At 46.5% G+C, this 72,089-nt stretch overlaps 1 pseudogene; it reads left to right on the plus strand.

The window, feature by feature from the left end:
- The first annotated feature begins 9,445 nt into the window (after nt 1-9,445).
- On the plus strand, nt 9,446-56,630 carry LOC136543360 (cysteine-rich receptor-like protein kinase 6; annotated as a pseudogene).
- The last annotated feature ends 15,459 nt before the right edge of the window (nt 56,631-72,089 follow it).

The following is a 72,089-nucleotide window of genomic DNA, read 5'->3' on the forward strand; positions in this document are numbered from 1 at the left end:
GTTCTCATTTTGTGCGGCAGGCAGGACATTGCGTGGGGGCGTGACGGTGCCTGCCCCTGGACGGAGTGGGGAGCGGCTACCTGCCCCCTCATCCTCTTCGCCTGCCCTCGGCATCCCGAGCCCGACGTGGAAACACTCATGAGAGGGGTCGTAAGTGCCTTCGTCGTCGGAGTCGGAGTAACCGAAGCAGTAGTCGCTTGCGGCCAAGAACTAGCGCAAAATCCCAGGGTCGTGGAGCCCGGAGAAATCCACTCCGGGCCATGCCTCGTCCTCATCCGAGGAGTCGTCATGGATGCTTAGGTCGAGACCAAAGCGCAGGCAGCGCTCTGAGGGATCCTCACGAGCGGCGGCATAGGTGTAGGCGTAAGAAACGGCGGCATTTCTCAACCCAAAGGGGTATGGGGATGGTGCCGTTGCCAGACTCTGCTCCGCCGAGGTCAGTTCTCCAGGTAGTGCTGGAGTGGAGCTTGACGACTGGGCACCATCACAAGCCACCGATGTTTTCCCTTTGTCCAAGCTCAGGCCAGACAGGTCCCCAGCTAGGGACCCCGTACCAACAGCTGGTCGTAGGGTATCGGCGGGGAGTGGCGTGCCGCCTCGGGTTCGCGTAGCGTCGGGGTGGCCTTGCTCGCGGCGTGCCTGGCGAGCGCGGCGAGAGCGACCGCCCAGGCGCCACCTATGCCTGGTCTGCCGGTGCGTAACTTCATCGTCGGACGGTGGGGCTCGAGGAGTGAGGAGTACCATGTCGTACTCATGCCCTAGAGACATGAACTCTAGGCTCCCGAACCAAACTACGGTGCCGAGACGCAATGGTCGTACGGGGTCTGCCATCCGGAACCTGCTGGGATGACGAAACCGACACGTAGATCCCCCTACCTGGCGCGCCAACTATCGGTGTTTCGGACCAGGGGTCCTCAACTGACTAGTGAATTTGTTCTGCGTGATCCCGAACCGGATGGTGATGCAAAGAGACACAAGGTTTATACTGGTTCAGGCGATCGGTGCCCTACGTCCAGTCTGAGAGATCGAACTTGTATTCCTTGCACCGAAGTGCTCATAGTAGGGGGCTACAAGCTAAGGGAGAGAGGGAAACTAGTCCCAGGTCTCGGCGGGGTGTCGTGTGGACCGTCTGAGACGTTGCTCTCAAGCGGCTGGAATGTCTGCGTGTGTGTTTTTGGCCTCCCCCCCTAAGTGACCTAGGTCCTCTCCTTTTATAGTTGAAGGGAGGACAAGGGCAGTACATGTATTACTATGCGGTGTCGTGCCGATAGGGACGGCATGTCTGAGCCCTGTGGCCTGTCCCTATGGCGGCGTGGTCGTCGGAGTGGTCCTTCCTTGGAGTACTGGGGCGGTGTGGTCGTCCCATCAGGTCCTGTGCGTCGTGGGAGCCCAGGGAGTGTCTCCGAGCAGACGTGGTGGCAAACGCGCAAGCCACGGTGGACAGATTGTGCATGAGGCTGAGGCCTGGTCGGTGCCGAGGCTTGTACTGCGGTGGGGGGGTCTCGGCAGGCATGAACCCCGAGACTGCCGAGGCCCTGGTGTACAGTGCCGAGGCCTCGAGCGGGCGGCGGGTCATGGGCACAGTGGTAGGACACAGTGACCGGTAACCCCCATCATACCCTATCCTAGGCGCTGATCGTGGGCATAGTGTTGGGACACAGTGACCGGTAATTCCCGCCGTGCCCTGTCCTGGTCGGTATGGCGCTGATGCGACTTCGGGTCGCGTCAGCCATTCTGTGACGTTGATCCGCTGTCTGGCTGAGATTGCGGGAGTGGTTGAAAGTATTAATGAGACGTGACGTGCTGTCGGGAGGGTCGGCCAAGGCAGGGGCGACGGACCGCTGACGAGTCGGCCTCGAGCGACACGGAGAATGAGGCCTCGCGCGAGACGGAGACCAGGCTCCTTTCCGAGGCCTCGCGCGAGAGGCCTCGCGCGATACGGAGAATGTGCCTCCTGCCGAGGCCTTCCGTGGAGAGCCTCGGGCGAGGCGGAGACGGTGTTCCCTGCCGAGGCCTTCCCCGGGGGGCCTCGCGCAAAGCGGAGTTGGTGTTAGGATGCTGAGACCCCCTGCTTGAGGCTCGAGGCAAGGAGGGGGAGGACCTAGTGGGCCTGGTCGCGACAGGGAGGGGCCCACGACTTACCTTTTTTCTTTTATCATTTTTTAGATGGGACTTGGGCAACCCATTTGATGTTTTGCTTGGGGTACCCCATTCCAAGGTACCCGACACAGTTTTTCTTTCCACATCGGCAGCATTCCTTGAACAGCTAAAGCAGCTAGTTGATCATCGGCCAAGTTTAAGGAGAAGCACAAGTTCCTAGTTTCTCAGAACCTCTGAAGAAATTCAGTGCCTGATTCATTAGTTTTCTATCTTATAGTTATCAGATTGGTAATCTTCTTTTCTCCGGTCCCAGTATAAAAATATATATGAAACTTCTTTTCTAGGTCAGCCCAATTGGCGATGGAATTGACTGGCAACGATGAAAACCAAGTGAAAGCTAGCCCTGATAAGGACAGAGAGAAGAAACGAACTCGATGGGCATCCTCAACTGACGCTTTGCCCAATTGTGTAAGATACCGACTGGCATGTTCTGTCATGCTTGTACTATCTTGGCCAGTAAACTTAGCGAATTCTAGGAGCCTATAATTTGTTGGAAGAGCGACCAAATCATACCATTCTAGATATGGGCGTTTGTACGAAAAGGTCAGCCCTTTTGACTTCAGACCGAACTGATTCTTCATCATCTCAGTCACCCTTAGCAATAATTCATCAGCTTGCGGATTTGGATTCCTCTACATCTGCTGACCCATCTGTGGATTGAAATCCTGCGTGCCTTGATATCCTAGATTTAGCATCATGTGGAGGGTGTTATAATCTGTGCCATAGTGATACACTTGTGGAATATCAATCTGCTGGGTCTTTTGCTGGCTTGCTACTTGAAGTCTTTGATTATAGATATAAGGATCTATATCTCTACGGATCCTTTGAACTGATGGTGCTATTTTTTGAGCCAATGATGGTATGTGGTCTGATGTGCCAAAATTGATCACCTGGTTCTGACTTTGCCTCGTCGGCTGTTGCACATGCTGTACTGATGGTCCAGGATGGTACTGTGTTTGATTTACAGTAGTTCCTTGAGTTTGTTCAGATGAATCCTGAACTATCTCGACATCACCACCACCAGCCAGTGCTGCTTCTTGATGACTGGTACCAACTTGATTGGTCCCTTGGGTCGAAGGATCTGGAATGTTGTAATAAGCCAGCACACCTTGACCAATCGAAAACCCATGAATGGCCTCTCTCATGGCATTGTGGAATGAGTCCATGAAAGCTTCGTGGTGACTTGACATGGGCATCACAAATAGATTTGTCTACAACCTCCTTAAAGAAATGCCTATCTTCAGCTTCAGTTGTATCTGTCTGCCCGTGTAATAGAACTCTTGGTAGTAGAAATTTCTAAACAATTGTGTTGCCACGTGTTTTGGTGTAGGACAACAAACATTTATTCTGAAACTCTTCTGTAGCTTTGCTGATGATACCCTTGTCCCCATCAGGTAGATCTTCATAATGTAGCATAAGGATGTCGTTGTTGTTGTGAACCGCCATGACAATTGTGGGGTCCCACTGGGCGTGCTAGAAACATGTGTCAACACAGAATTTTTGTCCCGTGCCGAGGACACACGCAGCAAGCCAGAAGGGTCTGCTCGATGGAGCAGATCCGCCTAGCTTCAGCGCAGGGATGGTCGATCCTACGCAATCCTCCCGAGACGTGCCAGTCAATTTGACCCTGCAATTGACAAGGAGAGAAAGTTTATCAGTAATTAAGGGCAGAACTTACCGGTGTTGCCAGACAGTTCTGAATGTGCAGCTATGAGAGCTGATATGAAAGAAGACAACTAAATAGTCAATTCCAGTATATTCATGAGAATAAATCAGTTAAAACTCATGGGGTTATGTAGAAAGAATCAGTTATCATTCAGGATAAATATCGTTATTTAAGCAAATATTAATCGATGGCAATAAGGTATCAACAATGATCGGTCTGTGCTGAGCCAATGATTACAAGTAACTGAACCCCTTTTATATAAAGAAATAATTCAACACCATTTAATCGTTTAATAAAGATAAATCTAATGAACACGTTAGATCTCATTTATCACTATGACCAGTGGGGCATGAGGTAGAATCATGCAGGCTGTAGAAATAACGATAAACTTGACGACTACTCATTACTAATATCAGTGGGGCATGAGGCAGAATCATGTAGGCCATAATACAATAATAAGATCATGGGGCTAACATGTATTTCAACCCATCTTTACTTCAATAGTCTCGTGACGCGAACTGTTCGTGAAAGCACTCAATATCGGCTAAAACAGCCGATTCAGGCATAGCGCGCAGTTAAAGCCATGCCTTACCAGGAATAGATCTACTAAATAACGATTCCCACTCCACGGTGCTAACAGTAGGGTGTGAGGCAGAATCACACAGGTCGTGATAACGGGCCGTGGAATGGTTTTCGCTAGCCAATAGATCTACTCGAGACGCAACATACCTTAACCGCATGTTATGCACGATTAAGATTGATATAAAACAGCCGATAAAACATAACTCATCGTTTAAGGTGTAGATTAGATCGGTTTTAAATTAGCAAACGATGGGTCAAATAAGATATAAGGCTGATCTAAATCAATCTCAATCGGATAGAGTGATATTGCTGTAATTAGATAAATAATGAAAGCAATAAGCAATATTGGTATCTTAATGAATCTACCAAAGGCTGACATTCTAAGGTAGAGCGATAACTTGACCTTGATCTAATTCAAGCAGTGGGGTGTGAGGCAGCATCACACAGGCCATACTTGAATTAAACAAGAGTCGATAACTAGCTTATACCAGAGCCGCAGTGGGGGTCAACCGGATCAATGCAGCCATATGAACAGAGGTATAAACCATAACGGTACTTACAGACAAGCAGTGGAGGTCGACCGGATCGATGCAGCCATACTCGCTGAAAAACTCACCGAGATCTACTCTACTCCTACTCCTAAAGGGTGGCCAAAGCCGAAAAAGTAATTGACTTGCATTTGGATTGATTGATGTCCTTTCTACAATAGCTGGGGTCTGATATTTATACCCAGAGTCTAAACATGAATCCTACTCGAGCATGATTCGTTACAATCCTTGTCATAAACGAAAATATTCCTAATTTAAGATAACTTGGACTCCAATCTTTCCCTTTTTGCAGAGTACGATATGTAGTTTCCTGGTGCCAACCGTAGTTTATCATTGCTGTCCGCTGATGTCATCCCAAGAGACCTGATTCTAGAGTCGTATCTGAATCGGCTAACATCAATCCTCCTTGATTGGCATAATCTTGGAAGCCTGCGAGTTCCCGCGTTCTTTCTCCCAAATTTTGGTGTAAATAGACACGAACGTCTTTATTTACATGAGCATATCTGATGTGCTCCACCACAATGCTTCACCCACAGACTACATGGGCTCCTTCACCGCAGCAATGTCAAAGTTGGAGGTTGCGCCCATCTCACCAATTGAAGACGTCTCCTTGTCCCCGCTTAGAGGTCGGAACTCGCCTCGAATCTCTCAATCCACGAAGGTCAACATGTTAGCCGAGAGCATGGGTACGGTGGCGACTCTGATGATGGATTGAGCAACAATGTTGAAGTGGAGCGCATCCATCACAACAGAGCCACCAGCAACAAAGATCGATTGTTCTACACCCTGTGTGGTAGAAGGTTGTATCGTAGACTTGGACCCAAAATGAGGCTAATGCTAGTGCCACAGACAGTATGCTATACTGCCTATTGTCCACAATTTGTTTGTGTAAATGCTTGGTAGTACAAATGTCTACATTTGATTCATGAATTCATGGCTTCAATTGGTTTTGTGGTACACAGCTTGAGAAGTGAGGGCCAATTGAAATTGGTGGTGAGAAATGATATTCACTAGTCCCATTTGTTTGATCCACTATCCATAAAACCATTCTATGTCTTTCTATATGTTAGTCAATTGTTTTGTGATACACAAATTGATTGGCAGTGAATATGAACCAGTATTATCGATGTATCTGAACTTAATAGAACTTTGATGTAAGAACTTCTAGGGGCGCGGTGCATTTACCATACCAAAAATTCAACAATACTCAACTTTTTTGTGTTGGTATCAACCATCACAAAGATATCTAAATTGGGAGTCACCATTAGCACATTCCTCACATCACATGTTCCAATATATAGTACATCTTTGTGATACTATCTACCAGAATTTTAAGCCCGTGAAAGCAGACCTATGAACACCATTAAACTTGCTTTTAATTAATGGGATTCTGTTTTTTTTTGTTTGACTTTGAAATATATAACAGGACACCTAAGACAAGGAAAGCTTTATGTACATGTGTGTACTGGTGTTGCTTGTTGGACTGGTTGCATATCTTAGCATAGTGCTTGATGGATGGTCTCCCTGCCTGATGGGCATATTCATTGAGATATTTGGAGCAGCTACAGGACTAACTTGCATTGGAGCGATGGCTCTTATTTAAGAGACCCTAGATCTCTCTGCATGACATTTCGCTCATATTGTCTTGAGGTTGACTTTCATAGTTGGTAGTCTAGCATTTCAAGCGGTTGTCTTCTATCTGCTTGAATTAGAGAGGTTGGAGTTGCTTGTTGTAGTTGTCACAATTCTAGGGATGATGTATATTTGGAGAGCAAGGAGCCCAGAGAGCTTTGCTACATTGGTATGATGGTTCTGTTCCATACTAGGGTCAGTCTACAACCATGTGATGGGTTTGTTTCATCGAGCATAGTATCTACCACCTACGTGTTAGGACTAGAGTGTTACTAACCATGGGGATATGAAAAGATGAGCACTCCACAAGTGGAGATGACTATATATAGAGAGAACCTCATGGGCCATATGGGCCTATAGTATAAGGGCATTCATACACTTAACACCTCCCGTCAAACTCAAGGTGGGAGCAGTTGGTTTAAAGCATTGAGTTTGATCAAGTGAAGTCGATGCTGCTCTCGTGTTTGTGCTTTAGTGAAAAAGTTAGGGAATTGCAACTCTAAAGGCACATACTTGAGAGAAATAGTTTTCTGATGACAATGAGACCGAGTAAAGAAGGCATCCACACCAATATGCTTTGTAGGTTCATGCTTCACAGTATCATTGGCAATTTGTATGGCTCCTATACTATCTCAGAGAAGAGGTGTGGCAACATCACAAAGATGCCAAAATGATCCAACAACCATCAAAGCCATACAATCTCTGTAGTAGTAGTAGCAAGGGCTCAAAGTTTGGCCTCCATACTAGAACGAGATACAGCTACTTGCTTCTTAGACTTCCATGCAATAGGAGAAGAGCCATGAAGAATGGAGTATCGAGTGATGGAACGTCGATCTATTGGGTCACTCGCCTAAGTGGAGTCCAAGTAAGCATGAAGCTAAAGCGGACTATCATGCGCATAGACCAAACTTTGAGATGATGTCCCTAGTAAGTATCGCAGCACATGAAGTAAATGGCCAAAATGAACAGAAGTTGGGGTACAAACAAACTAACTCAAAATATGGTCTGCATGAGAAATATCAGGCCTGGTGACAGTGAGATAAACAATGCTACCTACAATATGTTGATATCGAGAGGGATTCTCAAGAGGTAACCTATTGGTGGGACGAAGCTGCAAGTGAAGATCCATAGGTGTGGCAGCTATCCGATTATCAGTAATACCCGAATGAGCAATGAGGTCTTGTATGTACTTGGACTAAGAGAGATAAAGCCCTGTGCGGAATGCAAAACCTCAATCCCTAAGAAATAACTGAGAGGACCCAAATCAGACATCTAGAATTGGTTACTGAGTTCTCTTTTCACATGAGATATGTGTTCTACATCATCTCTCGTAATCAACATATCATCAACCTATAGAACCAACAAGGTATGTCCATGTGGAGAGAGATGAATAAACAAAGCAAGATCATGATCACTAGGTGAAAAACCAGCAGCCTTTATGACAGAGACAAACCTCCCAAACCAGGCATAAGGAGCCTGTTTAAGACCATATAAAGCATGGCCAAGATGACAAACATATCTTGGCGAAGCATCAAGACCTGGAGGTGGTTGCATATAAACTTCCTCATTTAATTCACCACGAAGAAAGACATTCTTGACATCCATCTGAGAGACAGTCCATGAAAAAGTAGAAGCCACGGTAATCAAAGTATGGACAGTAGTCATATAAGCAATGAGGGTAAATGTCTCATCATAATCTCGTCCTTGAGTATGCTGAAAACCTTTAGGAGCAAGACGAGCTTTATATCGCTCAACGGTACCATCCGACTTAGTTTTAATTTTGTATACCCACTTAGATGTGATAGGCACTACATGAGATGATAATGCTGGAACGAGATCCCATGTTCCTGTATGATCAAGGGCAGCAAGCTCCTCTGACATAGCTAGCTGGCATTCTGGAATACAAGAAGCTTCCTGATAAGAGGATGGCTCATCAATAATAGCATTCACATGAGGAAAACCATACTTGTCTTCAGGACGAATTGTGTTGTGGTCTCGAAGATTATATCGTGGACCAACCTATAACTCATCAGAAACGTATTTAGAGGTAAACTAAAGAAACTTCAGAGCCCATGCTTAGAGGTACTCGTTTTTGCCTTGCACCAAAAATGAAAAATCCGCAGTTGACATGCTAAAAATGTGTGCCCGAATAAACCTATAAGGATAATGGATAATTACAATGTTTGTGTGCATAACATAAATGTACCTACTCCCATGTATAAAGAGCAACATTCTGTGTATAAATAGACCAAAAGAGAGTGTCTTTGCTTTTTCTGTCTTCTATTCATATACTGACTTACTACACTGGTTAAGAGAAGGCTTAAATTGGATCACGATGGGAATCAACCATGCAAGACTCCTGATTTCAGACTGGGGATACCAGTACAACGACATGAGACAAAGAGCGAGAGAGTAGCTCACCGTGTAGCACTTGGCATTGGCGCGGCAATGCAGTTCTTCTAACCTATCCTTCACTGTTCTTGAAGGTACACTTCAGCTGCTCCCCATCTCAGAGGTCGGCTGAATTTCCCAAATTTCGTTCGATTATCTAAGCATAAAGAAAATGTGAGTGGAGAAATACCAGTCAAGTCAACACACAGTGCATAGTACTATCCCAGTCAAGACGCCAGGCCATCAATTCCTCCAAGCAAGATGATCTCCGTCCCTTCATCATTTAAAACGAGATATCTGCAAGGCAGGCCGTCCTTTTCTCGAAGCAACAAATATCTCCTACTAGTAGAAAGTGAGTCTTGGATACAAATTTTTTTCCAACGAGTAAAGCTAGAGCCAATAAGACGTTCCTTTCTTGTTTTCTTCTCCATTCTGTTGTTGCACTTGCACACCATGGTCATGACTCATGATCCCTGAGGAGCTCTGCTCCTCCTACCTCTCGCTCGCCATCCTCGTCGTGCCCGTCTTCCTCGTCGCGCCGCTCGCCACCAGCGACCTACTGTCGCAAAGCTGTGTCAATGGCTGGAACTACACAGCGAACAGCACCTACCAATCCAACCTCAAGCTCCTCTCCACGGAGCTCCCCAGGAAGGCCTCCTCATCTCCCACGCATCTCTTCGCCGCCGACAGCGCGCCGGCACCGTCCCGGACACCGTCTACGGCCTCACGCTCTGCCGCGGCGACACCACCACCAACGCCTCCGACTGCGCCGCCTGCGTCGCCAACGCCTACTTGATGGACGCCACCGTGTACTACGACCCCTGCTACCTCCGCTTCTCGTACCAGAACTTCCTCACCTCCATCGACAACAGCAAGCAGTACATCAGCGCCAACGGCGAGAACGTGACGACGTCGCCCGCGGCGGCGTTCGACGCCGCCGTGGCTGCCCTGCTCGGCGCCGTCGTCTACTACGCGGTGCGCAACTCTTCGTTGCGGTTCGGCACTGGGGTGGTGGACCACTTCGACGAGAGCAACCCCAACATCTACGCGCTGGCGCAGTGCATGCCGGACTTGTCGCCCGACGACTGCCGGGCATGCCTGGATCAGATACTGAAGGTGCAGATGAAGCTTTTCAGCGGCAGGCAGCGGGGGGCAGGATTCTGGGGTTACGGTGCAACTACCGGTTTGAACTCTATCCTCTCTTCTCCGGCAGTCCGCTTCTGCACCTCGCAGTCGCAGCCCCGGGCCCGGCCGTCACACCATCCGTCGTCGACAGAGGTGAGTTGCAGACTTGCAATACCGTGGCTGTCGACGTGGCACTATCTAATCTATGGTGCTTAATCACATAATGACAAATTTATTACCGTTACTGCCTAATCTTTACTTACACTGGTTGGTCATTATTCTAAGCTACAAGAGGAACGCGAATTAAATCAGTTACCATCTTATCCATTGCATTGGGAATAGTTTCTTCAGCACTTGTTGCCGGGCCTGTTTGGATCCAAGGAAATGCGAAGGAAAATCGTAGGAAGGAGAAAACGGAGGAAAGGAAGCTGGACTGAGTGTTTGGAACGGAGGAAATTCACTTTCCTTAGCTGGATGCCGATTTCAGGAAAGAAAACATCCACCGTGAGCCTTTGTTTTCTTTTCCTTTGTGATTACCGAGCGAACGAGCGCTTGCGGTCTCTGCAACCCGACGACGGACTGCATTAGCAGAGGAATCGAGGAAAAGGATAAATAACGTGAAAGTAGTACTACAGTAGATAGAAAAGACCGGGGTGCTTAATCAGAATAGGAGGAAGGATAATATTTGGCACGTGGACCATCCATGATGCTTCAACTTATTTGTAGCTTTTTTTTAATAAAACGAAAGGAATTTTGTTTACTGTTATGCTTAGCCTAAGCCATTGAGTTTCTAGGAAAACTCTTAAATTCCTATGCTAGCCATGTTCCTTTGTTCCAAACGCCAATTTCTATAAATTCCTATGTTTTTCTAATCCTGTGTTTTCAACCTCTATTCCTTTGCTATTCCTATGTTTTTTCTATTCCTCTGTTTTGCATTCCTCAGTTCCAAACATGTCCCTTCTTCATTTGTGTCTGGAGCATGAGAAAATCAGCTGATGAGTTATTACCATGTAAGTCCTCCTGATTCCCAGATAATGAGATGTAAGAAATCATTACAGTTGCTTAATGTGTGTTCCTTATATTTAGAAAATGCTACTATATATGTGCTTCCGAATGTTATGAATAAAGTTAAATCTCTGGTGAAAAATAAGTGGGTGCTTGTTGGATGCATACGTAGCAAAAGTTGTGTATTTAGAAAAGCTAAAACGACCGATAAATTAGGACGGAGGGAGTGCATACAAATGTAGCAGAAATAGATGAACGTCTCAACCTTAGTCTTTCCATGAAGTTAAAAAATTGTCTCAGGATAATTTTTTTCATCTCGTGCATATGCATCTTTTCTTCAAGTTTCTCATTGTTGTGCATGGTACTAATTCTTGTTTGAAAGATACGTCTAACACGGAGAGCATCCAAAGCGTTAATTTGTCCTTTCTTGATCTCTCGACACTGAAAGTTGCAACGGACAACTTCGCTGAAAGAAATAGGCTTGGGCAAGGAGGGTTTGGTGCAGTCTACAAGGTGCGCATCATCTTATACTTTTAAGTTCCACATTCCAAAGTCCTAACTTGGAGGATTATACTCGTATATATATTTCAACTATTGTCTGTACCATGAGGAAAAGAAAAATTGCACTTACTCGCAAGTAAATATAGAAATGTAAGCGAGTTAGCAAACTCCCGCAATGACTATTTTTTTAGGTATTGGAAAGCTCGCACTTTCCACTAGTCATCGTCCAAGCCCCTCGCAAATGGCCAATCTTCTAGTCGGATAACTCTCTAGATGGCCACCCATGGTCCTTCCCCGGCATAAGTGGGTCTCCATGTGGCCTCACCCAAACCACTCCCTGACGGCATCACTATGTAGAGCTTCGGCCAAAACACCGAGGGCCTCTCGTTTCTCGTACACCATGGGCAGCTACACCACAAGCTTGGTTGGTGTGATCACACTAGTTTATATCAATTTCACTAAAATTTTAAGGTGTGAATGCAGAGTTTTCATTGTAGGGGTCCGGCTTTGATGTGGAGCCCACATGTATATATAGCATTTATAAGTGTAAAACAGTAGCAGAAACTAGTAGTTCAACTTAAAACCTTGGGTATGGATAAGACTGATTGTTATCCAATGGGTATGGGTAGGAATGAAAACGGTACGGATATTTTCCGATCGTATTCGAAACCGAATCCGTTTAGAGGGGTTGAGATCTGTCCATATCCGAGTCCGGATATCCAACATCCGATACCGTATCCGTATCCGAATACTCAAATCGCATATTTATGATGTTGATATCCAATCGTATCCTATCCGACATAGTTGACACTATCCGTATTCGAATCCGAATCCGGACAGAAATATGAAAACAAATGTAATATCGGTGATATCCGTCCGTATCCAATCCGCTTTCATCCCTAGATATGGGTAAGATTGGGGAGGGTGAGAAGTGGATAATGACGGTATGGATTTCGACGTGGACAAACACGAATTTGTTTATACCCTCCCGGTGACAGGTATAGTAGTAAGTGAGACACACTTTGTTATTCATATTTAAGGATCCGACAGCATAAGAATTTGTAATATTAGGGACCTAAATGAAACTAACATACAAATGTAAGAATTGATGTGCAACTTTCTCATAAAAAGTAGGGATTTGTACCTTTAAATCAATATTTGTTTCAGCTGTAGCTACCACTTCCGCAGGGAGCACTTCCTGATGGTGAACAGATAGCAGTAAAGAGGCTCTCACAAGGTTCAACACAAGGAATAGGGGAGCTAAAGAGTGAGCTTGTTTTGGTTGCTAAGCTTCATCACAAAAATCTTGTAAGGCTTGTCGGAGTTTGCTTGGAGGAACATGAGAAGCTTGTTGTCTATGAATACATGCCTAATAGAAGCCTTGACACAGTCCTCTTTGGTAAAGTTTCATATCAGTATTACAGTATCTTGTAGCTAGTTAAATTACACTCAGATTCTCAGACTAATCAGCCAAGGTTATTTATTTCAATGGCAGATCCTGAGAAGAGCAAGGATCTTGACTGGGGGGAAAGGTTCAGAATAATAAGTGGAATTGCTCGCGGATTACAATATGTTCACGAAGATTCACAGTTGAAGATAATCCACCGAGACCTCAAGGCAAGCAATGTTCTGCTAGACCTAGATTTGAATCCAAAAATTTCAGACTTCGGTTTGGCAAGATTGTTTGAACAAGATGTAACACCTCTGGTGTTTTAAATACTAAAATATGCCATGTCATCGTATGCATTGCACATCATTCTTGTGTTAGTGAAAACTTTGATATTCATTCACTAAAACAAGTTTACTTTTATGATTATATGTGTTGACTTGTATGGGATGAATCAAGTTCAAAACCTTCGTGTTAAATTTGAATTCCAAAACCCTAATTTTCAGCAATTAATTCTACCCTGGAAAAACCTAATTCAAAATCTAAGCACAATTTGGGGTTGAGCCTAAAAGAAGAAGTGTAGAGCTTGTCAATGTGTAAAAAGTTGGTTTTTAGAGTTTTCAAAGTTGTTATATAAAATTTGAAGTAATTTGAAAAGGGGATAAATTCTTAAACTGTCCCCTTTTGATTTTAAACTTATATTGTTAAATGTAGACATAATTTGAGTATGGTTATTAAAGCAAAGTTGTAGAACTTTGAATTTGGAGCAACTTTTATTTTTGGAGATTTTTGAGTTACTATACAAATTTGAAAGTAATTTGAAAAATGAAGCAAGTGGCAATTTGGTAAATAGCTCGAACAGTGCAAGCAGGCAGCTCTCGTCGGCGGCGAGCTTCCACCGGCTTCCACGCGCGCCCGCGAGCGACACCTCCTGCTTCGACGTGTCCGCGTTGCCGTTACGTGTCAAGTTTGGGAGCGTCCTCCGTCGCTCTCTCACTTCCTCTGTTTCCCGTCAGTGCCGCCCTGCTCCGTCGAGCTCATGCCGGAGCCGTAGAGCCCTCCCAGCCTCAGCCGAGCACGTCACCATGATCGCCATCACCTAGCGCCTCCATATCACCCACTTGCGTAGCTTCTACCCCTCTGGATTGCCCGGTGTAACCTCGTCTTCTCCAACTCCGGCGAGGATCCACCGAGATCCATTCCACCTTGGACAGGTAGTTTAGGTGGGCTTCTTGCTTCATCTTTTGTTGTTTCTTGATCTTCATTCTCTCGTGATGTTCATGAGCTTGATCATTGATCATTTGGTAAGTTGTTTTCCTCAGAACAGAGCTTCACCATGAGTTCACGCCGCCGCTATCGTCTCCAACGTCGACGACCTAGCTCCGCCTCGCCTTAGCCGTCGTTCTCGCGCGCATCAGCTTCGGGGTGAGCCACTGATCGTGCCTGTGTGATCTATTTTACCTCTAACATGCCGTAGCCATGGGACCGCGGGACACCGGCGAGTTTTGCTCCGCCGTGCCGCTACACGCGTCGCTGCTAGTGTGGTGGAGTGCTGTCGATTCAATTAGGTGCTCGATTACGTCCACTAGGAGGTGCTGAGTGCGCCGGAGACCTTAGTTTTGCTGATGAAGTCGTAGATCACCGTCGCTGTCTCGGTAGGACACCACCGTGCCGCCATCATCGTCGGCGAGATCTCTGCAGTAGTCTAGATGTTCAACCAGTACCATTAGTCGAAGCGCAGCGCTGAGAAGGTCATGTTGGTTCAATCCTTACCGCCGGAGACCTCATCGACGGTGAGTAATCGCCGGTCAGAGGGCCTCACCGCTGTGGTCAGCGTGGGCTGACCGATGGGGTCACCCTGTCAGTGACTGTTGAAGGGAAAATGAATTTTTCTATTTTGCATAAATGGGTAAATAGTGCTATGATTTGTATATTTTGTGTAGAAATAAATAGAGCTGTAAAAATTATGAAAATTTTTGTGTGACCTCTCTGAGATGTGAACTCATTAGGAAAAATATTAAATGTTACTTTTCAGTACATTTTGAATGTGACAAAAATTGCTCAAATTAATTAATAAATGGGATTCCATGATTTTTCTAGGCTTGAATAATTATCCAAAAAATATGAAAATTGTTTTTACACTTAGTTATCATGTGATGACCCTTCACAAAAATTTGGGGCTCATTTGGAAAAAGTTGATTTATTTCATAATTTTGAATTAATTAATTAATTAAAACAAATAGTAAACCTTAATGACTTAGGTTTTGTTTGAATTTGGGATTGAGTGATGACCTTGGGTCATTAGCATATAATGATCCTTGGCACTTTAAGTAAGTGTTTGAGTTTATAATCAACTTGTGTTTGAGAACTTGGTATCGTTACTACGTGTAGTGAACGAAAGTGAGAACTTGGTAGTCAACCAAGTTGTTGAGGAAGTCAACCCACATGTTGAGGTCGGGTTTGATATCTGCGGAACATCTCCGGAACCTGACTATTCCATCAATCAAGACAAGCCCCGGGTGCATTTAAACCTACCTTGTGTTTTACAAATTATATCGCTTTTGTTTTTAAATGTTGCATTAAGTGATTATGAGTTGAGTGGAAACCTAATTGGTGCATTACCATCCTTGTTTTTCCATATCAATCTTATTACCAGCTCTAATTCGAGAATGCCTAATTATGCTTAGCCATGCTTAGACCAATAAAAGTCGGGAGATTACTTGTCACCTGCGAGATATGAATGGTTTATTGGATACGATTGGTTATTTATGAATCATGAGATATAATCATGTGGAGTAATAAATCTAGACCGAGCGGACTCAGTGTATGAGAGCCACAAGACATGGATGTCTTTTGAGCGGGTTCTTTCCACCTGTGTCGATTAAGAACCATCTGTTGTTGAATTGCATGAGGTGAGACTTTGTAGTACTAGCCACATACTCTGGTAAGCCTTCACTTGGCTATTCTATTACGAGAATGGCTACTCGCACACTGGGAGTGGAGAGATGGCGAGAGTAGCATGTACCCACATGGCGATGAGCTAGATTGGTGGAGTACTGTGCTCTTGGGTGGCGCGGACCCGTTCTTGTTTTAGAGATTCTGATGATAGGTTGGTATATGTAGGTCAGAGACCTGCATATGTCATGTGGTTGGGAATCCCCAACTGGGTTTTAATCGGTTCGAATCGTCGCTGCTCCTCGGTTATGGAGACTCAACTCACTATTCATCATCGTAGTTAACAAATAGAACTTGAGTAAGATTTGAGAAAGAGTTTGATATAAAGTTCATAATCTCAATATGGATCATGTCAGCTTTATATATAAACTTTATGATCATTTAAATGTTGAAAGAAAGAATCTTGTTGGAGAGCTTTTACACAAAAGAACTTTGATTCTTGCTAAAGCCTTACCTTGAATCCCCGAGCCTGCATTCCTGAGTCTTCTCTGTTTTTACGCCGGTTAAGTCTTGTTGAGTACTTTCGTACTCAGGGTTCTTTACCCCTTGTTGCAGGTGAGCCTCATGAGCAGGTCTACTTTGGACCGTGCTGCATGACGGTTGTCCAAAACGAGGATGACAAGTAAATGTGTGGCCCTTGGGCAGGGCACTTTTATTATGTGTTTTGTTTTATGTTACTAATGCTACTCCACTACTATGGTTGTAATAATAATCGTACCTGGTTTGTAAGCTTTGAAACAACTATTTTGTAGCTAAGTTATTGTAAGACTTCCGCTATTTTACTCTGATGTAAATTAATGAATAAACTATTGTAATACTGCAATGACTATGTAATGGATCCTGCTCGGAAGAAATTGTGGATGATTCGGGTTTCCCGAGGACACCCGATAGGCTTCTTAAGTTACTGGGAACATATGCATAGTCGTCATGGGTCGTTGAACTATGACAGGTGCATGTGAGCCCTATAATTTAGGAGGTTCTGCCACAGACTGGTATCAGAGCGACCATTACAAAGATTTTTGTAGTATTGTTTTATAAAAACTTCAAAACAATTTGGGGCAAATAAATTTAACCTGTTAATTTGGTCCAAATTGCTTTCTATTTATCTTAATTCCATCTCGCAATTCCTTATTTGATTAATAAAGCTTTATATGGTGTAGTAATCTTATTATGCCCTATATAATAAGAACTATTATTTATGTACCTTAGGAGCTTTGATGTTTAAGTTCTGTAAGGACGATTCATGCATCATGATTAATCCACTTGTTAATTACTTTCCCTCTTAGTTTGGGTTGAGTAGTATAAATCCCATTCTTACTACTCTTTAGACTTTTCTCACATTGTCTTACTGTTATTAAATCTTGCTTTCTATAGTATGGCTCGTACCAAGGTAACACCCCATAAGTCCATTGGACCCAAAGGAGTTCCTCGTCACCAGCTTGCCCCTAGGAGTGATGGTGCTAGCAGTAGCAGCTTTAGGCCTGATGCCCAGGCTGAGATACAGAGGCTTTCAGCAGAATTAGCATAGGCTACTAGAGATAGGGCCTTAGATGCCATCCAGGTGGGCAAGTTATAGGATCAATTGAGGCGTCTCACCACCGCTCATAAGAACTATGAGCGTATGTTAGTTTGTATGGTGGAAGGAAGAAATGAGGCTTGGCATAGAGAGGATATAGCTAGAGCCCGAGTTCATGAGTTAGAGTTCTATGTAGAAGACTTAGAAGAATATTATACCAATCTACATGAAGAAGTCCATAGGCTGAACAATCTCCTAAATCCAAATCATGAGCCTCAAGCTGAAGCAATGGACGCAGGTGTCATCATTGCAGATGATAATGAACCTAAAGAGGAAGAAGAAGAGGATCCAGAAGAAGTAGTGGTGGTCAATGAAAGTGATGAGGAAGGCAGAAGTGTTTCTAGAATGGATACCGATCACGGGATTTGATGTGATCAAGGAGAAGAGTAGAGTTGTAATATAGTGAGTTCTAGTCAAGCTAGGTAGTCTTGTTTAAGTGCAGACTTGTGTATAAATAAGTGAACCCAATGTAATGTGTTTGTAGTAAGCTCTTTTAAAAGTTCAATAAATGTTTTTGAGTAAAGTTTGGTTTGTCATGAACAAATGCCTCATACTCGGGCTTTGGATATTCCTGGTTCTTTGCAAGATGAGGGTGGTGTTCCTGATCCACCACCAGTTCCACCAACTTTGGCTGATGCTATCGCGGCACTGGTCCATGTGACCGTAGATAATGCTCGGTTGCTTCGGGAGTTAGCTCAAAGCAATCAAAATATGATGCAAGAGAATCATGGTCGTAATCATCAAAGGCAAGAAGCTACATATGTTGACTTCACGGATACATGACCCCTAGTATTTTCGAAGGCTGACGAACCACTCAAAGCTGATGATTGGCTTCGTACCATAGAGCAGAAGTTTGACCTCATTCCATGCATTGAGTTCCAGAAGCCTGTTTTTGCTGCCCAACAACTTAGAGGTGCAGCAGGTGCTTGGTGGGCGAACCTTGTGGCCATACAACCAGCCGGTACTTGGTTAAGTTGGGCCAATTTTCTCACTGCTTTCTATGCCCATTATATTCCAGGTGGAGTTATGTCCATGAAGCTTGATGAGTTTCTTGCTTTGAAGCAAGGTGATCAAACAGTCATGCAGTATGTGGGCAAGTTCAATCACCTTTCACAGTACGCACATGAGCATGTTAACACAGATGCCAAGAAGAAGAAGTGATTCATGCGTGGTCTTAATACCAAACTTCAGACCATGATGACTACCTGCACAAATGTCACATATCATGAGGCAGTTAACATTGCTATTGCTTCAGAGGAGAAATATTGGCATCATAAGGAAATTAAGAAGAAAAAGAGCGTGCCATCTGGGTCTTTCGATGGCAATCAAAAGAGACAGAAGATAATTTATCATCCAGTGAATCACTACCTTCCTCCTTATCGCCCGCCGTAGTTCCAAACCAGGCAATGACCAAATGTCTGTCCTGCCATAACTTACCCGAACTCACAACAGACAAATGTTCCTGGTGTTCGTGCTCCAACACCCAAGGCCACAATTACCCATGGTTCATTTGTGGGAAGTCAGATCATTTCTCTAGGGAATGTTCATATCATAAGCAGTATAATCCAAATTTTCAGAAGGCTCCCGGAAATCAACAATAGGGTCAAGCTCAGGACAAGAACAATAACCAAAATGCTCAGAAGGGCAGAAATGAAAAGAAGACAGGGTGGGTTTTCTATACTCAAGCTGGGGAGATTCTAGAAGGGGAACCCGTGATGCTGGGTATGTTTCCTATCACCGATCATCCTACAGTTATGCTTTTCGATTCTGGTGCATCTCATACATTCATCAATAGAACATTTGTCATAAAGCATGAAATTCTAGTTGGGGAAACAAATGAAAAATTTTATATACAGTCGCCCGGGGGACGTCTGTGCACTAAGGAAATGGTGTACCAGGTACCCATAAAACTAGGTGGGCACATTTTTCCCACCACCATGATTATTTTAAAAGATCAGGATATAGATGTGATCCTGGGGATGAACTAGATGCATCAGCATAAAGCTATGGTAGATACTTTGAATAGGACAATAAGGTTGAGCTTGCTAGACAGTAATTCTCAACTTCTTATCCAACTTCCAATCTTAAAGAGATCAGTGGAAAAAGTTTGTGCAACTTCCATCAAGGAGATTAGAGATATCCCTGTAGTTTGTGAATTTCTAGATATTTTTCCTGAAGATTTACCCGGTCTACCACCTGATAGAGATGTTCAGTTTGGAATAGATTTAAAGCCTGGAACAACTCCAATCTCTAGGAGAGTTTATAGGATGCCTCCCAAGGAATTAGCTCAGTTGAAGACTCAATTACAAGAGTTGATTGATAAAGGTTTTATTCAACCTAGTTCATCACCTTGGGGATGTCCTGCAATTTTTGTGAAAAAGAAGGATAAGACCCTGAGATTGTGTGTTGACTATCGTCCATTGAATGAAGTGACAATTAAAAATAAATATCCCTTACCTCGGATAGATTTACTTTTTGATCAACTAGCTAGAGCCAAGGTTTTCTCCAAGATTGATTTGAGGTCAGGTTATCATCAAATCTAAATTAAGCCTGAAGATATTCCCAAAATGGCATTTACCACCAGATATGGATTATATGAATACTTGGTAATGTCTTTTGGTTTGACGAATGCCCTAGCTTACTTCATGTACCTGATGAATTCAGTGTTAATGCCTGAGCTAGACAAGTTTGTAGTGGTCTTCATTGATGACATCTTAATATATTCCAAGAATAGGAAAGAACATGCTGAACAACTTAGAGTTGTTCTGACACGCCTAAGAGAACATCAGTTATATGCCAAGTTCAGTAAGTGTGACTTCTGGCTAAAGGAGGTACAGTTTTTAGGACATGTCTTGTCAGCTGAAGGAGTTGCGGTAGATCCAAGCAAAGTTAAGGATATACTAGATTAGAAACCACCAACCACTGTTCATGAGGTTCAAAGTTTTCTAGGAATGGCGGGTTATTACCGTTGTTTTATTCCAGATTTCTCTAGAATATCCAAGTCCATCACTAGATTGTTGAAAAACCAAGCTAGGTTTGTCTGGTCACCTGACTGTGAAGAAGCTTTCTAGACTTTGAAGAGATTATTAAGCACTGCACCAGTGTTAGCACAACCAGATATTGAGAAGGCATTTGACGTTTATTATGATGCTTCTGGTATTGGTATTGGGTGTGTATTGATGCAAGAAGGCCGAGTCATCGCCTATGCTTCCAGACAACTTAAGCGACATGAAGAACATTATCCAACTCATGATTTGGAGTTAGCAGTGGTCCATGCTTTGAAGATTTGGCGGCATTATCTGCTTGGTAATACTTGTCATATTTATATAGATCACAAGAGTTTAAAGTATATCTTTACTCAATCAGAATTGAATATGCGGCAAAGAAGATGGTTGGAATTGATTAAAGATTATGACTTGGAGGTGCATTACCACCCTGGTAAGGCAAATGTGGTTGCAGATGCACTCAGTCGTAAGAGTCATTGCAATTGCATGACCATAAAGACAATGGATCTAACTTTATGTCATGAGATGGCGAAGTTGGATATAGAGATCATTCAACAAGGTAGTTTGACCAATATCACTGTTGAATCAACTATTCAAGACCAAATTATTGCCGCTCAGAAAGAAAACAAGGGTATAGCCCATATCAAAGAAAGAGTCAGGAATGGAAAAGCGGCATGCTTCAGAATAGATGATGCAGGTGTGCTATGGTTCAAGAATCACCTTGTGGTACCAAAGGTTCCTGAGTTGCGACAGTCAATTCTTGAAGAGGCACATACCACCAGGTTCTCTATTCATCCGGGAAGTAATAAAATATACCATGATTTGAAACAGAGATTCTGGTGGACCAAAATGAAGATAGAGATTGCTCAATATATAGCCAAGTGTGATACTTGTCAAAAAGTGAAAGCTATACATTTGAAGTCCGCTAGAGAGTTACAACCATTGCCTATTCCAGCTTGGAAGTGAGAGGATATTAGTATGGACTTTATCATCGGTCTACCCAAGACATCAAAAGGTTTTGACTCAATATGGGTTATTGTAGATTGACTAACTAAGTCAGCACATTTTCTTCCAGTCAAGAGTATATATCCCACTATCCAATATGCCAAGTTGTATTTAGCACGAATCGTGAGCTTACATGGTGTACCAAAGACCATTGTGTCGGATAGAGGTACGCAGTTTGTCTCCAACTTTTGGAAACATTTGCATGCTTTGTTGGGTACCAAACTTCTACATAGTACCACTTATCATCCACAGACTGATGGTCAAACTGAAAGGGTAAATCAAGTACTTGAAGATATGTTAAGGTGTTGTGTCCTTAACTATTCCCATAAGTGGGATGAGTGTTTGCCTTTGGCTGAGTTCTCCTACAACAATAGTTATCAGGAGAGCATTAAGATGGTTCCGTTTGAAGCACTCTATGGTCATCGGTGCAGAACTTCATTAAATTGGTCTGAACCCAAGAAAAGATGGTTCTTTGGAGTTGACCTTGTGAAAGAAACAAAAGAGAAGGTTAGGCAGATACAAAATAATTTGAAGGTAGCTCAGTCCCAACAAAAGAGTTATGCAGATAAATGACGTCGACCCTTGGTGTTTAACAAGGGAGATTATGTATATCTAAAGGTATCGCCAATGAAGGGAGTCTACCGTTTCGGTGTTAAAGGCAAATTAGCACCTTGTTATATTGGACCATTTCAAATTTTGGAGAGGTGTGGAAAGGTGGCATATCGCTTGAAGTTACCGGAACATCTCTCAGCTGTACACGATGTGTTCCATGTTTCCTAATTAAAGAAATGCCTTCAAGTGCCTGATCAAAATGTTGATGTTGAAGGAGTTGAACTTGAACCTGATTTGACCTATTCTAAATATCCTATCTGAGTTCTGGATCAGAAAGACCGTGTCACTCGAAGGAGGACACTCAAGTTCTACAAGATACAATGGAATCAATATTCTGGAGAAGAAGCTACTTGGGAATCTGAAGATTACTTGCTAGAATAGTTTCCAGAGTTCCTTGCTTCTATATAAAATACTATTAGTTGTACTATGTCTTTGTGAAGCATGTATTAGAAAAGGACCATAGCTATTTTATGGTTAAGTTCAGAATATATTTGCTTGACACATTTCCTTTTCCATTACTTTATCCTAGGACTTTAAATCTCAGGACGAGATTTCTTTTAGGGGGAAAGGTTGTAACACCTCTGGTGTTTTAAATACTAAAATATGCCATGTCATCATATGCATTGCACATCATTCTTGTGTTAGTGAAAACTTTGATATGCATTCACTAAAACAAGTTTACTTTTATGATTATATGTGTTGACTTGTATGGGATGAATCAAGTTCAAAACCTTAGTGTTAAATATGAATTCCAAAACCCTAATTTCCAGCAATTAATTCTACTCTGGAAAAACCTAATTCAAAATCTAAGCACAATTTAGGGTTGAGCCTAAAAGAAGAAGTGTAGAGCTTGTCAATGTGTACAAAGTTGGTTTTTGGAGTTTTCAATGTTGTTATATAAAATTTGAAGTAATTTGAAAAGGGGATAAATTCTTATAGTGTCCCCTTTTGATTTTAAACTTATATTGTCAAATGTAGACAAAATTTGAGTATGGTTATTAAAGAAAAGTTGTAGAACTTTGAATTTGGAGTAACTTTTATTTTTGAAGATTTTTGAGTTACTATACAAATTTGAAAGTAATTTGAAAAAATGAAGCGAGTGGCAATTCGGTAAATAGCTTGAACAGTGCAAGCAGGCAGCTCTCGCCGTCGGCGAGCTTCCACCGGCTTCCACGCACGCCCGCGAGTGACACCTCCTGCTTTGATGTGTCCATGTTGCTGTTACATGTCAAGTGCACCTTTCCCACCGCCCTCTGCTCAACTGATAAGTCTAAGAGCGTCCTCCGTCGCTCTCTCACTTCCTCTATTTCCCATTAGCACCGCCCTGCTCCATCATGCTCACGCTGGAGTCGTAGAGCCCTCCCAGCCTCAGCCGAGCACGTCGCCATGATCGCCATCACCTAGCGCCTCCATATCACCCACTTGCGCAGCTTCTACCCCTCTAGATTGCACGGCGTAACCTCGTCTTCTCCGACTCCGGCGAGGATCCACCGAGATCCATTCCACCTTGGATAGGTAGTTCGGGTGGGCTTCTTGCTTCATCTTTTGTTGTTTCTTGATCTTCATTCTCTCGTGATGTTCATGAGCTTGATCGTTGATCATTTGGTCAGTTGTTTTCCTTAGAACGGAGCTTCACCATGAGTTCACGCCGCCGCTATCGTCTCCAATGCCGATGACCTAGCTCCGCCTCGCCTTAGCCGTCGTTCTCGCACGCATCAGCTTCGGGGTGAGCCACTGATCATGCATGTGTGATCTATTTTACCTCTAACACGTCGTAGCCATGGGACCACGGGACTCTAGCGAGTTTTGCTCCGCTGTGCCGCTGCGCGCGTCGCTACTAGTGTGGTGGAGTGCTGTTGATTCAATTAGGTGCTCGGTTACGTCCGTTAGGAGGTGCTGAGTGCGCTGGAGACCTTAGTTTTGTCGGCAAAGTCGTAGATCACCGTCACCATCTCGGTAGGACACCGACGTGCCACCATCGTCGCCGGCGAGGTCTCTACAGTAGTCTAGATGTTCAACCAGTACCATTAGTCGAAGCACAGCGCTGAGGAGGTCCTGTTGGTTCAATCCTTACCGCCAAAGACCTCACCGGTGGCGATTAATCGCTGATCAGAGACCCTATCAGTGACTGTTGAAGGGAAAATGAATTTTTATATTTTGCTGAAATGGGTAAATAGTGCTGTGATTTGTTTATTTTGTGTAGAAATAAATAGAGCTGTAAAAATTATGAAAATTTTTGTGTGACCTCTCTGAGATGTGAAATCTTTAGGAAAAATATTAAGTGTTACTTTTCAGTACATTTTGAATGTGACAAAAATTGCTCAAATTAATTAATAAATGGGATTCCATGATTTTTCTAGGCTTAAATAATTTTCCAAAAATTATGAAAATTGTTTTTACACTTAGTTATCATGTGATGACCCTTCACAAAAATTTGGGGCTCATTTGGAAAAAGTTGATTTATTTGATAATTTTGAATTAATTAATTAATTAATTAAAACAAATAGTAAACCTTAATGACTTAGGTTTTGTTTGAATTTGGGATTGAGTGATGACCTTGGGTCATTAGCATATAATGATCCTTGGCACTTTAAGTAAGTGTTTGAGTTTATAATCAACTTGTGTTTAAGAAATGTAAAATTGTATACCCCACTAAGGTCATTAGTGTTAATCTAAGTAAACCCTTGAGAAGGTTTAGTTAGTTATTAGTTTGTAACTATACCATGAAGGAAAGTTGTATTCAAGTTATTAACTTTTGCATCCATCGTCAAGCATCATGTTTTATGTCTCGCATGATATTAAACATGGCATTGTTACTACGTATAGTGAACGAAAGTGAGAACTTGGTAGTCAACCAAGTTGTTGAGGAAGTCAACCCACCTGTTGAGGTTGGGTTTGATATCTGTGGAACATATCTGGAACCTGACTATTCCATCAATCAAGGCAAGCCCCGGGTGCATTTAAACCTACCTTGTGTTTTACAAATTATATCGCTTTTGTTTTTAAATGTTGCATTAAGTGATTATGAGTTGAGTGGAAACCTAATTGGTGCATTACCAACCTTGTTTTTCCATATCAACCTTATTACCAGCTCTAATTCGAGAATGCCTAATTATGCTTAGCCATGCTTAGACCAATAGAAGTCGGGAGATTATTTGTCACCTGCGAGATATGAATGGTTTATTGGATACGATTGGTTATTTATGAATCATGAGATATAATCATGTGGAGTAATAAATCTAGACTGGGCGGACTCGGTGTATGAGAGCCATAAGACATGGATGTCTTGTGAGCGGTTTCTTTCCGCCTGTGTCGATTAAGAACCGTCCATTGTTGAATTGCATGAGATGAGACTTTGTAGTACTGGCCACATACTCCGGTAAGCCTTCACTCGGCTATTCTATTATGAGAATGGCTACTCATGCACTAGGAGTGGAGAGATGGCGAGAGTAGCGTGTACCCACATGGCGATGGGCTGGATTGGTGGAGTACTATGCTCTCGGGTGGCGCGGACCCGTTCTTGTTTTAGAGATTCTGAGGATAGGTTGGTATATGTAGGTCAGGGACCTGCATATGTCGTGTGGTTGGGAATCCCCAGCTGGGTTTTAATCGGTTTGAATCGTCGCTGCTCCTCGGTTATGGAGACTCAACTCACTGTTTATCATCGTAGTTAACAAATAGAACTTGAGTAAGATTTGAGAAAGAGTTTGATATAAAGTTCATGATCTCAATATGGATCATGTTAGCTTTATATATGAACTTTATGATCATTTAAATGTTGAAAGAAAGAATCTTGTTGGAGAGCTTTTACGCAAAAGAACTTTGATTCTTGCTAAAGCCTTACCTTGAATCCCCGAGCCTGCATTCCTGAGTCTTCTCTATTTTTACGCCGGTTAAGTCTTGTTGAGTACTTTCGTACTCAGGGTTCTTTACCCCTTGTTGCAGGTGAGCCTCATGAGCAGGTCTACTTTGGACCATGCTGCATGACGGTTGTCCAAAACGAGGATGACAAGTAAATGTGTGGCCCTTGGGCAGGGCACTTTTATTGTGTGTTTTGTTTTATGTTACTAATACTACTCCACTACTATGGTTGTAATAATAATCGTACCTGGTTTGTAAGCTTTGAAACAACTATTTTGTAGCTAAGTTATTGTAAGACTTCCGCTATTTTACTCTGATGTAAATTAATGAATAAATTGTTGTAATACTGCAATGACTTTGTATTGGATCTTGCTCAGAAGAAATTGTGGATGATTCGGGTTCCCCGAGGACACCCGACAGGCTTCTTAAGTTACCGGGAACATATGCATAGTCATCATGGGTCGTTGAACTATAACAGGTGCATGTGGGCCCTATAATTTAGGAGGTTCTGCCACACAAGACCAAACCAAGGATGTTTCCAATCGCGTCGTGGGAACATTATAAGTGAATTCAACCATGGCTTAATTAAATGCCATTATTGACTGCACCTACCATAATAGTACATTAAATCTTCCTACAGTGCACTACTGGAAACTCGCATTCTTCTGTGTGTGCGAAAACACATAGAAAAATACGAATACCATCAGAAAAATATTTTTCTGACGGTGTACCCTCAGAAAAATACACACGGAAATATAATGATAGAAAAATTCAATTGTTCTGTGTGTTCGCCGTCAGAAACAATTTTTCTGTGGCTGTTACACGCACAGAAAAAATGTGTTCGGCCAGATTAAAAATAAAATTTCTATGCATTATTCCTCACAGAAAAAAGAATTAGTGTTGTCCCGTCAGAGTTGCAGAGGTGCACCCACAGGAAAAAATTGTATTTTTCTGTCGGGTTAGGTGAACGCACAGAAAATTTGTATTTTTTTGTCAGGTGTTAACAGACCATCGACAGAATAATATACACTTACCCATGCAGCAAATTGGATATAATAATTATTTGGAAACAGTAGCAACAACATATTAAAATATGGACTCTCCATATAGTAATTTCATCACAACATATAAAGATGGAGTCCAAATGTTTAGCACATTCATTCATAGCATCCAGGCTACATGTAGATGATGTCCAAATGTTCCGACATCAATATATTCAAAAGCATTACCATCTCATCTCAGCAGTTCATGAATTTCACTACTGATAACTATTGCACTACTATGCTGACAACCAGATCGATGTTGCTACCATTAAAAATGAGCAGCTCTTAGCTCTTTCCTTGCTGCTCCTATCAGCTGCGCCACCTCGTGCTCGAACGCCGCGTCGTCCCGGGCCTCAGACGATGATAGGCTACCTCCGCCTGCCCGCTGCCTGCCTAAGCCTGAGACTAACCTCGAGGATAGGAGAAGGCCACTAGAGCTCTGCATTGCTAGCAGCAGCCTAGTCACAAGAAGCACGCACAATGTATTCTGAGTTCATTTAGGCTCGCGTGATGTGATTTACCTCGGTCTAGGACTCTGTCAGGAGCAAGACGATGACTTCCGTCGTGCCCAGCCTGCTCATGCTGAGAACCTTCAATCAAAGACAGGCAATACAGATCAGCAGACAAGAGGATGGTAAGCCAGATAGCATGGACCAGAGGAATGGCGGTGGTGGTGAGCGAACCTTCACTTGCAGCTGGAGAAATTTGACGTATTCGGTGATCTCTTCAAGCATGGATGCCTTGTCAGACTGTACAGGATAAACACAGGTTTTAGAAACTGATGTACTACAGTCGACTGTTCTTTGACAAGAAATAGTCGAAGAGGATGCAATCGAGTACCCTGTTGGAGTTTGGAACGAGCTCCTGTAAGTTCTTCAGATGAAACCTTTTTCTGGCAAAAAACATTTATCCACTTGAATCTTCAGCATGGAATGGATTTTGTTACTTTTAACTTCGATTCTTTTTTCCCTTCTAGCTTCTATTATTTCATCACACTTCCAAGTGCATTTTTATATATCAGTTCCCATATTAACATTTATTGTTGTTATTATTTTTGTATTCATCCTATAGAAGGAAAATTTATACTCCCTCTTGTCCTTGTCAAAAGGAAAATTTGAACAGGGACATAGGTTAAGAATTTGCAAATTGACAGATCCAGAAGAGAAATGACATGAATTCCCCCTCCTATTCAATTAATTTGGCTGGAAAGCTGAGAGTTGAAAGTATGTTTGGGTGTTATGCACAAATCCTTAGGACACAACAAAATAAACAAGGGAAAAAGAGGGTAACAAGCATCTAAATTAGGCACAAGCCTTATAATTTAGGATTAAAAAGAAAATCTAATACAGTTTGGAAATTGGCGGGACAGAATAATTATATACCTAAACAAAGAATGTGCTATGCATTACTTCAAATGGATTAACTAGTTGCACAATACTATAGCTAATGCATCTTTTCTGTTTAGTAAGTGAAAATAAAAGAAATGCTTGAAAATTAAAGTACAAAAATGGAAGGTTAAGATAATTATAAAGCATATTACGTTATGATTCACTATCTTATTTGATACCTCCTGCCAAAACATAATAAAAGAAACACGAGTCATAATCTAGTAGATTTATTGATCAATTCGACAGTTCATCCCAAATATATAAAAAAGGACAATTTTCCTTAACATACAGGTGATGAATTGTCAATAACTCAAAGAATAGAATGCATTTTAATCCTATAAAGAATACTCGGTACAAATAACCTCTCTACAGTCAATACACATGCTTTAGGCCAATCGGAAGAAGTACCTCAGATGGGTGTGTAGTGAGAAAGAATCCGACGGTAGGTGCAAACTCATTCCCATGCCTAAAAGTGTTCAGATTTTGGACAAATAGTAAGTGCACTATATCATTCTCTATTAAATGAAGACATGGCATTACAGATAAGGAAATCAGAACACATTGCAAATGGAAGTAAACCAAATGGAGCATGCACACAAATACTCAACCATTTCACACAGGGCCAAACAGTTTTAAGAATGTTAAAAGGCTGGATGAAAGCAATCAAGAGAAACCGAAAGTGGTAGCAAGCTGCTGCTTATCTAACACTACTCTATATGCATGTTGTTGGGGTCCAAAATCGCAGGAAACATGTTCAAATAGCATTCTATCATTTTGTGTCATATATAGCAAAGTCCCTTCCAAAGTACTAAGGTTGTGAGCACTCCATGGTAAAAGTAGCATCACAGTCACTTGTTTGTGCCAATTAAAAAGGAACTCAAACTCTAAGTAAGCTGTTGATTAATTTTGTACAACACTTCCATCTGACAAACTAGAACAATGGATATGTAGCACAACTGACAGTGACTGATTCATAAAAGGAAACCGGTTCATGTACTGAAAAATTAGTTGGCATTCTCAACACAAATCATCAACATTATTTCTGAATAATTGGTAGTTGAAATGTTGCAAGAATCGGGACTTGAAGTTAGCTGATACTGATACCTGCTTGGGGAGCAGTAGTAGACGAAATGGGCACCCGGGGGCACCATCTTCATCCCTTTGAACTTGGGCCCAAAAGAGAACATCTGCAGAAGAATGAGAAGCAGGCAGAGGTGAAAACCCATCACATTGTTTGACGCACGCACCAAACAGCTCGTAGTGAGACGCGGTCGTTGGCAGCCGAATCCCACTGATTTGGGTGTCGATTCTGAAGAGGGTGCGCTGGGGACATTGAGGAGAAGGAGGGTGGCACCCTTTCCGCACCAGCTTTGTTGCCGCCTCTGGGTCCATCCGTGCCGCCACCGCTCGCCATGGCAATACCGAAGTAGCGCACTCGTGTGGGAGTGTTCTGGAATAGGATGGCTCGCTCTCCAAAAAATGCCGCCGCCACCACCACGCCACGCCGCTGGCCACCACCACCACCACCGTAGCGACTGGCCAGATACGAGAGAGGGAGGGCCGGATCCAGCCGGGTGAAGAAGGGGGAGGGGAGGGGCACCTGCCGGGGAAGAAGAAGGGGGAGGGAAGGGGCACCGGCGGGGGAGAAGCGTAAGTGCAATCAAGCCCTATTGTGGGTTTTGGTATTGATGACCACCAAATTAGAGGACTAATGAGATTTATCAAGATGATAAGCAGGGAATCAAAGAATGAGGATGATGAACAGGTTGCAGGTGTCCTAATTACAAAAGTTGGCCAGACCTAGCTCAAAGGAGGTTTAAATTCTTTTATGTTTTGAATTTGAGTTTAGGGAAAGTCGTATTATTAAGAGGGGTTTTAGGACAGTTGGTCAACTGTTGAATCAGATGCTCAAATTCATAGATTTACATCCTCCCACCTAGTCAAAACAGCCAACCAAATTTGATATCATATTACCTATTTTGGCTAGGGCGGCAATGCCGCCCTTAACTGACCGTTGAGCTTGGGGGTATTTATACCCTTCAGGCCCGGCCCACAATGGTCATCTTCTCCACTAAATCATTCTGCTCGAAACAAGACAGAACCAAAAGCTCACCTCTCTCCTCCATTATTGCTCCTCCATCCCTCAAGCTAATCCTTGATTCCAACCATCAAAACTTGAGAGAAAAGGCAGCAAAACTCGATTGGAGAGAAGATCCACTGATTCCCAAAGTCTAAGAGCATTTGGTTCGCGTTTGGCTGATGGTTCTAGGGTTTGTTACTCTTGGAGCTTGCTCCTAGCTAGCTAGGCATCGCCCTTGTGCTTGCCAACTTGTGTGGCAGCCTTGGAAGGTTTGTAACCTCATTCGAAAGCTAAGAAATCACCTCTCACTTCAAGAGTTCACTCTCTTGATTTGAGAACGAGGGTAAGGCAAGCCTTTGTGGCAAGCTCAAGCATTTTGTGGCTTCCTCAACAACATGGACTTAGGCAGACCTTAGTGGTGAGCTAAACCACGGGATAAATCTTGTGTCTTGCGTGCTTCATCTTTACTATACATGTTGTTTATCTTATTGCTAGCTGTTGTTAGGGTTTAGTTGCTCGATTCACATTTGTGTGAAGTTTCTGTGGTATCTAGTCTTCGAACTAGATTTTGAAGTTATATTGCAGGATTAAGCAGCTAGTGGGGTCAGGTTCATCTCTGTTAAATCTCAACTGTGTTAGATTATTTTTCGTAGAGCGGCAGTGCCACCCTGTAAGGCCGCAGTGCCGCCCTCTGTTCTAACAGAGTTTTGAGTTGAATTTTTATAGGCCTATTCACCCCCCCTCTAGGCCTTCTTTATCTTCCTATAGATCCTACAAGTGGTATCAGAGCGAGGTTGCTTCGTATACGCTTCACCGCGTGAAGTATGGAAGAAGGAGAAGGTTCGAAGACCGTTCGCATTGCGGACGCAAGTGGTGTGCACGTCAAGGATGTTGGCAGTAGCAACGAGCTATCCATGTCCACAGCAAGTGATGCCACCATCAAAGAACCCAAGACCACCGATGTCGAAAGAAGAAAGGCAAGAAAAGAAAGAAAAGCCACAAAGATCGCAACAAGAGAAGCTAGAGAAAAGAAGAAGGAAGAGCAGCGGCTCAAACACAAGAAGAGAAAAGAAGCTAGAAGAATCACAAGAGAGGCAAGAGCTAAGAGAAGGGCAGCAAGAGCTCAAGAGCAAGAGAAGAATGAGTATGATGCATCATCTAGTGAGCTCTCTAGTAGCTCAGATGATGGAGATGATGATGTGTCGTACCATACTTCAAAAGATAGCAAGGAGGTGAAGAGCAAGGACAAAAAGAAGGATAGCAAGGACAAGGGCAGCAACAACAACAAGAACAAATATGCCACTGTATCCTTTAATTATTCTTATTTGTCTAACCATAACAAAAGGTCTTTTGTCAATGTGCCCGTGGGCAAGTTGCCTCATTTTGATGGGACAAATTTTGCCAAGTGGAAGCACTTGATGAGTGCCTATCTTGTAGGTCTTCACCCCGGTCTTTGGGAGATTGTGGTGAATGGATTGCAGCCACCGGAAGATCCCGAAGCACCAACAAATGAAGAACTAGCTGTTGTCCATCTCAATGGCCAAGCCACAAGTATTCTTCTTAGTGCCTTGGATGGAAATGAGTACAATCGAGTGATGAATGTCAACATTGCAAAACAGATTTGGGACACTTTGCATCTAGCACATGAAGGTGTTGATAAAGTAAGGAAGGCAAAGATTGATTTGTTGATGGCCAAGCTCAATAGGTTCGTGATTGTAGATAGAGAGGGACCACAAGAGATGTTTGATAGATTGATGACCTTGGTGGGCAAGGTTAGAGGCTATGGATGTGATGAGCTTGATGATCACAAAGTGGTGAAGGTTATGTTGGAAGCCTACTCACCAAGAAATGAGACCATAGTCACCTTGATTAGGGATAAGAAGAAGTTTGAGCACTTCACACCTAATGATGTGCTTGGAAGATTGTTGACATTTGACATGCAGAGAGAAGAAGCTAATGAGAGGAGAAGACTTGGTGAGTTGCAAGCCAAGCTAGAAGGCATGAAAATCAAGGAAGTAGCTCTCAAGGCCAATAAATCAAGCAATCAAGGCATCTCCAACAAGGCAAAGGGCAGCAAGCAAGCATCAACAAGTCAACCTAAGGAAATCAAGTCAACTCCACAAAATGATGATCCAAGTTCATCCTCAAGTGAAGATAAAGATGATGGGGCTGATTATATGAAGATTGATGACATGGCTTTGTTCATGAAGAGCTATCACAAGGGGTTGAGAAAGAATGGGTATAAAATAGTGCAAAGAAGGTTCCCCAACAAGAAAAAGAGGACTTGCTACAATTGTGGCAGCATGGAGCACTTCGTTGCTAAGTGTCCCTATGACAAGAAAGAAAACAAATACAAGAGGGACAACAATGAAGGCAAGCACGAACACAAAAAGAGATACAAACAAATGGGAGAGGCACACATTGGGCATGAGTGGGACTCAACTAAGGAGTCAAGTGAAGAGGATGTGAAAGTTGCACCTGTGGCTATTCAAAAGCCATCCTCTACATCAAGGCTCTTCAACAACATGTCCGATGATGATGACCTCCGCTCCACTCACGTTTGTCTTATGGCAAAGGGTGAGAAGGTAAAATGAAGAGCCAAATCTCCTCCACCTCCTAGTGACATCTCTAGTAGTGAACTTAGTGATTCTAGTGATGATGATACTAGTGATGTTGAGAAATATGCTAAATTGACTAAAAAGTTAGATTCTAAGACCAAGCTCTTTATCATGAATCTAATGGAGGAATTTGAAAGTGTTAAAGCCAAGCTAGCCGATAGAGATGATTATCTTGAGGAAACCAAAAAGATGTATATTGGCTGCAAGGAAGCTCTTGAGTTAGAGAGAAGTGAGGTGGACTCTTTGAACAAGGCCTTGGCCGAAGAACAAAGAGAACATACTCTCACAAAGAAGGCAAATATTGCACTCAATGACAAGTATTGTGTCTTAGTTGAAAAGCACAACAAACTTGAGAAGCAATATAACCTTCTATGTGAGAGCACCCCACTTCCCTCCAACACAAATGACACTTCTATTCCCTCCACTAGCCAAGGATGTGGAAATTGCCATAATCTTGACTTAAATGTTCATTCCACTAACCTTGCAAACTTGGAGGTTATGAAAAAGGAGATTGCTAGGCTCAATGCTATTTTAGGAAAAAGGTGCATGGAAGGCAAGAAACCTACTGGTGGCAAAGGTGAAAAACCAAAGATGCCACAATACAAAGATGGAAGAAATCCACGCATCAAAGATGGGCTTGGGCACACTCATGGAGGTAAAACCAATGGGAGAAAGGTAATCAATGGATATGAGTGTGTTCTATTCGTGAGCAAAGGGCAGGAAGGTACATATAGGTCTGCACAGATGGTGGCACAAGGTCAGCCCAGAGCAGCACCGTGGCCTATGGGCGGTAGTGCCGCCCCCACAGAAAAGGGAAGACCACCTCTTGCTCATCTGCTCATGTCAAGCCTAAGAAGAAGGTGTCTCATCCTGAGCAGGTTGCCCAAAAACCAAAGAAATCTATCTAGGTCACTCCAAATAAATATGCCTATCAACCAAAGGCAAAAGCACCTTCACAATGTTTGAATTCTAACTTTGTCTTGCAGCACAACAGCAAGGGGGAAGTGTTTGCCAAGTTTGTTGGCAATGGTCGAAATGTTTATCATAATGCTTTTATTTGGGTTCCTAAAGTTCTTGTGACTAACATGCAAGGCCCCAAGAATATTTGGGGACCTAAAACTAGGAACTAAACTTGTGTTGCAGGCATACTCCTCCAGTGGGTCAAGTTGGGTCCTTGACAGCGGCTGTACAAATCATATGACCGGAGAAAGGAGTATGTTCTCATCATACTCCCCAACTACAAATTTAGATGAGAATATCATATTTGGTGACAATTCAAAAGGGGGTGTGATTGGACTTGGTAAAGTAGCTATTACACTTGATCATTCAATTACAAATGTCTTACATGTTCATTCCTTGAAGTACAATCTACTGTCCATCTCTCAATTGTGTGAGATGGGTCACAATTGTCTCTTCATGAATAAGGGTGTGGAAGTCTCTAAGAGGGAGGATTCCTCTATTGTCTTTACGGGTCGCCTCAAGAACAAGCTTTACCTAGTTGATTTCAGCAAAGGGAAAGCTAAGCTTGAGACCTGTTTAGTGGCAAAATCTAGCATGGGTTGGCTATGGCATCGCCGACTAGCTCATGTTGGGATAAGGAATTTAGCCAAACTCCTAAAAGACAACCACATCCTTGGACTAACCAATGTTCAATTTGAGAAAGACAGGATTTGTAGTGCTTGCCAAGCCGGAAAGCAAGTAGGTGTACCTCACCCACCAAAGAGCATCATGACCACCACACAACCATTGGAGTTGATTCACATGGATCTCTTTGGACCGGTAGCCTACCTAAGCATCAGGGGTAACAAATATGGTCTAGCTATTGTTGATGATTATTCCCGTTTCACTTGGGTGTTCTTTATTTATGATAAGTCCCAGGTGCAAGAGAAAGTCAAGATATTTGTGAGAAGGGCACAAAGGGAGTTTGGTCTTCCTATCAAGAAGATAAGAAGTGACAATGGGACCAAATTCAAGAACACTCTAGTTGAAGAGTTTCTTGATGATGAGGGCATCAAGCATGAGTTTTCAACTCCTTACACCCCTCAACAAAATGGTGTAGTAGAGAGGAAGAATCGTACACTTCTTGATATGGCAAGGACAATGCTAGATGAGTACAAGACGTCGGACCTCTTTTGGAGTGACGCCATCAACACCGCTTGCCATGCCATCAACCGTCTCTACTTACACAAGAAACTCAAGAAGACTTCATATGAGCTTTTAACCGGTAACAAACCAAAGGTGTCATACTTTAGAGTGTTTGGGTGCAAGTGTTTTATACTTAACAAAAGACCCAAAACCTCTAAATTCACACCTAAAGTTGATGAAGGCATTCTTCTTAGTTATGGATCAAATGAGCATGCCTATCGTGTCTTCAACAAAACCATGGGTAGAGTTGAAGTCACGGTAGATGTGACTTTTGATGAATCTAATGGCTCTCAAGTGTAGCAAGTTGATTCAAGTGTTGTAGGGAAGGAGGATCCACCATGTGAGGCAATCAAGCAAATGGCTATAGGCAACATTAGGCCATAAGAAGATCAAGCCACTGATGATGAGGATCCCCATGCTGTTGCTGCACAAATTTCTGCTGACGTACTCCATCGATAAGGGCAACACTTACCTGCTGAACATCAACAGGGCGGCAGTGCCACTCATGAGGGTGGTAGTGCCACCCCATCTACCTTAGCAGCAGTTCGTTCAACTCCTACTCCACCACCTCAAGGACTCAACCTAGAGCCTATCTTTGAACAAGAAGAGGCTGAAGGTCTAGAAGAGGAACAAGGAGGTGTTGAGCATCCAAGGCTACGTCAAACTATACAACGGGATCACCCCGTTGACAACATTCTTGGGAGCATTCGAAAGGGGGTAACAACTCATTCACATTTAGCAAATTTTTGTCAATATTACTCGTTTGTTTCCTCTTTGGAACCTCTCAAGGTAGAACAAGCACTTGAAGATCCGGATTGGGTCATGGCCATGCAAGAAGAGCTCAACAACTTTGAGAGAAATCAAGTGTGGGAATTGGTGGAAAGGCCCAACACCAATGTCATTGGTACCAAGTGGGTCTTCCGCAACAAGCAAGATGAAAATGGCATGGTAACTAGGAACAAGGCAAGATTGGTGGCCCAAGGCTTCACTCAAGTAGAGGGCTTGGACTTTGAAGAAACATATGCACCGGTGGCAAGACTTGAAGCAATCCGAATGCTTCTAGCCTTTGCTGCCCATCATGACTTCAAGTTGCACCAAATGGATGTCAAGAGTGCATTCCTCAACGGCCCAATACAAGAGTTGGTGTATGTGGAGCAGCCACCGGGATTTGAAGATCCCAAGTTCCCCAACCACATCTATAAACTTTAAAATGTGCTCTATGGGCTTAAGCAAGCACCAAGAGCATGGTATGAATGCCTTAAGGAATTCTTGCTCAAACAAGGCTTTGAAATAGGCAAAGCTGATCCTACACTCTTTACTCACAAAGTTGGAAATGATATATTTGTGTGCCAAATATATGTCGATGACATAATATTTGGTAGTACTAACCATGTGTATTGTGATGAGTTTAGTAGGATCATGACTAAGAGATTTGAGATGTCCATGATGGGTGAGCTGAAGTTCTTCCTTGGATTTCAAATCAAGCAAATGAAGGAAGGGACATTCATTATCCAAACCAAGTACACCCATGATATGCTTAAAAAGTTCGACATGGTGAATGCCAAGCCTATCAAAACTCCCATGCCAACCAATGGACATCTTGATCTAAATGAAGAAGGGAAAGTTGTGGACATCAAGGTATATCGCTCCATGATCGGCTCTCTACTTTACTTATGTGCATCTAGGCTAGACATAATGCTTAGTGTGTGCATGTGTGCTAGATTTCAAGCCAACCCAAAAGAGTGCCATTTAGTGGCTGTTAAAAGAATCTTGAGATATTTAGTACACACTCCTAACCTTGGCTTGTGGTATCCCAAGGGCTCCAAGTTCAATCTACTTGGCTATTTGGATTCCGATTATGCCGGTTGCAAGGTAGATAGAAAAAGCACTTTGGGGACATGTCAATTCCTTGGACGGTCCCTAGTGTCTTGGAGTTCTAAGAAGCAAAATTGTGTAGCCCTTTCCACCACCGAGGCCGAGTATGTTGCAGTCGGTGCATGTTGTGCTCAACTACTTTGGATGAGGCAAACCCTTCGTGATTTCGGATGTCAATTTACCAAAATCCCACTCTTGTGTGACAATGAAAGTGCCATAAAGCTTGCAAACAATCCTGTAAGGCACTCAAGAACCAAACATATAGACATCCGACATCATTTCTTGAGAGACCACGAAACCAAAGGAGATATCAAAATTCGTCATGTGAGCACCGAAAAACAACTAGCCGTATCTTCACTAAACCTCTCGATGAGTCAAGGTTTTGTGCTTTGCATAGTGAGCTAAATATACTTGATTCTCGTAATGTGGTTTGAAATATGGCACACCACTATTTGACTACCTAGTGAAATAGGAAAATGATTTAAAAAGATATTATACTGTGTTTCAAAATCATTTCAAAAGACCAACTAAGTGTCATGACCATTGTCTGTATTGTTGATTGCTTACTGGTCATGATATTTAGAGTATATATATCCATCTCTGAGGTGAAGGAGGTCATAAAGTTTCAGTGTAATCCCTGCAGGATTGGCAGGGTGGCAGTGCCGCCCATTATGGCCGGTAGTGCCGCTCTCTGAAAACTGAGCTGTTTTCAACCAATTTTGGCTGGGTTGCGGGGCTCATTTTCTTCTACTTATTCCTTCTCTGGCCCCTGACCCAACTCTCTCCTTCTCTCCCAGCCGACGCCTGTGGGGGTATTAAACCCTATACCCTTACGGCTAAGCTTGGGCCGGCCCGGATCGATGGGTTCGGTCCATCCAAAAGACAACGTGCGGCCCAGCCAACCTGATCGGAGTCCCGCACAAGGAGTCAAGGTGGATTTGGTGATCAAGCAGGATCCTGGTCGGTTAGAATAGGAATCCTTATTCGGCCACATATGGCAATTGTAACTGACTAGGATTAGTTTCCAGATCTGTAACCCTGCCCCTCGGACTATATAAGGCGGGCAGGGGATCCCTCTAAAAAACATCTCTCATTGACATACAGCAATACAAATCAGACGTAGGACGTAGGTATTACGCCTTCTTGGCGGCCGAACCTGGATAAAACCTCATGTCTGTCTTGCGTCACCATCTTGTTTGTGGCTTGCGCATCTGTCTGTCGACAATCTACTACCTTGGGCATACCCCTAGGTAGACTGTTGACCATATTTCATCGACAGTGGCGCGCCAGGTAGGGGGTGTGCGTACTACTCTCCAAGCAAACAAGATGGTCATCATCTCCGCCTCCATGGCTACGCCGAACGGCCTCACGTTCACCATCGACCAGATTACCTGGACCACCGGCTCCGACGACTTTATCGCCATGACCACGGAGGAGGCGTGGATTCAGTCTGCGCCGACCACTGCTTCACCTGCATCGGCTACGGCTCCGACCACGACGGGTATGGCTCCGATCACGATGGATCTGGCTTCGACCATGGTACATCTAGTTCCAACCACGCCTACATCATCTTTGGCCACGCCGACAACTCGTCGTCCGCTTCCCCGCTACAAAGGGAAGCAGATCGACAACACCGACCTGCTCGACTCTATCGATCGGGTCGGCACCAAACTCACTAAAACCCTAGCTCTGGTAAGTACGATTCAAAGTCAACCTAACGAGCAGGTAACCGCTCCCCACAACAGATCTACCCGACCAGCTCGGACCAGTCATCCTGCACGACTTGGTACAAATCTCATGGTCATATCTACTCCTGAAGGGCGCTCCGCTCGTCGCCGGCTAGCCTCCGCGACGGGTCTCTGGCTCTCCGAGTACGAAGCCTTGATGGAAAACCACTAGGTCCAGCCCTACGGCCTGTGAAATGTTGCCTCCAGCTACGCGTATAACCTACAATGCCGTTTGGATCTGTGTTTTATGCACCGACCTCGGCCGAAGCCGCGCAACTCCATCAACATGATTCGGACTGAAGATTATCAAGAAGGATCCATCCACACAGTCCAAGAGGGCGACTCCAGCTCCTTATCTGGCATCGCATCTAATGCATCTGTCCACACCGAGCTTCAGCATCACGAAGACAACAGCGCAAAGTACGATCTGGATCTGCCAGACCACGCCCCGGGGTTTTCACAATTCCCATCTTTCCTACCAAGACAAGGGGATTTGATCCATGTTGTCAGCAATGATGAACCGCCAGCGGCTGGTGAAACAGAACAAGAAAGGACTGCATGCGAAGCACGCAATATTGACCGGTTTAATCGCCGACAAATCAAAGCCGAAGCAGACCGGGAGGCGCGACGCATAAGGGTCTAGCCACGCGACCTCAATGATGCTTTCGACAGGGTGGGGGACAAACAGGTCTTCAGGACTCCAAGTGCCAACGTAGCCGTCGCCATGGTGACAATGCAATGGCTACCCAACACCCCGGAAACCCAAGCGGATCGCGATGAAATACAAGCCTATCTGACGACTGCCATGGCCTAGACTGTAGAGATTGTAAATCAAGTCTGGGCTCCATCCGTCTCAGTCGAGTCAAGCCACAGCCGCCAGCTCCCAAGTCGCTCACAGCCACTCAACCCACGTGGCTCGCGCAACAACGACCCATCAAACAACCGTCAAGGCGGAAACGGTGGCCACGATGGTGGTCAGGATGACAACCGCCATCAGGAGGACAACCATCGCGATGTCCGGGACGATAATTACCGAGACAACCGTGACAATCGCTGCGATAATCATGATCGCAGGGCTAATCCAGATGGCAATCGAGATCGCCGCGATGGCAATAATGATCTCTGCCATTACCTCGATGGACGTGATATGCGCGCTCGCATCAACTAGAGAGCCGATGATCGAGCATCCTACGAAAGCTATCGCCGTATGGAGTATGACACTGCCCACGGTCCACCGGGTTTGAAGCAATTTACTCCACACCTTCGCCAAGTCATATGGCCCCAGAATTTCAAGCTCGAGAAACTTTAGAAGTACGACGGCAAGAAAAACCCCGAATTATGGGTCATGCTCTATGAAACTGCATGCAGATCAGCCATGGCTGACGAGCACATCATGTCTAACTACTTCCCAGTCGTTGTTGGCCATGCAGGTCACCAATGGTTGGTCAGCTTGCCAGCGAACTACTTTGATTCTTGGCAGGAGCTTAAGCAAGCCTTCATCGACAATTTCATCGCTACTTGTGAACAACCGGGCAACAAGTATGATCTGCAACGGATCCGAGATTGGAAAGATGAGCCACTGCGCGAGTACGTCTGGCGTTTCTTAGAGATGCGCATCAAGGTCCCATCAATCTCTGACAATGAGGCAATCGAGGCTTTCATCACTGGCCTCTGCTTCCACGACACCCTAAGAGACAAGCTCCTCCGGAAGAGACCTGAATCAGTCACAGCGCTCCTATCCACCGCTAAGAAATATGCGGACGCCGACGACGCTAAGAAGATAATTATTGAAGAAGCAGCAATGGTTCCACGCTTCGACCACCCCCACACCGCGACGACTACCGCAGCAACCATGGTCGGAACGACAATTTTGACCGCCGTAACCAGCGCAACGACTCCCGCGACCACCGTGACCAACGTAATCAGCGGCGTAACCGCCATGACGATTACAGGAGCAAGCATGCTCGGGAAGACGACGGCGAGGTCAATACCGTTAAAAAGGGTGGCGGACATCGTAATTATGAAGACGACTACGCCAAAGCATTGAAGGGGCCCTGCCAGCTCCATCCTAAGTCAAAGCATACCATGGAGAATTGCCGCGTTCTCAAGTCTATCTATACGCGTCAACAGGCTCCGGATACATCCGACAAGCCTAATGGTGCTGGGGAACAGCGCAACGAGGATAACAACGACAACGATGCAGACCCTCGTCACAAGTACGTCAAGCCAACCGATCGCATGCACACCATCATCGGAGGCAAAGTGTCCATCGAGACCAAGCGGGAATGCAAGCTGCTCGCCCGTGCTTGCTTGAACGTGGCCAACGCCGATAACCTCCTCGCCGATCCACGGCTCCCTCCGTGGTCTCACCGCGAAATCTCTTTCAGCAGAAAGGACCAATGGGCCGTAATACCTGAGCCAGGACGTTTTCCCCTGGTCCTCGATCCTTGTATCAACAAGGTCCAGTTCGACAGAGTACTGATCGATGGTGGCAGCTCCATCGATATACTGTTCAAGAACAGTATGCCCGCCCTGAAGATAGCTCAGGCGGATCTTAAGCCATACGAGGCACAGTTCTGGGGTGTTCTCCCCGGACAGAGCTCTACACCTCTCGGGCAGATCATGCTACCTGTGTAGTTTGGGACCCCGGACCACTTTCGCACCGACTACGTCAACTTTGTGGTCACTGACTTCGACGGCACCTACCATGCTATTCTTGGTCGACCGTCACTCACCAAGTTCATGGCCATACCTCATTACAGGTATCTGGTGCTCAAGATGCCTACCAAGAAAGGAGTCCTAACCCTCCAAGGTAACGTGTACACCGCTTACACCTATGAAGACAACAGTTTCAAAATAGCAGAGGCCCACGACCTCTCTATTCGCATGGCCGAGACCATGCTCGATGCTAAGAAGACCTCAACCGACCACCTAGAGATCCCAGAGCTCGAGGCTCCACGCAAGAACATCAAGTCAAAGGAGCACAAGGTGATCCAGTTGGTCGACGGCGATTCCAGCAAAATGGCCCTTATCGGGGCCAACCTGGATCCCAAATAAGAAGACGCACTCGTCGGGTTCTTGAGGAACAACGTGGATGTGTTCGCATGGAAACCTGCCGACATGCCCGGTGTACCTCGGAACTTGATCGAGCACTCCTTGAATGTCAACAGCAAGGCCAAACCTATCAAGCAGAAGCTACGACGGTTCTCTCGCGACAAAAAGGAGGCGATTAGGGTAGAAGTTACACGGCTTTTAGCAACCGGATTTATCAAAGAAGTGTATCATCTAGAGTGGTTAGCCAACCCGGTTCTTGTACTAAAAAAGAATAATGAATGGAGAATGTGCGTTGATTACACTGATCTCAACAAACACTGCCCTAAGGACCCCTTTGGCTTACCTCGCATAGACGAGGTCGTAGATTCAACCGCCGGTTGCGAGCTCCTTTCCTTTCTCGATTGCTACTCTGGTTATCACCAGATCGCTCTCAAAAAGGATGATCAGATCAAGACGTCTTTCATCACGCCTTTCGGTGCCTACTGCTACACGACTATGTCGTTCGGGCTCAAAAACGCCGGGGCTACATACCAACGCGCCATTCAGGCCTGCCTCACAGATGAGATAAAAGACGACCTTGTAGAGGCCTATGTGGATGATGTAGTTGTCAAAACCAAGGAAGCACATACCCTTGTTGACAACCTAAAACGCACCTTCGCAGCCCTCAATACATTCCAATGGAAGTTAAACCCAAAGAAGTGCATCTTTGGTGTTCCTTCTGGTATATTACTAGGCAACGTCGTCAGTTACGATGGCATACGCCCTAATCTGGAGAAAGTCAAAGCTATCTTAGACATGAAGCCCCCCAAAAAGGTGAAGGATGTCCAGAAGCTTACCGGATGCATGGCTGCTCTCAGCCGTTTCATATCAAGATTAGGAGAAAAAGGACTACCGTTTTTCAAACTACTCAAAGCATCCAAGAAGTTTGAGTGGTTGGAGGAAGCAGACGCTGCCTTCAAGCAGCTAAAACAATACCTTACATCACCTCCGGTCCTCACTGCTCCCAGAGAAGACGAAACTCTCCTACTTTACATTGCGGCAACCAATCGGGTGGTCTCCACAACCATGGTGGTCGAGCGCGACGAGCCGGGCCACGCCTATAAGGTACAGTGGCCAATTTATTTCATTAGTGAAGTACTCAACGAATCCAAGACCAGGTACCCACAGATTTAGAAACTGCTCTACGCCATACTGATAACATCCCGAAAGTTGAGACATTACTTCAATGGATATCGTGTGGTGGTCATGACCGAGTACCCTTTGGGGGACATCATTCGCAATAAGGATGCGAACGGGCGCATCGTCAAATGGGCAATGGAGCTATGCCCCTTCTCCTTGGAATTTGCAAGCCGTACTACAATCAAGTCTCAGGCACTTGTCGATTTCATCGTCGAGTGGACAGACTTAAGCACGCCTGCCTCTCTGGGATATGATGAATATTGGACGATGTACTTCGACGGCTCTCTCAACATTGATGGTGCGGGAGCAGGAGTTCTTTTCATGTCACCATCCAAGGAGCAGCTCCGGTACGTCCTCAGGATTTATTTCCCGGCATCTAATAACGCCGCCGAATATGAAGCATGCCTGCATGGTTTACGCGTTGCGGTTGAGCTTGGTGTTAAACGTCTCTATGTCTATGGAGACTCGGCTCTGGTCATCAATCAACTCAACAAGGACTAGGACACAACCAGCGAGAAGATGGATGCATACTGCAAATTGATCAGAAAGCTGGAAGGCAGGTTCTATGGCATCGAGTACATACACATGGTCCAGGACAAGAATCAAGCAGCGGATGCACTGTCAAAGTTAGGATCATCCCGAGCCAAAATCCCACATGGCGTATTCCTCCAAGACCTGCTCACGCCTTCCATCAAAGAGGAAGTTTCCACGGCAGGCAAGCCTCCAGACCAGCAATTGGTGGCTATGGTTCCAGCGTCGAGCACCATCGGGCCGCCTCCGACCACTCATGATCCCGACTAGAGAATACCTTTCATCAAGTACTTAACAGATGGTAGCGGTTATACTGATCGGTCAGAAAATGAGCGCTTGATGCGTCGCAGTAAGCAGTATCTGCTCGTCGATGGCAAGTTATGGCGCAAAAATGCAAAGGAGGAAATCTTGATGAAGTGTATAACCCAGGAGGAAGGTGAACATCTCTTGGACCAAATCCACTCTGGCTCCTGTGGCAACCACGCGGCCTCAAGAACACTGGTCGGTAAGGCTTTTCGAGCAGGGTTCTATTGGCCATCAGCAGTAGCCGACGCAGAGAAGCTAGTCCGCCACTGTGAGGGTTGTCAGTTCTTCGCCAAGAGAATCCATGTACCAGCACATGAGATCCAGACGATACCAGCCTCTTGGCCCTTCACATGCTGGGGACTGGATATGATCGGGCCTTTCAAACCGGCTCCTGGGAAATTTACATGCGTCTTTGTACTGATTGACAAATTTTCTAAGTGGATAAAATACATGCCTTTGGTACAGGCATCCTCAGAGAAGGCTGTCACGTTCCTTGACCAGGTCATCCACCGTTTCGGTGTACCCAACAGCATCATCACCGATCTAGGTACTCAGTTCATTGGGAATGCTTTTTGGGACTTCTGCGATGAAAGGAGCATAGTAGTAAAATACGTCTCGGTGGCGCACCCTAGAGCTAATGGACAAGTTGAGCGGGCAAATGGCATGATCTTGGACACATAGAAGAAGAGGATGTACAGAGAAAATGACAAAGCTCCCGGAAGATGGCTCAAAGAGTTACCAGCCGTGGTCTGGGGCCTCAGAACTTAGCCCAGTCGTAACACCGGCGTCTCACCATACTTTATGGTCTACGGCGCTGAGGCAGTCCTTCCAGCAGATATAGCTTTCAAATCAGCACGGGTAGAGAACTTCGACGAAGGAAGGGTCAATGAAGTACGGGAACTAGAAGTGAATAGCGCAGAAGAGAAACGGCTCGATTCTTGTGTACGTACGGCCAAATACCTTGCTGTTTTGCGTAGGTATTACAACAAGAATGTTAAAGAGCGGTTCTTCATGGTCGGGGACCTAGTCCTAAAGTGGAAGACGAACTAGGCTGGTGTCCATAAACTTGCAACCCCATGGGAGGGTCCTTTCATGATCAAGGAGGTCACACGACCAATGTCTTACAGGTTATCTCACCTGAACGGTACTGACGTACCAAACTCGTGGCACATCGACAAGCTTAGACGTTTCTATGCTTAACTACTGAGATATGTACTCCTTCTTGTACTTTCGATTTACTTCAATAAAGCAATTATGATTTCTCCAACCACTCTAATGTGTCACTTCGAATTTTATGGTTATTCTAACTTAGCCAGTAAAAGCCGACCACCACTCCTTCTACGGTTTTTGGAGCAGGCCCTGTCTCCGGTTCCTCCCAACACGTGCATGGGATCCGCTCTCTACGTTATGGGTGATCGGCAGGTCCCCCTTGGTTTGACTTGTCCGCGTCTATGTGTGCACAGGTCACCGTACCTCACACTCTGACCACATGGCAAACTAGGGTCGCACAAACTTTTCGGGATGATGTGTCGAGCAAAATGGTACAACTAAACAGAACGTTAACACGTTCTCACTTAGTTACACCAAGATAAAGTTTCAAGCTTAAATACATTTTATACAAAGTAAACAAGCTTATAATGATATACAGTTACGTTATTACAAGCTTGCCTGAAGAGGCTCAAGTTTACAATAACACAACTATGTCCTCCTTCTACTGCTCTAAGCCTATTACATTGGCTGGTCGAGGCGCGTGGCACTTACTGCTCGCCGCTTCCGATATCCTACTCGAGTCTCGGGGACTCTTGTGCTAGTCGAGCTGAAGGGGATGGCCCCGCCGGTGCCTGGCTGGTCGAGACCGCAGGCTTCATTGGTTGGCTTGCAACTGATGGCGTTTCCAGCTGACTTGTCGATGGCGTACCCTGTACAGGTGCTGTCCCACCTCCACACAGGTTAATGTCACCAATTATCTTTGACGACAAGTCCAGCTAGGCTGTCTGAAGCTCCTCTACCTTGTCTGGGTCTACCTCCTTTGGGTACCCAGCCTCCAGGCGCTTGAGATCGATCAAGGGGTAGTGGGCACGCACCATGCTTAGTACATGGGCACCCGTGTACTCACCCGCCTCCTTCATGAACTCTTGGAACCATCCCCATGCTTGTCTACATCTCTCGACCAGTCCGAGCTGGGGCGTCCTTGGCTCTTCCTCTGTGAGCGCCAGGTCGATAAGGTCGAGGACAGGCATAATGCCAGTTGCCACTTCTTGGCACCGGTTCTTCCACATGTCCCGCTCCTCGGTGGCCTCGAGGCATCGTGCTTTCCAGCCATCACGCTCATTGATCACGGCCTCTAGGTGCCTCTTGGCATTGACTTTTAAAACTAAACACCGTACAAGACATCAAATGTAATGACACGACAAGACAAGGTGGGCAACAGAATGAGAAAGGTGGTCTGGAATACTTACTTTTTAGTTCCTCCTTCATTTTGGTGGTGTGGTCCTGGAGTTGAGACTGGCTGCGTGCCAGTTTCTTGTTGTCCTCCTTCAGACGACCACACTCTGCGGTCACGCGGCTATTCCCCTCTTGGAGGCGGGTTACTTCAGCTTCTAAGCCTGCATTACAGCTGTCACTACCAACAACACAACAATACGTGTTACACACCTGCTGTGATAAATTGAAAACTTACTTATTTTTTCTTGCTCTTTGTTATTAAGCTGGCCGACCAGGTTCTAGTTCTGTGCCTCTAGCTCTGCCCTCTTCTGGTTGGTGGCTTCAAGTTGGCGGCACAAGTGTTCCACCTCGGCCACCAGTTCTTTACTATTCGCCATGATTCCCTCAATCTGGTCGAAGCACCTCTTTCGATACTTTGCGGTCTTCATCAAGTCCTGCATATAAACAAGCTAAGTCAGACAGATCGACTACATAATAGGGTCAAGTGGTCAAGCCAAACATACCTGGACTTCTGTCACCAGACGCTTTGCTGTCCGTTCGACTCTTAGGGTCTCTTCGACCTCTGGGATTTCTTCGTGCATAACCCACTCGTCGTTCCACCAGCGCGACACATATACATGTTATCGCTTATCTTGGGAATGGGCTAGGACCTCTTCTACTTCGTCCTCTATAGCCTCCTATTCAGGGGGCGGCGCTGGTCTAGAATTTGCAGTCTCCGCGACCACCATGGCTTTCCCATGAGCCGTTGCATCGGCAAGAGTGCTCTGTGCCCCCTTCGGCTGCTGCTCCTCGACTTGGTCTGGTTCCCTTGGCGCCAAGGTATCCACCTCAGCAGGGTTAGTGCTCGGAACACTTGTACTTAGCTCGGCTATCTTCTCGACCAGCTGCTCGGGGACTGTCGTCGGGCCGCTCGCCTGCTGAGGTTCCGGCGGAGTTTCTCCTACAGGTTCCTCCATGGCTGGCTGCTGGGCAGTTTTTTCTGCCATTGCTAGCGAGGTCGTGCTGCACCCGGCTAGCTGGTCAGGATTTTCGGTGGACGCCGACCTATTACATCAGAGAAAAGTTCAGAAGACAATAGTATTCAATACAAATTATAAGCCTACATCAAAGTTACAGATACTTACAGCTTGGACACGCGGAATGATGTGGTGAAGGAGCGTCTCTTCGACCGCCCCTGCTCCGCGTGCTCGGCAGGTTCCACCGGATCTCTTTCCACCACCGGTACAGGCGCTGGGGTTTGATGCTCGACATTTCCCCCACTTGTCCTCTGTGCTGTAGTGGTCGGTCATGCGATCACTGCTGGCACAGAGGAGCCACCCTGCTCCGTTGACACCATTTGCCTCCTCTTTTGAGGGACGAGCCGAAAGATGTCCGCATCCTCTGCTTCATCGTCTGAAAGGGGGAAGATGGCTTGGCGTCGTTTGTGGGCAGCCGGCCTCTTGCCAGCAGCTCTAGTCGATGCATCCTCCGTAACCTCGAGTGCTGCCCAGTGGACGTCTTCGGTCCTGGCACTAGTCTGGGCGGCTGGGCCGGCAACTTGTGGCCAATCCACACTAGGGGGCGGAGACACGAACACTGCTGCCCGGTCACGACCATTATTCTAAGAAACATAAAAAAGATAATAGTCAATTTCCTGTTAGAACATGATTCTACAGGTACAAGGAACTATCATTTACCTTTGGGGGAGGTCGGTCCAGCTTGAAGGCGTGCTCGATGTCATTTAACCTGACATAATTAGGATCGGCCAGGTTGAATAACTCCCCAATCCAGGCCTTGATTTCTATCTTGTCGAGCGCCTCTTTCCTGGTCCTTGTTGGATCTGCGCTTCCCTGGTACTCGAAGCCAGGATGTACCCTCTTCTGGCAGGGCTGGATCCTTCGGCTGATGAAGTTCCTGACCACACTTGGGCCATCTAGCCTTCCCCATGGGATCATCCCGAGCAGTTCTACGATCTGCTCCAAGTTCTCGGGCTTCTCCGACCAGCTGTTTTTCTTCTCCGGAATCAGCCCCACGTCGCACAGGGTGATTGTGTTTGGCTCTTCACGGATGTAGAATCACTTCTTGTACCACTCGTCTAGTGAGGTGTTCCAAGGGTAGTGCAAGTATTGGACTTTCATACCGTCACGCAGATTGAGGTAGATGCCTCCGGCTATCTTCGAGCCTCCACTCCCTTTCTTCCACAGACAGAACAGATGGCGAAAGAGGTCGAAATGGGGCTGGAAGCCACCATAGGCCTCGCAGAGATGGATGAAGGTGGAGACAAGAAGAATAGAGTTGGGATGCAGATTGCAAATCCCAATCTCGTAATACAAGCAGAGACCCTGAAGGAAAGGGTGCACTGTAACCCCAAAACCCTGCTTGAAGAAATCCTCAAAAACCACAATCTCACCTGGTTGTGGATCAGGGAAGCTTTCTCCTTCCGGCGCACGCCATCCTGCGAGTGCCTTGTTGTGGAGCACTCCCATGGCGATGAGGTCTTCGATCGTCTGCTCATTGCTCCACAACTTCCACCACTCCTTCGCCATGACTCCGCCTTTCTTCTGGGCGTCTCTCTTCGCCATTAGTCTATCCTTACTAAGGGGGTGGATGCGGTGGCGAGGGGATTGGTGATGATTTTCAGAGGAATAGGGTTCGGCAAGAGGAAGAAGAAGGTTGCAGCGGCGAAGGACAATGGGGATCGGTAAAAGTACCTTACCAGATCTATATTATAAATAACAAAGAGCTCCATCGTTTCATCCGCCCGAGATTCTTGGGAGACGTGCGCACGCGCCGTAGATGGTTGTTCACACAACCTCGAGATCTACGCCAATAAACGCGCCCCATCATTACTAGTGTACGCGCCTCTTCATTGATAGTGTAAGGGCCCACATTGACGCACCTCTATACAGGTGCCAAGCGACTGTTTGCCAGAAAAGAGCAAGAAGACAGAGTGACATACTATACCCGTCTGCTTTTTTGACCAGACGTGTCAGACTGGACTTGGCAGAGGAAGGAGATAAATAAATACACCAAATAATATACGAATGGCGTTCGTATTTTCGCTGCATGTCTTGTGCTCAAGGATGGATCAGACTACTACAAAGCTCGGGGACTACCCAGACCACTATCGTGCTCGGGGACTGCCTAGACCACTGCTGTGCTCGTGGACTGCCAAGACCACTACTGTGCTCGGGGATTGCTCCGACCACTGCCGTGCTCAGGGACAGCTCCGACCACTGCCGTGCTCGGGGACTGCTCCGACAACTGATGTGCTCAGGGACTGTCCCGACCATTGCTCGGAGAATGGTTCTCCTTGGCTACATGTGATTTGTACTCACATACAGTTGAGAGACATTTATTTAGACCTTGCTACAAGGCTCATACTTCGTCTTCCAGCAAGCTCGGGGACTACATCGGTACGATGCACCTGCCGGTGCATCTCGTATCGCCTGTACAACGATTGGATTCTTAACTTCGGTGGAAATTCTTTTTTAGACCCTGGCACCATATGCCTATGTCACCTACTACCAGGCTCGGGGACTAAGTGGGCACACTTCACCTTGCGGTGAATGTTTTTTCAATGATTGTAAGGATTATCAATGTGCTCGGGGACTGTCCCGACCACTGCTCGGAGAATGGTTCTCCTCGGCTACATGTGGGTTGTACTCACATACAGTTGAGAGACATTTATTTAGACCTTGCTACAAGGTTCATACCTCACCTTCCAGCAAGCTCGGGGACTACGTCGGTACGATGCACCTGCCGGTGCATCTCGTTTTTGTTTGTACGATAATTGGGTTCTCAACTAAACTGGGAATTCTTTTTAGACCCTGGCACCACGTGCCTACGTCACCTACTATGAGGCTCGGGGACTAAGTGGGCACACTTCACCTTGAGGTGAATGTGTTGGTTTTTTCGACCCCTACGCCTCTGACGTTCAAGGACGCTATGCTTCAAGACCACTTACATTTCTTTCCAGAAATACAAGTGGGCACACTTCTCAGGACAGAAATCTTTTTCTTTTTTCTTAAGAGCACCATACATTCTTTGGACAACTTACTTCTTCGGCGACAATGGTGGTCAGAAATGTCAAGAACTCAAGCCTTACTTGTCGGAGAAGGTTAAAATGGCATGTCGCAGCATAATACATGGTGCTCGGGGACTAGCTGTGGGGGTATTAACCCCTATACCCTTACGGCTAAGCTTGGGCTGGCCCGGATCGATGGGTTCGGTCCATCCGAAAGACGACATGCGGCCCAGCCAACCTGATCGGAGTCCCGCACAAGGAGTTAAGGTGGATTTGGCGATCAAGCAGGGTCCTAGTCGGTTAGAATAGGAATCCTTATCCGGCCACATATGGTAATTGTAACTGACTAGGATTAGTTTTCAGATCTGTAACCCTGCCCCCCGGACTATATAAGGCGGGCAGGGGATCCCTCTAAAAAACATCTCTCATTGACATACAGCAATACAAATCAGACGCAGGACGTAGGTATTACGCCTTCTTGGCGCCGAACCTAGATAAAACGTCATGTCTGTCTTGCGTCACCGTCTTGTTTGTGGCTTGCGCATCTGTCTGCCGACAATCTACTACCTTGGGCATACCCCTAGGTAGACTACCGACCATATTTCGTCGACAACACCGACACCCGTGCTCCTCCCTTCCTCTCTCTCAAGCACGTGCCGCCGCCGTTTCTTGCAACCTACCACCCCGGCAGCGCCGCCCCTGCTGCCGGCCAAGTCTCTTCATCGCTGGTCACTGCAGGAGGCTCTTGGCTGAGCCGTTTCTTCTCTTCTCCCTCCACTCCAACGGTTTGGAAGCAAGGCAAAACCCTAACCCCTTTTGATCTTTGCAATGTGAAGCTTTTAGTCATGGATTTTAGTTTCTAGGGGGACTATGAAGGGTTTAGAAAGGTTTTTGATGGTTGAATCGAGTTGATTTTGGATTTCACTGATTGGATGATTTTGAGGAGAGCGGCAATGCCGCCCTTGGGACCATTAATGGCACCCCTAGTAGATTCTAACTGCTATACTCAAGCTCATAAATCCGATGAATTTTAGAATGGATTGGATCCATTTATCAAAAATTGTTTCTAAAGTTTTTCATACTCAATCTTTCAAATTCATGGCTAGGGTTTCATGTATTCCTTGCTTAGACTGTGATTCTGAAATTGTGATGATGAATAGACACTGTTGGAAATAGGATTTAACCAGAACAAGAAAGTTGAAAATGAAATAGTGAAGCAACTAAGGGCGGTAGTGCCGGCCTCAGGGGGCGGCAGTGCTGCCCTACCATGTGAATTCAAATCCAGCAAAGTTTCCTGTGTCATTTTCAAAATTCTTTTTCTTGTTAAAACCTGCTTGCAGCTATGTCTAACTCATTATCTTATACAGTTTCTTATCAAGTCTCATTTAAATTGCATAGATGGACCGAGGTAAAAGGAAGGTGTTGACAACCAAGCAAAAGGTCAAGAGAGGCAGGGTATAGGCGAGCTATACTCCCAGAGACAGAAATCTTGATGAAGACCCTGCTGAAGAGGAAAACATTCAGAGGATGGGAAGAACTATTCATGTGTGGCCTGATTCTCCTTTGCACATTTCAGAGTTTGATAGCAGCTACATGAGAGATAACACTGATAGGTTCGATCTCATTCCTCCCCAAAACAGTGATGATCATAGAGTTGTTGATTATTCCATGAGTTGGAAGAAGACAGGTGAAGCCAGAGAGATTGATCCCTACTCCTCTGACATATCAAATGGCATTGATTAAAGATTTTAGAATGCTTTCCAATCTGATTTTTATGCTACAGCCATTCTGTCTAAGTCAAAGGGCAAGATTAGCAAGATGCAGTACATTGACTTTGGTGACTTGGAGAGCAGGGATGATCATCAGTTTGCTACAGCAATCAAGACCTGTGACCGCTTTGAGATGACGGACATCATGAGTTTCAGGTATGATTGGAATAGGGATATTATTGCTCAGTTCCATGCTACTTACTATTGGAACAGGGAAGTGGATGAGCTTCATTGGATGACTGATGGGTGACATTATCGCATTGATTTTGTCACCTTCTATCGTATTCTTGGTTTTGGACACATCCACAGGGGATATGAGAGGATTCATAATGAGCGTTGTCTTGAGCCAATAGAAGTAAGCTTCATGTGGGAGGATCAAAATCTTGTAGTTCCTGATTGGTCAAGGACCAAGCTTAAGAGTTTCTATTACATCATGAACAATCTTTTCAGGATCACTCTCAACCCTAAAGACAATGCAATAGATTTGAATGGCTATATCACTAATGTGTTGTCTAGGTTTCCCAGCAATGAAAAGTTTAATGTTCCAAGATTCATTTGGGTTGAGCTAGCATATGCCATGGATGATGGGAGGAGATCTTTGCCCTATGCTCCTTACCTCATGTTTATGATTGAGAGAGTGACTGGCATGTGGTTCCCTAAGGATTGTGAGCACACTGTTTACAAGATCAAGAAGACCCATGGTGGTTTAGGGGGACTTGGATCAGCTACTCAGCACACTAGTTCTGGAGGACCTAGAGATAGTGGGGTAGTAGGCTTTCACCCTTCTGGAGCTGCACAGAGAGATATTCCTGAGCCGTCCAGGGCTAGGGAACAAAAGAAGAAGTCAAAGTGGGGAAAGATGAGTGCATGGATGAAGGCAATCTTTACTCATTGTGCATATGCTTGACAGACTGCTTATGAGGATCAAATGGAGAATAGGGAAGCAGTGAGGCATGCTAGGGAGATGGCAGGCTGCCACTACTTCCACCAGTGCAGCCACCACCTCAGTTTCCTAACTTGCCTTGCCTTTCTTCTTCTGATGAGGAGCAGGATCAGGCAGATGAGCACCATGATGAACAGCCAGATGATCGGCAGCATGGACACTCATATGAGCCATTCAGTCAGTACTATGGGTACCCATAGTGATAGCATTTTGAGGAGCCCCCAAGTTAGCAGGACCTTGGTGTAGAGATCCACCCTACAGAGGTTGATCCACAGGTTCAGGAAACTTTATTTCGCACATATTCTAGGAGACCGTGTCCTTCGACAGATCAGCTAGGGACTTCTACTTTAGCTGGGGCAGCACCTCCGCGACGTTCAGCACGCTTCACTTCACACACCCACGTCGCCGGACGTGCCCGCGTCGACTCCGACAGTGATGAGTGATTTCTCTTCTTTTTCTTCTCTTTTTGGTACTTGATGCCAAAGGGGGAGAAAATGAGAGGGGTCAATAGTTTTTCGACGCCATATGTTCTTCGCTGCTGCGCTTGATGTTCAGATCCAACGAGAGTAGTTAGGTTGTGAGTTTGGGAGTCGCTTAAAACTCTATTTTATGAAATTATGCTACTTTATGACTTAATTTGCTTCGGATATGGACATGTATTCATGGTTACTGTTTTAGCTTGTCATATTCTGATTTTAGATTGTTTTATATTCACATGATATGCTGTAGAAATTTGATTGCTACCTGACTAATATAGTCAGGCCAGTAGTGCCGCCCTATGCTGTATCAGCTAGGAGCTTATGTGCTTGAACTGATAAAACCTATCATGTGCATCAAGTTTATTCCTATGACACTTTATTCAGCACCCCACAGTAGGCATGGATGTAGAGGGAGGTTCCCATCACACCTAAAATGTGAATCATGGCCTCTTATGCCAAATTGAGAATTCAAATCTCCATTCACATATTTAGGGGGAGGCTCCTACACCCATAATTCAAAATTCTCAGTCTAGATTTTATATCATTTGTAAGCTCTAATTTGGTTGTCATCAATTACCAAAAAGGGAGAGATTGTAAGTGCAATCAAGCCCTATTGTGGGTTTTGGTATCGATGACCACCAAATTAGAGGACTAATGAGATTTATCAAGATGATAAGCAGGGAATCGAAGAATGAGGATGATGAACAGGTTGCAGGTATCCTAATTACAAAAGTTGGCCAGACCTAGCTCAAAGGAGGTTTAAATTCTTTTATGTTTTGAATTTGAGTTTAGGGAAAGCCGTACTATTAAGAGGGATTTTAGGACAGTTGATCAACTGTTGAATCAGATGCTCAAATTCACAGATTTACATCCTCCCACCTAGTCAAAACAGCCAGCCAAATTTGATATCATATTACCTATTTTGGCTAGGGCGGCAGTGCCGCCCTATTAAGAGCGGCAGTGCCGCCCTTAACTGACCATTGGGCTCGGGGGGTATTTATACCCTTCAGGTCCGGCCCACAACGGTTATCTTCTCCACTGAATCATTCTATTCGAAACAAGATAGAACCAAAAGCTCACCTCTCTCCTCCATTGTTGCTCCTCCATCCCTCAAGCTAATCCTTGATTCCAACCATCAAAACTTGAGAGAAAAGGCAGCAAAACTCGATTGGAGAGAAGATCCACTGATTTCCAAAGTCTAAGAGCATTTGGTTCACGTTTGGCCGGCGGTTCTAGGGTTTGTTACTCTTGGAGCTTGCTCCTAACCGGCTAGGCGTCGCCCTTGTACTTGCCAACTTATGTGGCAGCCTTGGGAGGTTTGTAACCTCATTCGAAAGCTAAGAAATCACCTCTCACTTCAAGAGTTCACTCTCTTGATTTGAGAACGAGGGTAAGGCAAGCTCAAGCATTTTGTGGCTTCCTCAACAACGTGGACTTAGGCAAACCTTAGTGGTGAGCCGAACCACGGGATAAATCTTGTGTCTTGCGTGCTTCATCTTTACTATACATGTTGTTTATCTTATTGCTAGCTGTTGTTAGGGTTTAGTTGCTCGATTCACATTTGTGTGAAGTTTCTGTGGTATCTAGTCTTCGAACTGGATTTTGAAGTTATATTGCAGGATTAAGCAGCTATTGGGGTCAGGTTCATCTCTGTTAAATCTCAACTGTGTTAGATTATTTTTCGTAGAGCAACAGTGCCGCCCTATAAGGCTGGCAGTGCCGCCCTCTGTTCTAACAGAGTTTTGAGTTGAATTTTTACAGGCCTATTCACCCCCCTCTAGGCCTTCTTTATCTTTCTGTAGATCCTACAAGAAGAAGGAGGAGGGGAGGGCCGCCGCCACCACCACGCCCCGCCGCCGGCCACCACCACCACCACCGCAGCCACCGACCGGATCCGGGAGAGGGAGGGCCGGATCCGGCCGGGTGAAGAAGGGGGAGGGGAGGGGTGGCCGCCCGTCGGGAAAGAAGAAGGGGGAGGGGTTGGGCACCGACGGGGGAGGAGGGGCACTGGGGCCGGGTGAAGAAGGGGGAGGGGAGGGGCGACCGCTCGCCGGGGAAGAAGAAGGCGGCGGGGCGGGCGGGCGTGCGTAGCTGCGGCGGCGGCGCAGCGTGTGCGTCCGTGCGTGAGGAGAGCCGAGCAGGCGAGTGCGTGCGTGCGAGGGTGTTTGGGTTAGGGTTAGGACTTCTTTGTTTTTTTTATTTATCCTATGCGTGCATATATTTTTTCTATGCGTGCATATATTTTTCTGTGCGTTTTTAAAGAACTGACAGAATAAATTGCATTTTTCTGTGAGTGCTGATTTTTCCATGTGTATTGTCACGCATAGAAAAATCATACAATTATTCTGTGGGTTTTCGTATTTTTCTGTCGGGATATTTTGGAACTGACAAAATAATCATAATTTTTCTGTGCATACCGAAAAAAACGCACAGAAAAATTTGTCACTCACAGAGCAATTCGAGTTTCCGGTAGCGGTGGATACATGGCACCAGAATATGTCATCCGTGGGCAATATTCCACCAAATCAGATGTATATAGCTTTGGTGTTTTGGTTCTAGAGATCATAACAGGAAGAAGAAGTTGTGCCTTTTACAATTCCGAGCAGTCTATTGACGTCTTAGCTCTAGTGAGTAGTAACAACATTTATATATAATCTCTATTTACAGCTATTTTCTGCAATAAGAATTCACCCATCCAATGCAGATATGGGAGAACTGGGCCAATGGAACAACTCTAGAGATAGTGGATCCATTCCTTAGCAGCTTCTCTGAAGATCAAGTACAGACATGTGTCCACGTCGGACTGCTATGTATTCAAGAGAGCCCAATAGATAGACCAACGATGTCAGCGGTGAATGTCATTCTTAGTACTGGTACTTCCTCTCTCCAAATTCCGTCCAAACCAGCATTTTGCTTACAAGATATCACAAGTGATTCAGAGCGCCATCATCAAGGAGTTTCCAGAGCAACCCGCGAGCCAACAGTTGAGTCAAAAGATGAGGCGCCATTCACAGCACTTGAGCCAAGATAGGATACTTGATTAGGACAAAGAAACTACAATAGAATAATATATAAGTTAGTACATGGTAGTCTAAGAATTGGTTGTGTTAGAACTTATTAGTTACAAAAGCCTGGCGTATACTTACTATAGTTGTAGCTGTAAGATAATTATGAGATGTAACATCAGGAATTTTAGTAGTTATTTGATCAAAAAGTTCTTTTTGAATTTCCTTTTTATGGAGTGTAGCACACATATCTTATGGTGTATTGGAAAGAATTTGAGATCATTACTTCTGCTGGGTCAACAACAACTTGTTGTGACGGAAATAGTGTGGGTAGGGCGTCCGTTTCATCCGGACGCGCGTTGGTGGGCCTCGATGAAAGGTCCTAATATGGCTAGAGGGGGTGAATAGCTTATTTAAAAATCTATAAGATCACTAGAGCAATATGATTAGTATGACAAATAGCGAAATGCAAACTTGCTCTAGCTCTACAAGGGTTGCAAGCCACATATCCAAGAATTTTAGTTGCTATGATCACTCGGCACACAATTTGTTAAGTCACTACTCACTAAGAGCTCTCACACTTACTACACTAAAGAGCTCCACTAGATTAACTTAAGCAACAAAGCAAGCACTCAAGCGTCTGGTCAACACTGTCTCACTCACCGAGCCAACGTCGCGTGATTTTTCCTGCGTCCGATCGCTACCACGCGCTGCACACTCCTCTGAACCAGGTGATCGGACTCAGCCGCGAGTCAGGTCCCTACGTCCGATCGTTCTTCGGCCTTCTCGGCCAAGTCACGCACCACCGGCTATAAATGACCGGACGCGCCCGGGGTGAGTCCGGTCACCCCGCGGCCAGCGTCCGGTCATGGACTTCTTCTTCCTTTTCTTTTTCTAAGTCCACAACCACTTCACCCTTGCTTCCAACTTGCTAACCATAAAGTGTAGAACTTGTTTGCATATGTGTTAGCATTTTTCAAAGCATTTTACAAGGGTCAAAGTTAGCACACTAGGTTCCTAAATGTATATGCAGATGTCATGTCGCCTAGTGGCACTCTATAAATTGTTTAGCCAAAGATTTTCCCTCTTTATAGTATGGCTATCGATCCTAAGTCACTCACACCGTCTATGGTGTCTTGATTGCAAAACAAAAACCTCATATACCTTTACTTTGATCACTCGTTTTTTATTTTTCTCTTTCTTCTTTTCTAAGTTGAACTTGATCATCTTCAACATATGTCCATCTCCATCTCCATGGATTTCATCACCATGTTCCACACTTGGATTGCACCAACCTAGCTCATTTCACAACTTATGACAAAGGTTAGTGCTAGGTTTCATCAATTATCCAAAACCAAATTAGGGCTTTCAATCTCTCCCTTTTTGGTAATTGATGACAACCTATTTACAAAGATATTCAATGAAATCTTTTTGGATTCATGTTGCTTGCCCAAGCATATTACCATGTGTAAAGATTATGGACAAGTTTCATCAACCCAAATTAGTAGTATTAGCTCCCCCTACATATGTGCTGAGAGTTTGGATTTGAAAGCTTTGCACATATGCATGGATTAGAAGTTTGGGAGAGTAATAGCTACCAAATGATGCTAAGGTGTAAAGAATGGACCTTTGAAGCGTGATACCAATCGGAGTTGCCAATATACACCATCCTTAGCACCATTAGTAACTAGGCATTCATAAAAACTAGAAAAAACCTATGAGATCAACATTATATGAAAGGGTCTAGTTTTTACATGATAAGTACATGTCTAGTTACTCTTCCTATGCATGCTAGTTTTTCATTTCATCAATCATTTTCTACAATCTAGCATACACCATACAAGCATGGATATGGAATTTAAAACTTGTACCATGCAAGAAAACATATGTAAATGCTCATACAAATGCAACATACAAGTTTATGATCTTGCTCCCCCTACTTGTGTGCTCTATCTTTGTGAATTTCTCTCCCCCTTTGTCAACAATTAGCACAAAAGGTGAGCTCAAATTTTAGATAGGTTGAGGTGAAACCATGTGAAGTGAGGATCATTTTCCCAATTTTGTTCAATCTAGATCACTTGCAAAAGATATTTAACTCGGTTTGATCCAAGGGCAAGCTTCTTCACACCTCCAAAGAAGGGTTATCATGCACCATGTTGAGTTAAACACTTATAGCTCATTTTCTAGATCAAACACTAGGTTCACAAGCCCACAAACATATCATATGCTACCATTAGATCATATTAAGCATACAAGCAATAGTGGTACCATACAAGCAATAAATTCATTTGATTTCCATGAATGAGCCTAAGACATGATAGGAATGACTAGATGCACTAAACAAGTCCTTAGCAATGGATGAATGACATGTCAACCAACTTTACCATGCTTTGCTCGAAGGAGAGGCATGTCATATATGGGGGTTCATCAACACATATTTGAGAAGTCAAGTATGTTCAATTCATTCCTTAGCTTGAAAAAACACTTTTCATCAAGTGGCTTGGTGAATATATCGGCAAGTTAATCATCGGTGCCCACACTCTCAATACAAATGTCCCCTTTTTGTTGGTGATCTCTTATGAAATGATGGTGGATATCTATATGCTTTGTTCTTGAATGTTGAACCAGGTTGTTGGTGAGCTTCACGACACTCTCATTGTCATATAGCAATGGCACTTGTTTGAATTTGATTCCAAAGTCACTCAAAGTAGCCTTCATCCAAAGTAATTGAGCACAACAACTATCAGCCGAAATGTACTCTGCTTCGGTGGTTGAAAGTGCTACACTATTTTGCTTCTTTGATGACCAAGACACAAGTGATCTTCCCAATAATTGGCATGTGTCTGATGTGCTCTTTCTCTCAACTTTGCATCCCGCATAATCAGAGTCTGAATATCCAATCAACTCAAATGTTGCTCCTTTGGGTACCACAATCCAACATTTTGTGTATGCTTCAAGTACCTCAATATTCTCTTTGTTGCCTTCAAATGACTCTCTCTTGGTGAGGCTTGAAATCTAGCACACATGCATACACTAAACATCACATCCGGCCTTGATGCGGTCACATAGAGTAGGCTTCCAATCATAGAACAATACATCTTTTGATCCACCATGTTGCCACTAGCATCACTATCCAAGCTTCCATTTGTCCCCATTGGTGTGCTAATAGCTTTAGCATCATCCATTCCAAATTTCTTGAGCATGTCTTTGATGTACTTGCCTTGACTCACAAATGTGTCATTCTTCATTTGCTTGATTTAAAGACCAAGGAAGTAACTAAGCTCTCCAATCATGGACATCTCAAACTCACTTGCCATCATCTTTCCAAACTCTTCACAAAAATCTTGATTGGTTGATCTAAAGATGATATCATCAACATAGATTTGCTACACAAACAAGTCATTGCCTAGCTTCTTGATGAAGAGAGTGGTGTCAACCTTTCCTATCTTAAATCCCTTAGAGAGTAGGAAATCCCTCAATCTCTCATACCATGCTCTTGGTGCTTGCTTCAAGCCATATGTTGGAGTTTTGGGTCCGGCGGGTCCTCAACCGACTAGTGAAAGTGTACTGCGTGCCCCTAATCCCGGATGGTGATGCAAAGAGACATAAGGTTTATACTGGTTCAGGCAATAGGTGCCCTACGTCCAGTTTGAGAGAGCGATCTTGTATTCCTTACACCGAGGTGCTTGTAGTAGGGGCTTACAAGTTGAGCAAGAGAGGGAGCTAGTCCTAGGTCTCTGCGTAGAGTGGCGTGGGTTGGTTGAGATGTTGATCTCTTGTAGTGAGGGAGCGTGTGTGTTACAAAGCGTTGTGCGTTGCTTGCATGTGTCCGTCTCCTCTCTTAGAAGCGGCCCTAGTCACCCCCTTTTATAGTTGAAGGGAGGCACAGGGGCGGTATATGGATTTGCTATGTGGTGTTTTGTGAACAGAGGCGGTATGTTTGAGCCCTGTAGCTCGTCACTGTGGCGGCATGGTTGGTGGAGCAGCCTTGTCCTCGGTGCACTAGAGCGACGCGTCGGTCACGCCTAATCCTGTGCGACGTAGGAGCTCCTGTGGCTTGACGCAGGGCATGGCGCGTACTGCGGGCGACGTGCCGGTCCTAGAGTGCTAACAACATGGAGAGCCGAGGCCCACTTGGTGCAGAGGCTGAACCATTATGGGGGGCTCGACGGGCGCGAGTCCTGAGGCTGCAGGAGCCCGGAAGTGGATAGCTGAGGCTCAGAGGGAGCAGTTGGTCTTGTACGCTGATTCTGAGGCTACAGGGACCCGGACTTGACTTTCCACGCCCCGCTATCCTTGGAGCAGGGGTTAGGTAGCACAGTGTAGCATGGGTGTCAGCCGTGGGCACAGTGCCGAGCACAGCGGCCAGTAACCCCTACCCCGTCCTGTCCTGGACGGCATAGCGTCAATGTGACTCCCATCTCATCGGCCACTCCGCCGTATTGTGCCGCCGTTCGGCTGACGTCACGAGAGTGGTTGGACACATTGGTTGGACATGACGTCCTGTCAGAGCAGCCGGTCAAGGCGGTGGTGACGGGGTTGATGCCGAGCCAGCCTCGAGCGAGTCGGTAACTGAGTGCTCGTCCGAGGCCTCATGACGTGGGGCCTCGGGCAAATCGGAGAATCGGTACCTCGTCCGAGGCCTTGTGGCGCGAGGCCTTGGGCAAATCAGAGAATCAGTACCTCGTCCGAGGCCTTATGGCGTGGGGCCTCGGGCGAGTCAGAGAATCGGTACCTCATCCGAGGGCATGGGGCCTCGAGCAAATTAGAGAATCGGTACCTCGTTCGAGGCCTCGTGGTTTCATTCTAGGCTAAGCCCACCTCGGGTGAGCCCGAATATTGTTCGAGGTGGGCCGGGTGGTCCAGCCGGGCCTCGGATAAGGTGGGGGTTCGCCGGTGGTTGTCTCTTGTCTTCGATGTTTATGAGGTCTAAGCGATTTTTTCGGTTCTTGCTTAGGGGACCCCTTTTTATGGTACCCGATAGTAGCCCCCGAGCCTCGGGGAGAGTGTGAGCGCTCTCCCTGAGGTTTTGATGAGACTAGGCTCACGGCAACTCCTGGCGGGATGGTGTTTCATACTCGAGGCTTCGGTGGGTGCGCGCGAGCGCACCCGCCGGGTGTAGCCCCCGGGGCCCTAGAGGAGTGGATTTATTCCTCTAGGGGCTTTTCTCATGTTGAGTGAGGGGTTTTATCACGTTTGCCGGGCCCCCGAGTGTGAGATTGGGTCGCTGGGCCTCGGCTTGGTTGCAGGAAGAGCCCCCGAGCCTTTGCTCGAAGCAAGAGGGCGATCAGGAGTTTCCCTGTCTTTTTTGTGCGGCCCTCGTGCATCCTTTTCGTTTAGAAGGAAGGGTTTTATCACGTTTGCCGGGACCCTGAGTGTGAGTTCGGGTTGCTGGGCCTCGGCTTGGTTGCAGGAAGAGCCCCCGAGCCTCTGCTCGGAGTAAGAGGGCGATCAAGAGTTTTCCTGTCTTTTTGTGCAGCCCTCGCGCATCCTTTTCATTCGGAAGGAGGGGTTTTATCGCGTTTGCCGAGCCCCCAAGTGCGAGTTCAGGTCGCTGGGCCTCGGCTTGGTTGCAGGAAGAGCCCCTGAGCCTCTGCTTGGAGCAAGAGGGCGATCAGGAGTTTCCCTATCTTTTTTGTGCAGCCCACGCACATCCTTTTCGTTTGGAAGGAGGGGTTTTATCATGTTTGTTGGGCCCCCGAGTGCGAGTTTGGGTCACTGGGTCTCGGCTTGGTTGCAGGAAGAGCCCCCGAGCCTCTGCTCAGAGCAAGAGGGTGATCAGGAGTTTCCCTGCCTTTTTTGTGCGGCCCTTGCGCATCCTTTTCATTCAGAAGGAGGGGTGGAGTATGCCAGGCTACCCTCAGTGGGCGAGCAGTGACACCTCCGGTGAGCTGTTACCAGGTAAGTCCGAGTGGAGGCCCATGACCCATTCGATAGGGGTCGGCTAGCGGTCTAGAGACGCACTCCAAAAGTACCAGAGGGCTTCTCTAGTGGGTCCCAAGGCTGTTCGATTAGCCCCGGGGGCTCGGTGCCTCCCTACGGTGGGATCCCATTCAGAGACCTCCCTGCCGGTCTTAGACACAACTTAGGGCATCCCAAGCAATTGCCTGCTTGGGCCTCGGCCATGTACGGGCTTGCCCATAGTCATCCCTGACTCTATTTGTCCTAGGGCGGCTGTCGAGACCCTCGGTGGCCCAGCCTTCAAACCCCTGAACCATAATGGGCTCGGTGCCCAGTTCCTTAGTCTGAAAGGAATCAGGTGGGGGACATTCCCTTCCCATCGACTGATGATAGCGGGTGCGCCTTTTGAGGCGGTTCCTCGGGGAGATAGAACGATGCCTGTCGTTGCTGCGGTCGAATGCAATGCGTCGTCTACGGATGGGACGTTACTATGTGCGCGTGGTTAATAAGGAAAAGGTGGACGCGTGGGCGGTTTGGTCAGATTCAGATTAACTACGCTAGATCTGAGGGAAACTTTTCCCGGTTTCATCGCCCGTCCGTTTCACCCTCCTCCCTCATAAATACGTGATGAGCCATGCCCCTGCCCCTCCTTACCTTTTCTGCCTGCACTCGCGCTTTCTGCCCTCGAGCAGTTGCCAAGAACAGCAGAAGAGAGCGCCGGGGAGAAGAAGGGAGAAGGGGGAGGAGAGGAGAGAGAGAGAGAGAGAGAGAAAGCACATGTTACCGCCATAGTCACATTCTCCGCCACTCCCATGGCCGGCAGCGCTGTTGTCCTCCAGGTGGATCCTTGGGGTTTGTCTGACGTGTCCGCGGCGACACTACAGTCACTCGTCAATGATGGTCTCCTCCGCCTGGTCACCGACCCCAACAGACCGAAGTGGATTGCTTCGGGGAATGAGCCGGAGCTGAGGCCACATGATGGCTACATCGTGAGCTTCGTGGCCTTCCACGAGCGTGGCCTTGGCTTGCCGGCGGACCGATTCATGCGGGCTCTCCCACATTATTACGGCATGGAGCTACACAACTTCAACCCCAACTCCATCGTGCAAGCGGCCATCTTCGTCGCCGTCTATGAGGGGTACTTGGGCATCGCCCCCCACTAGGAGCTATGGCTCCACTTCTTTCGGGCGGGGCTCAACACCAAGCCGGTGGGCATGACGGGCATGCGGAAGGCGTTGAGGACCGGTGGCTGCACTCTCCATGTGCGCCAAGACAGGCAGCCCTTCTACATCCTGGCCCAGCTCGCATCGTCCAACCACCGCTGGTACAACAGCTGGTTCTACCTCCGCAATGATGATGGTGGGCTTCCCCCCTATACCGGGCGGGTTGTGGAGAGCCAGCCAGAGAGGTGGAGGTACGGTGTCCCGTTGGCTGATCAGCCCAAGCTACAGCCACTCCTGAAGGCGCTGGAGAGGCTGTGCAGCCATGGCCTTACGGCGGTCGTGGTCGTGGCGGCCTTCCACCGTCGAAGGGTGCTGCTGCTGATGGCTCGGTGGCAATGCCTGTTCAAGATGACACCGGGTGAGCAGATCGACGACGTCCGGTTGTCTGCCGCCGCCCTTTCCGACGAGGAGATTCTATGTCGGGTGAGAGAGACAGTGGAGGGGCGGTAGAGGAGCAGTGATCTGACCCTATTCTCGATGTGCCCATTGCGGGGGTACATCTCTCTGGTGAGTCACGCGTCGCTGCAGCTCCTGAGGCCTCCTTGCTCCTTACATTTCCAATTTGTTCCCTTATTCGTGTTTGTCATTCCTATAGGGGATGAGGGATGTGCGAGCCTCCCCACCGTCCATTCCTGAGGACGCAGAGTGGCGAGCGGAGAACAGGGCACACGCCGAGGCATACAAGGAGCGGAAGGACGCTGAGGAGGCAAGGTGCAAGAGGAAGAGCCTTGAGCGCGATGAGCTAGAGAAACGTCGCCGGCAATAGAGGCACGACGGCCTCCCGGAGGAGCCGTCTCCGTCATCATCGTCGATGGATTCTTCGAGCGATGATGACGAGAGCGAGGCGGGGTGGGGTCCCCTGGACCATCTCCCTGACGTCAGGGAGACGATGCCCGGGGCATCGGCAAGCGGCTTGGTGTCTCCAGGAGGAGGAGAGGGCGCCTCGGGACCGGTGATCGCCCACCCCGGGGCTAAGGCTGACACGCCCGAGACATGGGCCTCGGCGATGGGCTCGACGGCAGAGGTGGAGCGAGCAACGGTGGGGGTGACCCAACTGACTCCGTAGAGGGCCGAGGAGGCATTGGAGTCTGGCGAGGGTTGGCTAGTACCGGTGGACACAGGGGCCGTGCCACCGCCACCGCCAATGCTGAGGACGAGGGACGCGGTGTGGAAGCTATTGTGTCCCTGTTCGAGGTAAGTGTTTTGTCAGTGGAGTTTGTAGCATCTCCCACTCGTTCTTTGGTCGTATGCTGACCTCGTGAGTGTTTTGTCTTCAGCCGAAAGCGTCAGGTGGAAGCGCCTGCCCTAGCGCCATGTAAGGCACTCAAGGTGAGCACCAGCTCCACCACCTGATGGGTGGTAGATGTGCAGGCTACCATACAGCGTGGCGTGGCATCGGCCAGGGCTGACCTGAAGGAGCCGGTCGCCCAAGGAGAGGCTACCGAGGTGGCCACGAAGCAGACGGGGGAGGAGGTGCCTATGCCCTACGAGGCCGGGGCCCCTGAGTCAGGTGAAGCTGAGGCACCTTCAATCGCTGAGACCACCAAGGGTGGGGCCGAGGACCCTAGGACCTCCGAGGCCGAGGTGGCAGACGCCGGGGCTCCCAGGACCACCGAGGCCAAGGTGGCAGAGGCTGGAGCTCCTGGGACCACCGATGCCGAGGTGGCAGAGGCCGTCTTGGGCGCACCGGAGCCAGTGGCCTAGGATGCGGAGACGGAGGCGGGGCAAGCTTCGGTACTGCCCCCGGTCCAAGATCCGCTGCCGTCATAGGAGAGCGCCCAGGAGGTGGAGGTTCATTCAATCTCCTTCGACGATACTTCCCGGGGGAAGGAGGTGGCGGACGCCGAGGCGGCTAGCACCGCAGAGCAGCCAGCTCTAACTTCTGGTGAAGGGAGCTTGGCCCTCGTCTGGGTACGACCCAAGCCCCGCTGGTGGGATAGCCCGCGTGTCTTGTGGCGGAGCTGGGACAACCCTAAGGGGGAGCCTCTGTTCGCCCTCGAGGACACAGACGAGGGGGGCACTAGGACTCCCTCAAGCAATTCCACCGGCTGGCAGAGTGGTCGCTGCGGACAGCGCTGTCTGTCGTGGCTGACAACCTGCCCGGCATTGCCCAGGTACGCTCTTTCTTTTCTTGTGCTATGTCGTCTTTTTCCTGAGTTTTCTCATAGTGCTTGACATTTGTTCTGCCTATCTAGGAGCTCGAGGCCCGGTCCCTTAGGAAGTCAATGTTCCTTCGACAGGAGAGGGATGTCTAGGACTAGCTCCGGTAGCAGAAGGACCTGCTCACCAATGCTAATGAGCTTCTGTCGACGCGGAGCATGGAGGTAGGGGACCTCCGCCTTTGCTGTGCTGACATGAAGGCCAAGGCGGCCATGGCTTAGGTGCAGGCCTCCCCTTTGGTGGTGCGGATCATGGAGCTAGAGGAGGAGCTAACCTGGGTGGCCGGCGAGCAGGACACCTTTAGGTCCCGGGCCGAACAAGAGGCGGCCTCTGCCAAGGCCGTCGCTAAGCAGCTAGAGGTAGAGCGGGGTGTGCAACTACTAATGAAAGTTGCCCTGGCGGAGGCTGTCAAGGTGGCCGAGGCCTCCTGGGTCGAGGCCTTAGCCTAGAAGGAAAAGGCCAAGGGTGAGTCCTGATGAGCCGCGCCCCTTGTTTTATTTGTTTTTCTTGCGTTCGACCCCTAACTCCTTGATGTGATGTAGAGCTGGAGAGGGTGGCTTCCAGGGCGGCCGAGGCCTCTCGGGTTGAGGTCCAAAACTAGAGGGAGAAAGCCGAGGGTGAGTCTCATAGGCTCGCGCCCCTGTTTGGCTTGTTTTCTTTTGTACTTAACCCCATCCCGCCTGTCTTGGCACAGGGTTGGAGAAGGAGGTCACCCGGGCAGCTGAGGCCTCCGTCGTAGTGCAAGCGGTGCTCAAGGCCAAGATTCGGGAGCACAATGCACTGCAGAGCACCACCCGTACCACCTGCGAGGCCCTAGAGGTCGGGGGTGTCGAGTCGGGCAGCTCCCTCGGGAGCCGCTTGATCACGTTGAGCGGCTGAGTCCATGAGAGGCTCCGGGGGGAGCTGCATACGGGCATCAAGCGCGCCCTAGCCGTCGTCTCCTCGCACTACACTAGCATCAACCTCGAGGCCGTCAGCAATGGTTACATCATGGCTGAGGATGACGAGAAGGCTGAGGAGGAGGTCATGAAGCTGGTGGAGGTGGCTGAGGCCCCTAGCATGGCACTGGCCAGGTTGTTCGAAGAGGAGGTGATTCCTCCTACGTCGACTGCCGACGCTAGCGACCCTGAGTTTTGACCTGGGCCAGAGGGGCCATGTAAATAGATTAGGACTTACATCATTGTGCCATGATGCTTGTGGCCATTGAGGCCTTGTAAAATACTTGTGTGTATATGCTTTTTAATCATTTTTTATTGTATTTCCGAGCCTCTGCCCTCTATCTCGCCTTTGAACATATCTCTTGCAAAAAACTTCCTCGGATCCTAAGCTGCCCTTCGGGCAAAAGGTGGTGAGGGAGTTGCCGTAGCCCAGAGGCGTAGGCCGTCTCGCAGCTCAGCCAGCCTTTTGACCCTAAGACAGACTTTTGGTCCTTAGGTTTTTTACTGTCAATTTGTTAGAGTACGCGAGAGAGTTTGGCGGAGAATTTTTTTTCGAAAAACGACTAAAAACGGTGTCTAGGACTTAGGGAAGGGTCCCCCTTCTAGCCCCCAAGGGAGGATCATTCTGTAGAGGTAGAGCTGAGTCTTCTTTGAGCCCCACAGTGGGCACCTCTGCAGAGGTAGAGCTGAGTCTCCCTTATAGCATTATCGTAACACTGAACCCCCATCGATGGGCTTGGGGGTTTCTTGAAAAATTAGAACAACTAAAGAACGCTTCTTTATTGTATTTCGAGAAACAATGTATATGATGCTTGGGAAATTAAGGGTAGAAGCGACGTAGTTGTTCTATGTTCCAAGCATTGGTGAGGATTTCGCCCTTCTTGTTGGCTAGCTTGTAGGTCCCGGGCTTTAGCACTTGGGCGACAATGTACGGCCCTTCCCATGGCAGGGTCAGCTTGTGGCGGCCCTTATTGCTCTGCCTCAGTCTCAGCACCAGGTTGCCCACTTTTAGGTCTCAGCTTTGAATGTGCTGGGCTTGATAGCATCGTAGGGCTTGCTGGTACTTGGCCGATTGTAGCAGCGCGACGTCTCGGGCTTCCTCCAGTTGGTCGAGGGTGTCCTCGCGGGCATTGCGGTTGCTTTGCTCGTTGTAGGCCTGTAGCCTCGGGGAACCATACTCCAAGTCAGTGGGGAGGATGGCCTCAGCTCCATAGACCAGGAAGAACGATGGGAACCCCGTGGCTTGGCTCAGAGTGTTCCTCAGGCTCTAGATGACCGATGGGAGTTTGGCAAGCCATTTCTTGCCAAATTTCTTCAACTAGTCGTATATTCTTGGCTTAAGACCTTGTAGGATCATGCCATTGGCATGTTCTACTTGGCCGTTTGTCCTAGGGTGTCCTACGGCCGACTAGACCACATGGATGTGGTGGTCGTCGCAGAACGTCAGGAACTTGTGGCCGACTAGGCTTGATGACGGGGCGTCGCTACGCACCATCGGTGTCTTTCCCTTGCCAGGGCTTAAGCTAGATAGGTCCCTAGCAAGGGACTCTATACCAATAGCCGGGTGCAGGATACTGGTAGAGCGCGGTGCGTCGCCCTGAGCTCATGCGGTGTTGGGGTGGTCCCGCCCATGTCGTGCCTAGCGAGAGCGGTGGCCCAAGCGCCGCCTACGCCTAGGCTACTGGTGTGTGATGTCGTCGTTGGTCGATGGGGCTCTGGGTGAGAGGAGTACCATATCATACTCATGTCCTAGAGATATGAACTCTAGGTTCCCGAACCAGATCACCATGCTGAGATGTAGCGATCGCACGGGGTCTACCATCTAGAACTTGTTGGGATGACTAAGCTGACATGTAGTATGACCCCTACCTGGCGCGCCAACTGTCGGTGTTTTGGGTCCGGCGGGTCCTCAACCGACTAGTGAAAGTGTACTGCATTCCCCTAATCTCGGATGGTGATGCAAAGAGACACAAGGTTTATACTGGTTCAGGCAATGGGTGCCCTACGTCCAGTTTAAGAGAGCGATCTTGTATTCCTTGCACCAAGGTGCATGTAGTAGGGGCTTACAAGCTGAGCGAGAGAGGGAGCTAGTCCTAGGTATCTACGTAGAGTGGTGTGGGTTGCTTGAGATGTTGATCTCTTGCAGTGAGGGAGCATGTGTGTTATAGAGCATTGTATGTTGCTTGCGTGTGTCCGTCTCCTCTCTTAGAAGTGGCCCTGGTCACCCCCTTTTATAGTTGAAGGGAGGCACAGGGGCGGTACATGGATTTGCTACATGGCATTTTGTGAACAGAGGCGATATGTCCGAGCCCTGCAACTCGTCACTATGGCGGCATGGTTGGTGGAGTGGCCTTGTCCTCGGTGCACTGGAGCGACGCGCCGGTCACGCCTGATCCTGTGCGACGTGGGAGCTCCTGCAGCTTGACGTAGGGCATGGCGCGTACTGTGGACGACGTGCTAGTCCCAGAGTGCTGACAACATGGAGAGCCAAGGCCTAGTCGGTGCAGAGGCTGAACCATTGTGAGGGGGGCTCAGCGGGCGCAAGTCCTAAGGCTGCAGGAGCTCAGAAGCGGATAGCCGAGGCTCGAAGGGAGCAGTTGGTCTTGTACGCTGATTCTGAGGCTACAGGGACCTGGACTTGACTTTCCACACCGTGCTATCCTTGGAACAGGGGTTAGGTAGCACAGTGCAGCATGGGTGTCAGCCGTAGGCATAGTGCCGAGCACAGCGGCCGGTAACCCCTGCCCCGTCCTGTCCTAGACGACATAGCGTCGATGTGACTCCCATCTCGTCGGCCACTCCACTGTATCATGCCGCTATTCGGCTGACGTCACAGGAGTGGTTGGACGCATTGGTTGGACATGATGTCCTATTAGAGAAGTCGGTCAAGGCGGCGGTGACGGGGTTGATGCTGAGCCGGCCTCGAGCAAGTCAGTAACTTAGTGCTCATCCGAGGCCTCGTGACGCGGGGCCTCGGGCGAATCAGAGAATCGGTACCTCATCCGAGGCCTTGTGGCGCGGGGCCTCGGGCGAGTCGGAGAATCAGTACCTCATCCGAGGGCACGGGGCCTCGAGTGAATCAGAGAATCGGTACCTCGTCTGAGGCCTCGTGGTTTCATTTTCGGCCGAGCCCGCCTCAGGTGAGCCCGGATATTGTTCGAGGTGGGCCGGGTGGTCCAGCCGGGCCTCAGATAAGGTGGCGGTTCACCGGTGGTTGTCTCTTGGCTTTGATGTTTATGAGGTCTAAGCGATTTTTTCGGTTCTTGCTTAGGGCACCCCTTTTTTATGGTACCCGACACCATACAAAGCCTTTCTCAACTTGTAAACATGGTTGGGTTTCTTCTCATCTTCAAAACTGGGAGGTTGCTCAACATACATAAGCTCATTGATGTGCCCATTGAGAAATGCATTTTCACATCCATTTAGTACAACTTTATGTTGTGGGCATAAGCATAGGCTAATATGATCCTAATTGCTTCCAACCTTGCAACCAGGGCATATGTTTCTCCAAAGTCAAGACATTCAACTTTAGTGTAACCTTGAGCTAGTAATCTTGCATTGTTCCTTACAACAATCCCATCTTGATCTTGCTTGTTGCAAAAGACCCACTTGGTTCCAATCACATTACGATCCTTAGGCCTCTCAACTAACTCCCATACTTGATTTCTTGCAAAGTTATTTAGCTCTTCATGCATAGTATTTACCCAATCAACATCCAACAAAGCTTTATCTATCTTCTTTGGTTCAGTAGATGACACAAATGAAAAATGTTCACAAAATGATATCAATCTTGATCTTGTTTGTACACCTCTTGAGATATCTATTGACAAAATCTGGTCGGCAGTCTACCGGGGGTATACCCACGGTAGTAGATGAATCGATGGAGGTGCATGTGATACGAACTAGATGGTAACATAGACACAAGACACAAGATCTATATAGGTTTAGACTGTCAGCTTGACATAACACCCTACATCCTATGCTCTGTTATTTTGTATTGATTGTGTATCAGATTCGATATATCATCTAGGGGACCCCTGTCTCTCCTTATATACTCTGGAGGGGTAGGGTTACAAGGAAAATATCCTATTTGGTATTATACAATAAATCACATCTTCATGTAGTCTTGCGGTGCACGCCTTGATCTTGTGGGATGGGCCATCTCTGATGGTGCGGCCCATGTCTTGTCTTATGGATACCGGGGGCCATACCCCTATAGCTAGTCCCCAAGCACCTTGCATCCTTTGAGCAACACTATCTTGAACAAGTCTGAGCAGTTTGACATGAAGCCGATCAGTTTAACCGGTGATCCGAGCGGTGGAAGTCGAAGCCGACCAGTTTAACTGGTACGCAAATCTCAGACTTAGCTAAGTAAGGCTTGCTAGAAGGATGTAAGGGGCTCAAGATAAAAATATGAAAATTCTCCACCTTAGGCGAAGTGTAGCCACTTAGACTCCGTTTGCGAGATCAGAGTGTAAATCAGGAAAAAAGGCACTACATTCACCTCTAGGTGAAGTGTAGCCACTTAGTCCCTGAGCCAACTGGAAGATGAAGAATGAATCTTGTAGCAAGGTCAAAGAAAATAAGTCTGAAAGCTTGCCAACGTCATATGTCATGTGCGTATCAAGACCCTAGACGTGCTACCCAAGATCAGTACCCTGATCCGAACAGCATGAAGCAAGTTGATAGCACACCAATGAGACATAGCAAGATCCGATAGCCAAGGGAGTACCCAGCTCAGCTGGCAACTCTTGCACGAAGAATCCAAACGCTGAGTCCCTAGCTTAGCTGGCGATGAAGCGACAAACAATCCGACCAGTTGGTTGGCGAAGAATTGAACACTGAGCAGCCCAACCAACTGGTCGTCGATGAAGTGAGCGCCAAGTAGAAGTGAACACCGAACGGTCTGACCAATTGGTCGGCAACGAAGTCATGAACCTAGTGGTCCGACCAGTTGATCGGCGGAGAAATCCAAAGGCCAGATGGTGCAACCACCTAGATGATGATCCTGCAATACAAATATGTAGGACGGGTAGTACATGATTTAAAAATAAAATATATAAACTTGGAGATGAAGAAAATAGAGCAGAGTTTATCAGGAGCAATGTATCGGTGAATTTTACATCATGTAGAGCAATTTATGTTTATTTGGAGTTTATTCATATTTGTATAAAGGACGAAATCTCCGTGCTTAGCACTAGACATAGAAGTAAAATTTGAAGAGTGCTAAGCACTTAAAAATGGAGAAAGTACTTAGCAATTA

The sequence above is a fragment of the Miscanthus floridulus genome, chromosome 3, assembly GCF_019320115.1.
Source record: "Miscanthus floridulus cultivar M001 chromosome 3, ASM1932011v1, whole genome shotgun sequence".
Taxonomy (NCBI): Eukaryota; Viridiplantae; Streptophyta; class Magnoliopsida; order Poales; family Poaceae; genus Miscanthus; species Miscanthus floridulus.